Source organism: Camellia sinensis, chromosome 1 (genome assembly GCF_055761805.1).
Source record: "Camellia sinensis isolate YWXY chromosome 1, ASM5576180v1, whole genome shotgun sequence".
Taxonomy (NCBI): Eukaryota; Viridiplantae; Streptophyta; class Magnoliopsida; order Ericales; family Theaceae; genus Camellia; species Camellia sinensis.
Window position 1 is genome coordinate 67031337 of NC_138961.1, and position 72089 is coordinate 67103425.

Below are 72089 nucleotides of genomic sequence, written 5' to 3' on the forward strand. Positions count from 1 at the left end.
TCAACGACTTACAAGTCCCAATTACTTTTCATTTTCCCTTTTTCAACAGATAAGCATGCTAGCTCTATCATCATTTCCACAGATATGTATAAAAACTATATCTCACATTCAGAAAAGCATAAAAGCTATATCCACATTCTCAACAGATATGTATATCAACAATATCCACAGATAAGCATACAAGCTGTATCCACACTCTACAACAGATATGTATATCAACAATATCCACAGATAAGCATACAAGCTGTATCCACACTTCACAAAGATAAGCATATGAGCTCTATCTTCACTTCTCTAGACAAGCATATGAGCTCTGTCTACGGAGTTCATCCCCTATCTCCTCCCAATACCTATCCGGTTTAGAGGTACATCCCCTATCTTCCCCTAAACCGCGGAGTACATCCCCTATCTCCTCCTCTACACATAACGTATATAAACACAATGGTTCTATATACAATCACACAATACACACAATTAATGTATTCTATCAACCGTCAAGTTCCATGACACATTCCATTGATTAGTTTCCGTTTACCTAATCATCATGCATTGTCTACAACAATCTCGACTATCCTCCACCGATAGCCCAAAGCAGTTATTTCTAAAACAGAAAATAAATGCACAAATGGATATTCAATCAACATTTCATTTCCTCATTTCTTACCAATTAATTATCCCAATTAATTAAACAATGTAATTAGGCCATTTTCCATAATTACCATTTCAACCCTTAGGTCCCATTTTCATCAATGATTCAACAATCATTCTATTTTTCTATGCCAAACATGCATCTAGGTTTATTATGAATAAAACCCCAACTTTTGTAAAATTACACAAAAGCCCCAAACTTTCACAAATTTACCAAACCAAGCCTAACATCTCAAAATACCAAAATTTAAAGACAAAACCCATAGAGAGGAGTAGGTTATCCCTACCTCAAATTCGGAGTCCCAAAGGAGAAGACGACAAAACCCAACGTGCTCCAAAACCCGAGATTTTCAGATTAAAATGAAGCCCTCGACGATCAACAACTTTTTTGTAAAGGCCAAAGGTGAGCAAATCACTTCTACTAGATCAAAACCTAGAGAGAAGGTAGTATCTAGAGAGAAAGACTCAACAATGGTGTTTTTGGAAAAGTAAGAGAGAGAAGAGAAAGTGAAAAAGTGATTTGAAAAGTCACAATTTCGGGATTTAAACCCAGTCTTCCGCTCGAGCGTAAAACACCCCGCTCGAGCGGCCACTCACAGACTTCCGCTCGAGCGGCCAACCTCCCGCTCGAGCGCAGAATGCACTCACCCAGCACTTTTGCAGAACCAGGCCTCTGCTCGAGCTCCCAACCCTACGCTCGAGCTCACAACACTGCACAACAAGATACTGGATGGATGTAATCTACGCTCGAGCGTCAACACCTCCGCTCGAGCGTACAGGCCAAAAATCTGGGCAACTAGTTTTGGTTTCTAAACTCAACCAACCTGTAACAAACCCGCTCAACACATCCTATAACTCAAATACAATGTAAGAAAGGATGTAAACAAGATAATAAACAACTACCAACATCCGGACACATGTCCGGATCACTATACAACAAGGGTAAACCTGGGATCGCTATAATTATTTTCCTATTGTTGTCTTGTTGTAATTTTGTAAATACTTTAGCTTCTGTAAACAATCCATATTGGTCATAATATCGATGCTGCATGTGATGCTTTTACTTAATATATCATGTTTGCAGCTATTTTGCAAGTACTAGCATGGTTCTTGGGATGAAAACAGGGCGGCGTAAGAAAACAACAACTGACCCCATAGCATCACCCTCAGGAACATCTGCACATGTCATTGTCACACCACATACTTTATCCGATGAGACACAACTGCCAGATGACACACAAACATTTGTGGAAGAGACATAGGCGCACGACGTAGGTAAGACCATTGAACTTAAGTAAATGATTTTTCTTCATCTAGAAATACAATTTCTTGCATGTATAAAAAAATTATAGTCCCCTAGAAAATTTGCTGATAAAATTTAAAATTTAATATTAATTATTGTTGATTATATGTTTGGGGCACTATTTACAATTTGAAGGCCTTACACTTGTTGCCCCTTCTTGAGCAGGAAAAAGTACATCAACTCATGTACGTGGTCCTACCCTCAGAAAAGGAGTGCAAAAAAGGATTACGAGCAAAAAAGGGGAGAAACTACATGTTTATGTCAATCGCATGCTAAATGCACTCACATGAGGGAACGCCACCCCTGCAACAAATGAGTTGGGCTTGCAGATAAGGCGGTTGTGCCCTCTCAAGGATGTGAAGTCATGGAAGAAAATTGATAAGAGCATCAAAGGTGCAGTAGTACAAGTTGTGCTAGTAATTACTAACCTTAAACTAAATGTCTTCATTATGTAAAGTTGCAATTGCTGCATTCAATTTCGATAATACGTCACACACTTATGCTTGCAGGACAAGTTTGAAATTGGGGAGGATTTTCATACTGATCAACAAGCTCAAGAGATCGTTGATACGAAGGCGTATCTCTTATACAAGGATTGGAGGTACACCCTGAAGCAACACTTCGAAAAACTTGTAGAAGAGGGTGTTGATGACCCATATAGTCATCTGCCTACAGGAGTTTGCTTAGATGATTGGAAACACATGATTGATGTGGCTTGGAAGGATGCATCTCATTTGGTAACAAACAAATATAAACGAGTTTATTGCTTTATTTGTGTATTATGCATTGATATCTACTAATTCTTTCATAATTCCTTTTTTTTAGAAACGCTCTAAAGCTGGTAAAGCAAACCGGAGTTTGCTACCATACAATCACACCAGTAGATCTCGCTCCTTTCCAATCGCAATGTCGCTCATGGTGAGTTAGATGCATTTGGAACATATTTCTCATCACTTATATATGTAAGATGAAAGTCATGGTTGCTATTGTGACGAATTAATTTTGTTATTTAAAACTAACAGGTAGATGAAAATGGGGAGTTGGATTTTTCGGAATTTTATTGCAAATCACACAAATTGAAGAAAACAAACAAATGGATTGACCCAAATGTGGTGAGCTACATGTAAGGAGTAAACTTTTTTGTGCCAATTGTATTTAATATTAATTCCTATCTTAGCACAAATTTGAATGTGATTCTTTGTGCCTTTGTTGAATAGTCTAATTTTTTGTGGTAATGACAGGATGCGATGGTGCATCTACAAGCGACAGCCACGGATGCAGAGATCCCATTCACACAGGAGGAACTATCACGGCAAGTGCTTGGCCAGAGAAAGAATTACTTGCGTGGATTTGGGATTGGCCCACGACCCTATTCGCCATTTGATACTGTGGCACGATCTCGTGACAAACAAATGGAGGCAATGCGATCTGAGATTGAGGGTCTTCAAGAAAATTTGATGAAAGAGAAAGAAGAGCGCCACAGAGATTGTGAAGAGATGATGAGGGAGAGAGAGGAGTTGATGAAAGAAGTAGAAGAAGGAAAAAAGCAAGGGAGGCGCAACAAGAACAGCTTAATCATTTGAACTCTGTGGTTTTACGACTCTCAACACTATTGGAGGGTTCAGACAGTCATCGTCGTATTTGGTAAGAAAAGTTTTATTCATAACATACTAACACTTATACAAACTTAGATTTACATATTCACTAAACAATGCTATCTCATCATTGTTAAGCATGAGAACAAGCTAAGATCATGCAATTGGTAAGAATTAAAATATGAGTACTCTTAATCTTCACATAGGACTTGTGACAACTGATGGAACATAATTTGGACCCGTAGGTAGAGAGTTAGAGCCGAATATGTCCAAAACTTAGTCGAAAAAGGGCGTTTCGAGGGCGAAAAACCAAAACAGCGCCCAAACTATCATGTGGCTCACACGGACAGTTCCCCATGACAAATAGGACTTGTGAGAATTGACGGAATGTAATTCGGACCCGTAGGTTGGGAGTTTGAGCCGAATACCCCCTAAACTTAGTTGAAAAAAGGCGTTTTAGGGGCAAAAAATCAAAACAGCCACCGAACGACCGTATGGCTCACACGGATAGCTTTGCCACGAAAAATAAGACTTGTGAGAAATGACGGAACGTAATTCGAACCCATAGGTTGGGAGTTAGAGCCAAATACGCCCAAAACTTAGTCGAAAAAGGGCATTTCGGGGGCAAAAATTCAAAACAGTCACTGAACGACCGTGTGGCTCACATAGATAGCTTCACCATGACAAATAGGACTTGTGAAAATTGACAAAACGTAATTCGGACCTGTAGGTTGGGAGATAGAGCCGAATACGCCCTAAACTTAGTCGAAAAAGGGCTTTCCGAGGGCGAAAAATCAAAACAGCCACCGAACCACAATAAGGCTCACACGAACAGTTCCCCCATGACAAATAGGACTTGTAAGAATTGACGGAACGTAATTCGGACCCGTAGGTTGGGAGTTAGAGCCAAATACGCCCTAAACTTAGCCGAAAAAGGGTGTTTCAGGGGCGAAAAATCATAACAGACCCCGAACCCCCATGTGGCTCATACAGACAGTTCCCCCATGACAAGTAGGACTTGTGAGAATTGGCGGAATGGAATTCGGACCCGTAGGTTGGGAGCAAGAGCCGAATACGCCCTAAACTACGTTTCGGGGGTGAAAAATCAAAACAGCCCCCGAACCACTATGTGGCTCACACGGACAGTTCCCCCATAACAAATAGGACTTGTGAGAATTGACAGAACGTAATTCGAACCAGTAGGTTGGGAGTTTCGGCCGAATACACCCTAAACTTAGTCGAAAGAGGGCATTTCAGAGGCGAAAAATCAAAACAGCCCCCGAATGACCGTGTGTCTCACACAAACAGTTCCGCCATGACAAATAGGACTTGTGAGAACTGACGGAACGTAAGTCGGACTTATAGGTTGGGAGTTAGAGCCGAATTTGCCCTAAACTTAGTCGAAAAAGGGCGTCTCGGGGGCGAAAAAACAAAACAGCCGTGAACCGACCGTGTGGCTCACACGGACAGTTCCCCCACGACAAATACGACTTATGAGAATTGACGAAACGTAATTCAGACCCGTAGGTTGGGAGTTAGAACAGAATACGCCCTAAACTTAGTCGAAAAAGGGCGTTTTGGGGGCAAAAAATCAAAAAAGCCCCCAAACCACCGTGTCACTCACACAGACAGTTCTTCCATGACAAATAGGACTTGTGAGAATTGATGGAACGTAATTCGGACCCGTAGGTTGGGAGTTTGAGCCGAATACCCCCCTAAACTTAGTAGAAAAAGGGTATTTCACGGGCAAAAAATCAAAACAACCCCCGAACCACCGTGTTGCTCACACGGATAGACGGAACATAATTCGCAGCTGTAGGTTGGGAGTCAGAGCATAATACGCCCTAAACTTAGTCGAAAAAGGACGTCTTCGGGGTGAAAAATCAAAACAGCCCCCGAATCACTGTGTGGTGCACAAGGACAGTTCCCCCATGGCAAATAGGACTTGTGAGAAATGACAGAACGTAATTCGGGCCCGTAGGTTGGAAGTTAAAGCCGAATACATCCAATACTTAGTCGGAAAAGGACGTTTCGGGGGTAAAAATTCAAAAGAGTCCCTGAACGATCGTATGGCTCACACGGATAGCTTCACCATGACAAATAGGTCTTATGGGAATTGACAAAATGTAATTCGGAACTGTAGGTTGAGAGTTAAAGCCGAATACGCCCTAAACTTAGTCGAAAAAGGGTGTTTCGAGGGAAAAAAACCAAAACATCCTCCGAACCACTGTGTGGCTGACAACGACAGTTCCCCCATGACAAATAGGACTTGCGAGAATTGACGGAACGTAATTCAGACCCGTAGGTTGGGAGTTAGAGCCGAATACGCCCTAAACTTAGCCGAAAAAGGGCGTTTCAAGGGCAAAAAATCAAAACAGCCCCTGAACCACCATGTGGCCCACACGAACAGTTCCCCTATGACAAATAGCACTTATGAGAATTGGCAAAACGTAATTCGGACCCGTAGGTTGCGAGTTTGAGCCGAATACCACATAAACTTAGTCGAAAAAGGCCGTTTTGGGGGCGAAAAATAAAAACAGTCCCCGAACGACCATGTGGCTCACAAGGATAGCTTCGCCATGACAAATAGGACTTGTGAGAATTGACGGAACGTAATTCGGACCCGTAGGTTAGGAGTTTGAGCCGAATACCCCCTAAACTTAGTCGAAAAAGAGCATTTCGCGGGCGAAAAATCAAAACAGCCCCCAAACCACCATGTGGCTCACACAGATAGCTTCGCCATGACAAATAGGACTTGTAAGAATTGATGGAACCTAATTCGCGGCTGTAGGTTGGGAGTCAAAGCCGAATATGCCCTAAACTTAGTTGAAAAAGGACGTTTTGGGGGCGAAAAATCAAAACAGCCCCCGAATCACTGTGTGGCTCCCACAGACAGTTCCCCCATGACAAACAGGACTTGTGAGAATTGACGGAACGTAATTCAGACCCATAGGTTGGGAGTTTGAGCCGAATACGCCCTAAACTTAGTTTAAAAATGGCGTTTCAGGGTGAAAAATCAAAACAGCCCCGGAACGACCTTGTGGCTCACACGGACAGTTCCCCTATGAAAAATAGGACTTGTGAGATATGACGGAACGTAATTCGGACCCATAGATTGGGAGTTAGAGCCGAATAGGCCCTAAACTTAGTCGAAAAAGGGCATTTTGGGGGGCGAAAAATCAAACGGCCCCCGACCGACCATGTGGCTCACACAAATAGCTTCGCCATGACAAATAGGACATGTGAGAATTGATAGAATGTAATTCGAACCTGTAGGTTGGGAGTTAGAGCCGAATACGCCCTAAACTTAGTCGAAAAAGGGGGTTTCGGGGGAGAAAAATCAAAACAGCCCCCGAACCATCGTGTGGCTCACATGGACAGTTCCTCCATGACGGAACGTAATTCAAACCCGTAGGTTGGGAGTTTTAGCCGAATACCCCCTAAACTTAGTCGAGAAAGGGCATTTTGGGGGCGAAAAATCAAAACAACCCTGAACGACCGTGTGGCTCACACAGATAGCTTCGCCATGACAAATAGGACTTGTGAGAATTGACGGAACGTAATTCAGACCGGTAGGTTGGGTGTTAAAGCCGAATATGTTCTAAACTTGGTCGAAAAAAGGCGTTTCGGGGGTGAAAAATCAAAACAGCCCCCGAATGACCATGTGTCTCACACAAATAGTTTCGCCATGACAAATATGGCTTATGAGAATTGACGGAACGTTATTCGAACCCTTAGGTCTGGATTTATAGCTGAATACGTCCAAAACTTAGTCAAAAAGGGGCATTTTGGGGGCAAAAATTCAAAATAGTCCCTGAAGGACCATGTCGCTCACGTAGAAAGCTTCACCATGACAAATAAGACTTGTCAGAATTGATGGAACGTAATTCGGACCCGTAGGTTGGGAGTTAAAGCTGAATACGCCATAAATTTAGTTAAAAAAGGGCGTTTTGGTGGCGAAAAATCAAAACAGCCCCCGAACCACCGTGTGGCTCACACGGCTAATTCCCCCATGACAAATAGCACTTGTGAGAATTGACGGAACGTAATTCGGACCTGTAGGTTGGGAGTAAGACCCGAATACGCCCTAAACTTAGTCAAAAAAGGGCGTTTCAGGGGCAAAAAATCTAAACAGCCCTCGAGCCACTGTGTGGCTCACACGGACAGTTCCCCCATGGTAAATAGCACTTATGAGAATTGACGGAACGTAATTCGGACCTGTAGGCTGGGAGTTTGAGCCGAATAGCCCCTAAACATAGTCGAAAAAGGGCGTTTCGGGGGCGAAAAACCAAACAGCCCCCGAACGACCATGTGGATCCCAAGGATAGCTTCTCCATAACAAAAAACACTTATGAGAATTGACAGAATGTAATTCGGACCTGTAGGTTCGAATTTAGAGCCGAATATGCCATAAATTTGGTCGAAAAATGGTGTTTCGGGGCGAAATATCAACACAGCCCCCGAATGACCATGTGGCTCACACGGACAATTCCTCCATGACAAATAAGACTTGCAAGAATTGACGAAACGCAATTCGGACCCGTAGGTTCGGAGTTAGAGCTGAATACGCCCTAAACTTAGTTGAAAAAGGACATTTCGGGGGCAAATAATCAAAACAACCACTCATCAACTGTGTGGCTCACACAGATAGCTTCTCCATGACAAATAGGACTTTTGAGAATTGACGGAACATAAGTCGGACCCGTAGGTTGGGAGTTTGAGCCGAATACGCCATAAACTTAATCGAAAAAGGGAGTTTCGAGGGTAAAAAATCAAAATTGCCCCCGAACCACCACGCGGTTCACAGAGATAATTCCCACATCACAAATAGCACTTGTGAGAATTGACAGAACGTAATTCGGACCTGTAGGTTGGGAGTTAGAGCTGAATGCGCCCTAAACTTAGTCAAAAACGGGCGTTTCGAGGGCGAAAAATCTAAACAGCCCTCGAGCCACTGTGTGGCTCTCACGGATAGTTCCCCCATGATAAATAGCACTTGTGAGAATTGACGGAACGTAATTCAGACCCGTAGGTTGGGAGTTTGAGCCGAATACCCCCTAAACTTAGTCGAAAAACGGCGTTTCGGGGGCGAAAAACCAAACAGCCCCCGAACGACCATGTGGCTCCCAAGGATAGTTTCGCCATAACAAATAAGACTTATGAGAATTGACAGAACATAATTCAGACTTGTAGGTTCAGATTTAGAGCCGAATATGCCCTAAATTTAGTCGAAAAATGGCATTTTGGGGGCAAAATATCAACACAGCCCCCGAGCGACCATGTGGCTCACACGGACAGTTCCTCCATGAAAAATAGGACTTGTGAGAATTGACGAAACGCAATTCAGACCCGTAGGTTGGGAATTAGAGCCGAATACGCCCTAAACTTAGTCGAAAAAGGACATTTCGGGGGCAAATAATCAAAACAACCACCGATCAACCGTGTGGCTCACACAGATAGCTTCACCATGACAAATAGGACTTTTGAGAATTGACGGAACGTAAGTCGGACCCGTAGGTTGGGAGTTTGAGCCGAATACGCCATAAACTTAATCGAAAAAGGGCATTTCGGGGGTGAAAAATCAAAATTGCCCCCGAACCACCGCGTGGTTCACACAGATAATTCCCCCATCACAAATAGCACTTGTGAGAATTGACAGAAAGTAATTCGGACCTGTAGGTTGGGAGTTAGAGCCGAATACGCCCTAAACTTAGTCAAAAATGGGCATTTCGGGGGCGAAAAATCTAAACAGCCCTCGAGCCACTGTGTGGCTCACACGGATAGTTCCCCCATGATAAATAGCACTTGTGAGAATTGACGAAACGTAATTCAGACCCATAGGTTGGGAGTTTGAGCCGAATACCCCCTAAACTTGGTCGAAAAATGGCGTTTCGGGGGCGAAAAACCAAACAGCCCCCGAACGACCATGTGGCTCCCAAGGATAGTTTCGCCATAACAAATAAGACTTATGAGAATTGACAGAACATAATTCGGACTTGTAGGTTCAGATTTAGAGCCGAATATGCCCTAAATTTAGTCGAAAAATGGCATTTTGAGGGCAAAATATCAACACAGCCCCCGAGCGACCATGTGGATCACACGGACAGTTCCTCCATGAAAAATAGGACTTGTGAGAATTGACGGAACGTAATTCGGACCCGTAGGTTGGGAATTAGAGCTGAATATGCCCTAAACTTAGTCAAAAAAGGACATTTCAGGGGCAAATAATCAAAACAACCACCGATCGACCGTGTGGCTTAATTAGATAGCTTCGCCATGACAAATAGAACTTTTGAGAATTGACAGAACGTAATTCGAACCCGTAAGTTGGGAGTTTGAGCCGAATACCCCCTAAACTTAGTCGAAAAAGGGCATTTCGCGGGTGAAAAATCAAAACAGCCCCCGAACCACCGTGTGGTTCACACGGATAGCATCGCCATGACAAATAGGACTTGTGAGAATTGACGGAACGTAATTCGCACCTGTAGGTTGGGAGTCAGAGCCGAATACGCCCTAAACTTAGTCGAAAAATGGCGTTTCGGGGGTGAAAAATCCAAACAGCCCCCGAACCACTGTGTGGCTCACACGGACTATTCCCCTATGACAAATAGCACTTACAAGAATTGACAGAACGTAATTCAAACCCGTAGGTTGGGGGTTTGAGCCGAATACCCCTAAACTTAGTCGAAAAAGGGCGTTTCGGGGATGAAAAATGTAAACAGCCCCAAATGACCATGTGGCTCCCAAAGGTAGCTTCTCCATGACAAATAGGACTTGTGAGAATTGACGGAACGTAATTCGGACCCGTAGGTTGAGTTAGAGCCAACTACGTCCTAAACTTAGTCGAAAAAGGGCATTTTGAGGGCAAAAAATAAAAACAGACCCCAAACGACCGTGTGTCTCACACGGATAGCTTCGCCATGACAAATAAGACTTGTGAGAATTGACGGAACGTAATTCAAAGCCGTAGGTTGGGATTTAGAGCCGAATACATCCAAAACTTAGTCGGAAAAGGGCATTTTGGGGGCAAAAATTCAAAACAGTCCCTGAACCATTGTGTGGCTCACACGGATAGCTTCACCATGAAAAATAGGACTTGTGAGAATTGACGGAACATAATTCAGATCCGTAGGTTGGGAGTTAGAGCGGAATACGCCCTAAACTTAGTCAAAAATGGGCATTTCAGGGGCGAAAAATCAAAACAGCCCCTGAACCACCATGTGGCTCACACGGACAGTTTCCCCATGACAAATAGGACGTGTGAGAATTGACAGAACATAATTTGGACCCGTAGGTTGGGAGTTTGAGCCGAATACCCCCTAAACTTAGTCGAAAAAGGGCGTTTCGGGGGTGAAAAAGGAAAATAGCTTCCGAACGACCGTGTGGCTCACACAGATAGCTTCTCCATGACAAATAGGGCTTGCAAGAACTGACAGAACGTAATTCGGACATGTAGGTTGGTAGTTAGAGCCGAATACGCCCTAAACTTGGTCGAAAAAGGGCGTTTCGGGGTGAAAAATCAAACATCCCCCGAACCCCCGTGTGGCTCACACAGACAGTTCTCCCATCACAAATAAGACTTGTGAGAATTGACGGAACATAATTCGGAACCATAGGTTTGGGAGTTAGAGCTGAATACGTCCAAAACTTAGTCGAAAAAGGCCGTTTTGGGGGCGAAAATCTAAAATACTCCCTGAACGACCATGTGGCTCACATAGACAGCTTCACCATGACAAATTGGACTTGTGAGAATTGACGGAACATAATTCGGACCTGTAGATTGGGAGTTAGAGCCGAATACCCCTTAAACTTAGTTGAAAAAGGGCGTTTCGGGGGCAAAAAATCAAAACAGCCTCCGAACCACCATGTGGTTCACGCAGACAGTTCCCTGATGACAAATAGGACTTGTGAGAATTGACGGAACGTAATTTGGACCCGTAGGTTGGGAGTTTGAGCCGAATACCCCTAAACTTAGTCGAAAAAGGGCATTGCGGGGGCGAATAATCAAAACAACCCCCGAATGACCGTGTCTCTCACACGGATAGCTTTACCATGACAAATAAGACTTGTGAGAATCGACAAAACATAATTTCTACCCGTAGGTTGGGAGTTAGAGCCGAATACGCCCTAAACTTAATCGAAAAAGGCTGTTTCATGGGCGAAAAATCAAAACAGCCCCCGAACCACCATGTGACTCACACGGACAGTTCCCCCATGACAAATAGGACTTGTGAGAATTGACGAAACGTAATTCGGATCCGTAGGTTGGGAGTTTGAGCCGAATACCCCCTAAACTTAGTCGAAAAGAGGGTGTTTCGAGGGCAAAAAATCAAAACAGCCCCCGAACGACCGTATGGCTCACATGGATAGCTTCACCATCACAAATCAGACTTGTGAGAATTGATGGAACATAATTCGGACCCGTCGGTTGGGAGTTAGAGCCGAATATGCCCTAAACTTAATTGAAAAAGGGCGTTTCGGGGGCGAAAAATCAAAACAGCCCCCGAACCACCGTGTGGCTCTCATGGACAGTTCCCCCATGACAAATAGGACTTGTGAGAATTGATGGAACGTAATTCGGACCCGTAGGTTGGGAGTTAGAGCCGAATACGCCCTAAACTTACTCGAAAAAGGGCTTTCCGAGGGCGAAAATTCATAGCAGCCCCTGAATACGCCTTACACTTAGTCGAAAAACTTGCAACACTTAATTAAAAAAGCAACAACTTTATTAAAATAACATCTACATATTCTAATAATTGTCTTTATATATTTGTAGGGCGAAGAAATTACATATTACATTATTTGTGCAGTTGGTTGGAATAAATATTGCATGATACATATATATATATATATATATATCTACTTTCTTTTATTTTCGAGAAGACATTTCTCGATTGTTCTCGATTGTTCTACCTTAAATGCATGTTAGAACATGTTCCATATGGCTGACTGAATTGATATTTTGTAACCAATTCTAATGTTTCATTTTTTTTTTCTTTGTAGATGGTTCTGTTGCGTGGACTTGTGGATAATCCATATTGGTGTATGGAGAAGAATTTTCACTTTTGTGTAGAACTAATATAATACTTTTGTCGTCCTCAGCTTTTGTGTAGTTCATTATTATTGATACAGAAAACTTTTGGCAATCAAGAGATAATGACCGTTGTGGTACGTATGTACCATTTGTTGGCGTATATATAGGACGTTTTGTCACAGTCCATAGAAAACTTTTGTTGTGGTACATATATCACCTTTTGTTGTGGTACAGATTACGATGGTAATTTGTACCATGCCAAATGGTAATTTTGCTTGGTAGTAAATGTATTTTTTTGTATACGGAGGGCTTTGATTTTTGTATGACATATTTTGTATAGAATTATTATTTTAGTTTGGACAATAGTTGATTTCTATGGACTTTGATATTTAATGTTATTTATTTTTGGTATATGGATGTAGATTGTGGAATGATTGATAGTATGTATCAGTTTGTTTTTATACGTATTACAGGTTGCATTGTATATACACAGGTTGTGGAGAAATTAATTTCGCGATAAAACATAATAGCATGTTTTTGGTGACTAAGCAATTAGTAGCTAAAGAGAAATTGGGAAAAGACTTTTGACGACTAAAAGTTTTGTAGCCAAAAAAAAAAAAAAAGACATTTGGCGACTAAAACTTTAGTAGGCAAAAGAAAATTAAACATTTGGCGACTAAAATATTTCATAGCTAAAAACAAAAAACTAAATTATAAACACACTTTTGCCGACTAAAATTTTAGTAGCAAAAAATGTAGAACTTTAGGCGACCAAATATTTAGTAGTCAAAAGAGGAACTCTTTGCCGACTAAACTTTTAGTAGCCAAAGATGGGGACTTTCGGCGACTAAATTTGTAGTAGCTAAAAAGGAACTCTTTGCCTACTAAAATTTTAGTAGCTAAAAAGGTGGGACTTTAGGCGACTAAAAGTTTGGTCGCCAAAAATGTCTAATTTAATTTAATGTCCAACCTTTTGGCGACTAAATATTTAGTCAACAAATGAATACATTTGGCAATTAGCTTTCCCGACTACTCTTCGGCTACTAATTTTGCGACCAAAAAATTTAGTTGCTAAAGCCCTTCGGCGACTAAAAATTGACTTTTAGCGACTAAAATTTTAGTTGCCAAAAGTGAAAATTCTTGTAGTGTGAGCGATAATGACTCTAAATCCAAACTTGAGAATAAACTATAATGGCACTTTCCTTGGTGATTTCCAAGGCTTTAACTAGAAAGTTAGTCCCTTAGAAGTAATGCACTGTTGATAAAGAGAAGTATCAAACAAGAGATTGTGTTTAATATAAGAGAGATGTAATGCCTTGGTAATGAACCTCCGAAGAGAAACCATTAAGCATGGGAGGTTTCTTTCTTATGTCTTGAACAACAATCTTTTGTTTGCTACGACTTTTAATTAAAATAAACAAAGAAGGGAGGGAGATTGCATAGGTGATTATAATGGTATGAACATGTATAAAAGCTATAAAAAAAGGTTGAAAAAAATATTATCAACTCAAATGGATTGAAAGCTATATCCATGAGGAATTACAACACATCCATAGTATTTAAAGCATAATTCAACACACAAAACAACACTGAAACATCACAAAAACTGTGCTGAAAATTGAGTTTTTGAGGTGGAAAAAGTTAGCAAAAGTGGGCTAAAGCCAAGGGATTTCAACTAACCAACAAGTTTAATGAAGGGTGGTTAACGTCTCCTCTTTTTTTTTTTTTTTAACTAAAATCACATTTTTAAGCTTAAAAACACTTTGAAAAACAGTGTGAAAAAGCAAAGAAAAGAGATAGAAAAAGATGGTACAAAGCTCAAATATTACCCTTTAAAGAGAGGATGCTCTTATTGTTCACAAACCACAAGTTGAACACTCTCAAGAGCTGAAATTTGTGTTCAAGAATCTTAGTATGAGGCCTCAAGAATATGACTATGGCAAAACGAGGGTTGTTATATCTGTACTCTCTTTAGCTCTATCGTCGCTGGAGAAATTAATCTACCCTCCCATATTGACTTCACAAATCAACGAATCTACAGCCTTCCATTATCACCTTTCTTTAACTTTGCTTTATAGCTGACCACACACTTCTCTCTCTCTCTCTCTCTCTCTCTCTCTCTCTCTCTCTCTCTCTCTCTCCCTCCCTCCAATTTCTAGGATCTCTTCTATACTTCTTCTCTCTCACAACTGAAATCAATTGTCGATCTTGGCGGCGACTTCGGCTAGTTGACTTAGCCTCCGTTGTTACGAGCTTCAACGAGTTTTAGAGATAAACCTCTCTGATAACGAGCTATACTTTGCTATTAAAAAAACTCTCCAATCACTTTTCATCACTCGAACAAAACATCCAGAGAAAGTCTAATGCTTTGAAGCATAATATCAAAACCTTAAACTCTCAGACCAAGGAGTCCCTCGAATTTCTTGAGAACGTGAGGTCTCTATCAACGATTTCATTTATCCCTCAAGGTTCTATATTTAGGCATATATGTATGTGTATGTATGTATGCATGAGTGTGTGGTGAAATCAACAGAACTAGTTAGATATACACATATGTATGTATGTATGTATGTATGTGTAGCGCCCTGAAATTTTCCCACAAGAATATGCCAAAACGAATACAATAATATACCCAAAAAGTCAACCTTCTCATTGAACTAAGAGATAAGAGGTTACAATTCACCATACACATTCCCATAATGTTCAGAATTTGTATTCCAGTTCAATGAACTAGGTGGCCTTACAAAATATAAGCCTCTAGAGCATACAATTACAACAAAATAAATTAATAGTCTTGTTACAAAAATTTCAATTCAAAATAACAAAATACACATGGATCAACTTTTCCAAAAAAAACTATTGCTTGACCAATCTTTCAGGGAGGTGGAACTCCATCAATTCCTGAAAAATAAGATAGGGTTGAGCTATATGCCCAGTAGGAACACATGTCACCAAGTATTTAATCCTTTGAATAAGATTATGCGACCAAACGTTACATGGAAATTTATCTTTACATGTAATCCTTAACAAACATACAGACCCATAACAACCAAATAATAATAGTGACTATTCATGTCATCAAGCACAACAATCAAACATTCACAACCATAGAATGCAAGCCATGAGTCCACCTGTAAGAGTCCAATTTAAAACACCATTTTCTTTTGTTTTAAAACCACCCCCCACATTTGCCGGCTATTATACGGTTGGGAGTAGGCACCCCAAAGAAAACCATCCGTTTTTCCACTTTTGCCGGCTATCCTACGGCAGGACTGTGCAGACACCCAAAAATATTTTTCCCACATTCGTCCAGCGATAAGCCTAGACACGGCATTTGAGAACCTTTTTAAACTCCCCGCGCAGGTACTAACACAACACCACATTTGGAAAACTGACTCTTACCCGGACTCATGCACAATTAACAATTCATTCACATTTTATTCAATCAACAACCATCCAACATTACCCAAGAATTGAATACAACACAAGATTTAATGAAAAAAATAACATCCAAACCACAATTCTTTTACTATATCAACATCCACATCATTCCTCTATTTATTATTCACAATATTTCATGAATCAAGGAAATTCCCCATTTAATGTGGTGTTTTTAACTCAAATGGAGAATCTAGGGTTTTTACCAAATTTGGGGGTTTTTCTCCTCTATTATAGATATGGCTTGTATTAACATTTATATACATGTTTTGAAAAGAGAGAGTAAAGAAATCTCAAGCAAGAGTCAAGTAAAATGATTTATTTATGTAAAACATGAGATTGATCCAACAATACTCTCCAATTAACTTATAAATCACAACCATACCATAAAATCCCTTCAAAACAAAGAAATACTAAAGTAAAAGTGTCCCTGCTTTCAAGTCGTGAGGAAGAAAACCTGAATAACTCAAGGTTGACGAAGCCGCGAACTTCTCTGACCAATAAAAAGCCCTTGACAAGATCTTCAAGTTATCTCAAAGGATCAAGGTGAGAAGACACCTCTAAGAGTATAGATCTAAGCAATGAAGTGGAAAAAGTGAGCTTTTGAGAGAAAGAGAGAGAGACTCTCGGTTTTGAGAGGAAAAAAAAGAAGAAAATTATGAGAGAGGTGTTGTTTGGGTCTATTTATAGTAGTAGATAATAGCCCTAAGGTCAATAAAAAAAAAAAAGAGAAGTCCAAAAACCCCCAAAAGTTAGGCCCATTCGAACCCCAAAATTCTGAAAACAAACACGTAGGGGTTGACTCTTCGGGCAGAGGGGTTGACCCGTCAGGTAGAAAAAACAATCTGACAGCAAGCATGGGGTCGGCCCTTAGACAGTGTGGGTCGACCCTATTTTCCAACAACTAACACACATATTCTACAATATACAATGGTCGATCCTTCCCAAACTGATGTCGATCCTTAAGACCAACAACAAAAGAAAGATGTTGACACCACTAAGGCTGGTGTCAACCCTATATTCCAGCAACACCTCCAACAACATTACAACATGCAAGGGTCGACCCTTAGGAAGGCTAGTGTTGACTCCAAAGCAGAATTTCTAAGGCGTGGTTTGGCATCTCCTAAATAATTCATCTTTTTATCTTTTTTCCATCACATCACTTCTCTACTTTTCTGTACATCTTTTTGTAAAAAGACAAAAAATGCATTTATTTAGATCATCCTAAACAACCCCTAAATTTCCCAAGTACTTTTTGAGAAGACTCAACATACAAGTTTAAATCGGATTGTACTCCTTCAAAACCAATATACAACAACTCCAAAGACTCTCAAAACAAAAATAAAATATTAAACACACCTTCCAATAGATTAAAACACCCAAGTGTTACAGTATGTATGAGTGTGTGGTGAAATCTATAGAACTAGTCAGACATATGAATGTCTGTATCCATGTGTATTTTTTTATTTGTTTTAGCAGAGAGCATTTTTGTTCTTTATCTTTTTATCTTTTTTTTTTTCTTTTGAGGGGAGGTAGTTGATCGTTGTTGTTTGATGATGATGATAAATGTTGTTGATGAAGAAACAAATTTATAATAGACAAATATTTCAACAGATATGGAGAGAAAGAAAGATACTTCAATAGATAGGAAAAAAAAAAGGACATATATGTTGTTGTTGTTGCTGAAAATGATAATCATGAAACATATGGCAACAGATAGAGAGATAGAGAAAAAATAAAGATTTGAATAGATAGGGGCTTGATATTTCAACAGATAGAGAAAAATGAACAGATAATAAAATTTAGATAGATGTTTGAACAGGTAAAGAGAAAAAATTGAACAGATAAGGAAAAACATTGAATAGATAGATATAAATTTGAACAAATAGGCAAAATTTTGAACAGATAGGAAATGTTTTTGCACAAAGAAGAAAAAAAATTGAACAGATAACCAACGAAAGTCAACAGATATATTAAGAGATAAAATTAAAAATAAAATATCATGCAAAACAAGCAAAAAAAATTTTCACCAAACTATTCCATAAATGATGGAAATCTCTCACTAATAAAAAAATATCACCGAACATAATGGCTTACAACATTTTTATATTCGATTTATCACCAATTTACTCAATAAAAAAAAAAATTCCTATAATTAATCATATTTTTTTATTAAAAAAGAATGATTACTAACATAGGGGTAACTTTTTTCTCGAAATGATTAAAAATGAAAAAATATATATATTATTATAAACAATTTTTTTTTTTTTTTGGGGATCCGGTGGTGTTACATTTACCAATTAGTATATTAACTAATATACTAACACTAATTATAATATTATTATTGACCCCACTTATTATATAAATTATAATTATTAAAAATATCTTAAATTATATTACATCATCAATTGATACATTAATTAATACATATAATATTATTCTTTTAAGTCACATAAACTTTTTAGTTTTCTATATATCTTTTTTATAAAATTTTAAAAAATATATTTAATTAGATCATTCCAAACAATCTTAGACTCTAAACCTAATTTAAAATTTATTCCTAGCACACTACGACTATTTAGGCCTCGTTTGGGAAGGCTCTGTTTTAGTCAAAAAACTAAAAAGTTACTAAATTAGCCAATTAACCAATTAGTCATACCAAAAAGTCAACAATTACGGCTTCTCTCTACTTTTTGCACAACTTTTCGTAATTAGTCAAAAAATCATATCAAACATATAAATTTTTTTAACCTATTTTTTTAATCAATTAACTTAAAAAAATTACTAAATTAATCTGTTCTCAAACGATTCCTTAGTTTTGAATAACAATAAAAGTAATTTGGTCAAATAGCTCAGAAAATTTTCTTCAATCCCAAATACAAACATGCTGCTCAATTTTCTGTAGAAATGGCCGACGCCTCTACGGCCAAGCGCAACCCCAACCCCTCATCGTCGGAAACAGTGGCAAACAACGACGATCTGTTGAATCAAATCCTACTATATCTGCCGATACGATCACTCCTCCGATTCAAATCTGTATCCAAACACTGGCTCTCTCTCATCACCAACCCCCACTTCCTTCACCTCCGAACCACCCACCCAAACCCCCGACCTTCCGGCCTCTTCTTGTACCGCTATTCCCACCAAATCCATCCTGATTTCGATTTCCTCTCTCTCCTCAATTACGAATCCCCATCAAAACCCCCTTTCAAAGCCCTCACTTTCGTCCACGATCCCTCCGATTTGCGAATTTTACAGTCCTGCAATGGTCTCTTACTCTGTCGAGGTCTCCATTTATACATCTATAACCCTACTACTAGTCAATTCGCTACTCTTCCTCAACCTCCTCGCCGTGTTCTCACACCTGTACGCTGTTTCACTACCTTTTATGTTTATAATTTAGCTTTTGATCCCTCCAAATCGCCTCACTACAAAGTTGTTTCTGTTTATTTCTCTTGTGGATTGCCTGATCATTATGAACTCGAGATCTATTCTTCCGAAACTGGGCTCTGGTCGCCCTCCGGTGACCCTTTCACTGGTGATGTTAGTTTCAATCTTGGTGTGTTTTGGAATGGTGCTCTTCATTGGATTTCCACCTCAGGTGGCGATTCTTTGTATTTCAATGTCGACGAAGAGCGTCTTGAAACAATGCCAATGCCTCCTATCCCGGATGGTTGGGAGGAGAGAAGGCTCAGGTATTTTAGGGAGTCTCGTGATCATTTGCATCTCATTGAGATTTACGGTCCTCACACTACGCAATTCAATGTGTATGAGATGGAGAGGGACTACTGTGGGTGGTTTGTCAAGTACCGGGTTGATATTGATGCGATTCTGAATGCATTTCCGGAGATGATTCGCAGCTCACTTGATCCGTCGGACTTGCATTACTATCAATTTGTCATACTGGATCTTATTCGGGAAGAGAACGATGAGGAGTCTTTTTTAGTGCTGCACATACCTGGTAAGGTCATACGGTATAATTTTCAGGACAAGAGTTTTAGAGAGCTGTTTGATGTTCCTCGTTGCCCTGATAATGAGTGTTTTTCTTTTGAAGGTTCGTTAAATTTTAGTGGATGGTTTGACGCTTTTGAATTCATTGAGTCTCTGGCATATGTTTGACATTGTTTCCTACTCAAAATCCTTTGTGGTTCACCTGTTTTATGATGTCTATGTTGTGTTTTCAATTGTATAACTTGATTACAAGAATAATGCACCAATTGACTAAGAGTTATTTGAGGTCGGTTCATTTTGCTTCGGGTTATGTGAATGTTTCATGGAATGTCCTTTGATAACCAGAGGCAAAATGGGGGTTGAGTTTTTTTGATTAATCTGGATTAGGATTAACAACCAAGTATTCAGTATGACTCCTTGTTACAATTAGCAGGTCTGATGTTTTCTATTTTTGTTTTAAAGTAGTCTGGTTTGCAGTAGGAGAACCACTCCAAACTATTCTTTGATAATTGTCAGGGGAGAGAGAATTTTAGATGGAAGTAAGCCAAGGTCTAGCAACTAAGAACAGGCTAAGTGAATAATTACACAGCCTTTAGTCTCTTACAAGAATGTGGATTGCTAAGATGGCCTAATCTGTATCTCTACTACTGCTGTGATCATCGTATTTTAGTATCTTAGGATGACTTTGCTAAGTTGTTGACTTCTTAAATTGTAATCTCGTAGAATGCAATGAAAGAGAATAACAAGCGGCTAGTAGCTTATGTTTGTCATCAAATCTTTAAGTTGAGAAAATGCAGTCAAGAAAAATTGAGTACAACCTCCGGTGGAGCAGCTATGTTTAACAAAAATTTAAGCAGTTAGGTAGCATGAATTCTCGGTTGAGAGGTGCTATTGCCAGCTATAAGAATGGGAGAAGCTGAAGCAATTTAGGAAATACCTATGTGCATAAACCAGGGACCTTGACATGGGGAAAAAATGAGGAAAGAATGGATGTGGTGACAACAAAATTTTAGCTTTGATGCCAAGTTGTAGGTTGCATCAACAGCAAAATGGATTTGTTTTCAGGAGGTTTGCCTTCAATATTCTTTAAACATATTAGGGTCCCTAAAGTTGTTGAGATTTTGTTGGCTAGGAGTTGATTAGTTTTGCTAAGATGTAGGACTACATGTTTGCTCTTTGGTTGATTCATTCAAGAGAGAAGAAAAATATTAATGGGGGAAAGAGAATGAGCCAGAAACCATTTATTAAAATGAAGGAAATGTGAAAGTAATAGCCAAACACATAGGATAGCACAATGGTGAAGATTCAGCCTCATTACGCACGAAGTCTATTTCAAGTTCTCTCCTTGCCCAACAATGGTGGTTTGGGTGATTGCAGGTACTTGGATTTTATACTGTCAAGTACAACCAGGAATGTTATCACACTAGTATCCGCCTTATGATTTGATTAGCTTTGCTAATGCTGTGTTTGGATCATAGATTTGAAAAAGGAAAGGGAAAGGGAAAGGTGAGGGAAATGGAGAATAAGTTTGACTTACATTGCATTCTCATTTCTATATGGGGAAAATTTCTTCGAAGTTATTACTCTATTGTTTAGTGCCTTGGATGAATTCAGAGTATATGGAAAAGAACCAGCAAATGTGGCTCTGTATGAATGAAAAAGAACCAACCTCTTTGAAAGCTATTATTGAATTTGTGGAAAACCAAGTTGCCAGTTGATATTAATTGCATATAAAAACCATGAAGCTATTACTTCTCTCCCTGGAAGTGTGAATGACTTGAAATTTGCAGTGAATAGAGTTGAAAAAGATTTATATGTATGTGTCTTTTGACCTCCTTGCAGACGATTTCGTTTCAACATTATCATCGGAGCAATCATCAGGATCCAATTTAAATATATAACCAACTTTTTGCCACCCCACCTCCCTCCGTTGTCCTGCTTTCCTCGTTTTCTTTAGCTCCGCCATCCTCTCCCTTCCCTCATTTCCCTTAGCCTCACCATGAACCTCTTCGTCACCTCCAACCTTTTGAAATTCTAGATACGTCACCCTTTTCTTGCCAACCTCGTCACCTTTCTCTCCTTTGTGTGTGGTGGTGGTGGTGGAAGAGAGAGAGAGGAACTATGAGGGAGTGTGTAGAAGAAACAAGATGGAAGGTTAGGAGTGGTATTGTAGGGAACAATCGCACCGAGGCAATAAGGTTTCCTATAACCTAAGCGCGAGGTGCAAGGCGAGGCGCAAGTAGTAGAAGAAAAGCAAAATTATAAAATAGGCAAACATTTCAACATAACAAATATATATATAGAATTCTAAAAAGCATAAAGCAAGCTTCATAAGCATAACAGAGAAGAAAAAATAAACAGATAACCCATGGAAGAAGTAGGACAAGAAAAGAAGAAGAGAAGAATAAAATAAGAAAAGAAGAGAAGAACAAAAATAAGAAAAGAAAAGACAGAGGCAGACCCATGAAGAGAACCCCATCGAAGAAGAGAAGAAGAAAATAAGGAAAGAAGAGAAGAAAAATAAATAAACAAAAAACAGAGGCTGAGAGATAACTCAACCAAAAGAACTCATCGAAGAATAGAGGAAGAGAAAGAGAACTAGCGAAGAAGACGAGAAGAAGCTGAAGTCGTGTCATCGTCTCACTTTCTGATTGCTTTTTTTAATCTTCTTCACCTAGAATTTTTTTTTAATCACTTTCTGCTCTCTTTTGATCACATTTGGCCATTTTATATTGAAGAATTTTTATTCCTTGTGGGTATGCCCACAAAAAAAGTACTTAATCAACGGTTAGAGTAGAAAAAAAGGTAAAGCCCATGAAGCTCGCGGCTCGCGCCTCAAAGAAAAGCCCTCGCCTCAACCCCTAAGTTGCGCCTTGCGTATTGCGCCTCGCGTCGACCTATTTGAAGTGCAAGGTTACGCCTCATTGCACCTCATGCTTAGGTGCGTGCGTCTAAGCGCGCCTTTTAAAACACTAATAGGGAATATTATGGGGGTGTATAAAGAAAAATACAAAATTTAATTTCTTTCAAGTAGATGTAAAAACACCACAATGGAGTTTAGGAACAGGATAATGTGGTGGAGTTTTTAACTAAATCATATATATATATATATATGTTAAAAGTATTTTTTTAAAGTTTAGTATTTTTTGAATTTATATTTTAAATTTCTATTGTTTTGTGAAATCGGGTTTTCAAAATGAGTGCTGATAGCTAGAGGTAGGTATTGTCTCGTTGGTCCACCCAATCCTATTTTTTTGGAGGGCTTGGGAATGCTATTCTAGCCAGGAGGGCCAGGCTAAGTTATAACCAAGCCACAAACATTTGTAACATGAATCACAAAATTTTGGATATTTTGTTACGTTAATTTGTGAAGAGATTATGTATTTTGTGGTTAATGGTACAAAATTTTATCGCAAAGTTACGTCAATTTGTGATAGGGTGCACACCATAGGCATTTCTTACTGAAAAATATATAAACACCCCTTCTATGCTCCAATATTATGCAACTAAACTGTTTATTTATTTCTTTTAATCAACTACAGCTCAACCACTGTAACTCTGCCTTTTCCATTCCCCTTTATTTGATCTCAGCTTCTCTCTTGCTGTAGACTGTAGCCCCGTCATTTCCGTTACTAATTATTCTTTTGTCTTTTTTAATTTATATTATTTGCTTCATCATATCAATCATTATTATTGACTATTTGTTAAACTCTGTTAGTGAGTAGAGACTTTGTTTAACTTAACATGACTGTTTAATTGTTTCTTTGTTAATAATCGTTGTTGTATATTGGAATGTTAGATTGAATGGTTTTAATGCATTTTTTTTTTTTCTTATAGAAACAAGTTTTATTGGATTTCATTTTTTAAAAATTAGTCTATATATATAAGTGGTTGAATTTGGGAATTATATTTCCTTTGGGGTTAGGCTTGAGATGACTATATTAGCTTGATGTTCAGGTTGGACTTGGTATGGACAGATACAAAATTTCTTATCAGGTGGTGCAAGCTTTTGCCCAAACCCAACTTGGCTCGACTGGTGGCCACCCTACTAATAGCACCACACTTCTTTCTTTGGAATCCCTTCATATTTTTTAATTTCAATTTTATCCCATCATAAAATACATTAATGTATATTAATTGGGTGTGTTTCTTTTTAAATAAAATTCCAATTTTATCCCACCCTTGACCTTACAAACCCCTAAAAACCTAACCCTATCTCCCCCCTAACGGCCACCCACCAGCAACAACTTTGACCACCCTCCCCCGCCTATCCCTAACTCTGGCCACCCTCATTTGCCACTTCCAAGCCTCTACTCACCTTTGGTAGCCCATTCCTCACCTCCTCGCCATTTCTCAACTCCTCACTAATTTACACCACCTTCCACCCTATCCCCATCTCCACCGCTAACCCATTTCCACCTACATATCGCCACCCATCCTTATCTCCTTTCTTGATGGACCCTACCTTATTTCCTCTCCATTCTGCCACCCTCGTCTAGCAACTGCAACCCTCTCCTCGATATTGCCGCTTTAGCCCCTCCAACCCTTTTGGCAGAGAGAGGTCAAGAAGAGAGTCATGATGGTGCATATGGGAAGGTTGCGGAGGTGTGCAAGAGAGGTGGAAGGTTGGGGAGGAACACGATGGGGGTGGCACTAGGGTTGAGAGGAAAATTTATTTCATGGTCCAGGAACATTATGTGGCCATGTCCTTGACCAATTACAAACTGACATACTCTTCTGTTTTTCAACCACCCAACACGAAATCATGAGTCTCACTCTCTCCACCATTCACAACACACTTAAGGGTATCATGTGGTTGTGTCGCATGACTACCAAATAATTTCTCGCTGGGAGTGGGTTTTAGATGTGGTTGTTTCAATTGCTACAGTGGAAGTCGAGGTGGAGACTAAAGTTAGGTTTCAAAAGTTAGGAATGAAAGTAGAATTGTGAATTTATAGCCTTGTTTGAGAACATGTTTTTTTAGTAATTTTTTTACTTTTTGGCTAAAATATGGTGTAAAAAAATTAGTATGTTTGGGGTGATTTTTTGATTTTTTATGAAAATATGTGGAAAAAGTAGAGAGAAAAGAGAATCTTTGACTCTTTGCTATAAGTTGTTAGCTTTTAAATTTTTTTAGTGACTTTAGTTTTTTAGCTAAAATAATCACTTGCCAAACGAGGATAAGGGTCTAAAAAAAGAGTTAAAAAATTTAATAATTTGGTAATGTTACAAATTTAGACTTAACTATTCAGAATTATTTTGTGATTCAGATTTATTCTAGACATAAATTCCACATTACACAAATTCAATCACAATCACATATCATCATTTGGGATAGATAAGGGTGAGTTCATAAACTTATTCTTAATAATTTAAAAAAAATAAATTAAAAAAAATAGATTTGAAATGGTGTTCGGAATAGTGTTCCAGAGAAGTTTGATGGGTGCTGTTAATAGCACTATTTCAAAACATGACTTCAAGAATCGTGTTGTAAAAACATAAGTTTAATCACTTTTACAATAAATTAATTAAAATGTTTTATTTGAAACTGGATTGTAGTGTTGAAGTGGTCTGCCTTAAAAATAATGTTTAAAAAAGTCTTGAGAAATGAATTATCAAAGAACGTGCCCTTTAGTTAGAAACATTCTCGTAACACGTACAGAACAAGCTTTGAATACAGAAAGAGGAAAGACTTTAAAAAAAAAAAAAAAAAAAAAAGAACTGAAGGAGAGAAGACCATATTTATACATCACACACAATTCAGATTTGATACCATCACTACGATACAATGCTATCCATCAAAAGAAGCCGCCTAGCCTCTGTCTCCGAGGCCTCCCACCACCACCACTACCACCTTGCATTGTCTGCCGATACTATCGCCTCCAATGCCGACCTCTTGACAAAAACCTTACTGCATCTACCCATAAGATTGCTCTTCCGGTTCAAATCGGTTTCCAAACATTGGCTCTCTCTCATCACTCACACCTACTTCTCTCACTGCCACCAAATCCTCAACCGGCATCGCTTCTGGCCTATTCCTACAGTTGCACCGCTGGTCCCGACTCAACAACCCAGAATATGAATTCGTCTCTTTCAATGACCCACTCACCTTCACTCCCCCTTTCAGAACTCTCACTTTCATTCCCGATCCATCTGGTTTAAAAATTCTACAATCTTGGAATGGATTGTTGTTCTGTTGCAGCTCTCAAACTCGCAACCTTAAACGCAAATAGTATGTATACAAATCACACCACCAAACAATTCACTACGCTTCCTACCCTGGGTTTTGGTTCTCCAAGACCCGTTGTTCACGGTGTGAATTTCACTTTCAATCCTACAAAATCGCCTCACTACAAAGTCATGTGTGTTCAGAGCTCAGACTTCAGTTCTGAGCATTACCAGATCAAGATCTACTCCAATACTGGTCCTTGGAGGGTTTCTGGTCAACCTTTCACTGCTCATGTTAACATTCAATTCAATGGCGGGGTTTATTGGAACGACGCAATTCATTGGCTCAGCATCCGGGGAGATCCGTTGTGTTTTGATGTTGATAAAAAATGTCTTCAAATAATGCCGATGCCTCCACTTCCATCAGGCTACGATCGGAGGTGGTTTAACTATTTTGGGGAGTCGGGTGACCATTTGCATCTGATCGAGAGGTAACGTCCTCCAAGCATGCAGTTCAACATCTATGAATTAGAGAGAGCGTTTCAGAGTGGTTTGTGAAGTATCGAATCGACCTTGGTTCAGTTGCTGCTGAATTTCCAGAGATGATTCCAACCAGAACAATTGCAGAGCACTTGAATTTCTACAAATTTGTTATGCTTTCGGTTGTTCGGTGAGAAACAACAGGTGGGGGGGGGGGGGGGGGGGAGTCGTCGTTCATGGTGTTGCACATAAATGGTAAGGTGATGCGGTACAGTTTTGAGGATAAGAGTTTGAAGAAGCTCTGTGATTTTGCTGCTTCAGCTCCAGGTCGACCTGTGAGTTTCGGTGGAAGGCGCCTTTGTTTTCCATTTATTGAGTCTCTTTCTTGCGTTTGATATTGTTGAGACCAAAGGATGGATTGTAAATTACAATTTTTATTTGTTCAAATAATAATAATACTGTAATGATAAATTAAGTTTGTAATTAAATAAATTTTAATTATTTCTATTGGGGGTATTCAAATAGGCCATGTGACATAGCTTGATATTTTTACCACTCTATATTAATGGTTAGTCTATAGAATTATAATCTTTGCTCTTTCGATATGGACATATATATCATATATTGGTGAGATTAAAAATTATTTGTATAGACCAATTCTTGACATGTATCGGTTCATATTCAATTATTCTCCATGGATACAATTAGTTTACAATCGATAGGATTCGTTTAATTGAAATTATACTCTTTTTTTTTTTTTTGGTTTACTAATTTAAAAATCGAGATTATTTCATTTTTACACTTATACTTTGTCACGATTTTCAATGACCCCCCATACTACTATTTTCACGCGTAACCTCATACTATGTGAATTCTTTTTAATTTTATCTCTGTCGTTTATTTCCGTCAAAAAAGTGGACGGAATGGGTGATGTGGCCTCCTATACTTTCACATGGAGGGAAAATTAAGGCTTTCCCCCCAAAACCTAACATTCCCTCGTATTCCCTTTAACCTATAAAAATAGAGACCATTGCAAAAAAATAAATAAATAAATAAATAAATTAAAAAAAAAAAAGCATCAATGAAATTAGTGGGAGAGAAGAAATGAGGAACAATCGAAGCTCAAGAAATCAAGGGAGATGAAACGTAAGTGGTGTAGACGAGATGTTTTGCAATTTTTGTGGAAGAAGAAGGCTGATACACACAGCATGGACCGACACAAATCCTGGGAAGAGATTTCTTAGTTGCCCTAACAATGGTTTCAATCACTTTACCAGGGTAGACCCACCCATATGCGATCGGGCAGTGCAGATCATTCTTGGGCTATTAAAGAAGTTGAATGAGATGGAAGCACAATTGAAGAGAAGGACTGGAAGAGAGGAAACTATGGATTTGCTTGGTTTTGTCATGGTTGGTTGTAGGAATATGGTTTGTAATATAAAGTTTGAAGTTGTATGGTAGTGTAAGAATGAATGGAGTCTGTATCCTGTTTATGAATCATATGCAATGGGTGAACTGTTGTTAATGGAAAATATGTTTTTGAGATGAAAATTGTATGCTTGGTGACTTATTAATATTGTCTCTATTATTTTGTGTTTGGTGACTTTGACATAGACAAAGGAAACACACAGAAGTTGGGACACAATCTGTGACCATAATTGTCACTCCAAATTCAATGAACAATGAACATCACCAATGAACATCAAGACTTGGAAATAGCAGCAGAAATACAATAATTTGACATTCAAACTTTGATCAGTTGACACATTTGTCGTTTATGCTGTTCAAAACATATACTAAGAAAGGGACAGTCAATACAAAAACCAGGCTTCAAATGTACAAAAATATTACATTGTATTCCATGAACAAAAGTAGCAAAAACCTTCTCGAACATTTAAAAAAAAAAAAAAAAAAAACAATAGTGGTCCTTCACATCTATTACTTTGTGTCAGTTGCATTCTTGGTTTGACCCACAAGAGATTTGACAGCGCTAGTATTGTACACCACTCTTCCTCTACATCTCATTTGACCTTGCAGAGAAATGTTAGTATTGGAAGTTACTGTAGACCCCTACACATCCTGACTTGCATGTAGTGGAGTTGTGTCACTTGTTCTCATAACCTTTCTCATTTTTGCATGTAATAGCCATCACCATTGTTAGGACATATGCAAGGAAGATATTATTTAAAGTAACAAATAGGGCCTTTGTAAAACTTACAGCCAGCTTCGTCTTCCTAACTTGAGTTGCTTCTGTAACCTGACTCCCAACCAGGCTTCTTTCTACTTGACTTTGAGTTTGGCTCCCATTAATCTGGGTTTGCCCTTGGCTTCCTTCATGTTGGGACTGCAAAAACTAAAAAACAAAAGTTAGCAATGTGTAAGTTAACAAAATGCATAAAAAAAATATGAATTACTTGAGTGGAACTCACAGAATCTTTCAGGAAGGTGAATTGGCCTTTGACTTTGTATGTCCTCTTGTTGTGTCCCAACTTGCCACAATTCTTGCATGTCATATGAATTCCACTCCTTTCCAGCTTACTTGATTCAGTTGCATCAATTGGGACATCTATGTCCTTCCTCTTATTCAGTCTTGGCCTCCCAGCTCTCTTCTGCACATCAGGTGGTAGCACTTTACCATATTGAGTTGTTGGCCACATTTGTCTACCATTGATTGGACTCAACATGTTCTCATAAATCCTCAAGTAGGTTTCCACTTTATAGTAATGATGCACATACTTTTCTGGTTCTTCACCCATATAGTTTGCAGCAGCCACAACATGGACACAAGGAAGGCTTAATAGATCCCATAATCCCATTTCCTACATCCACAAGTCCATTCTTTCAAGTCTACCTTATATTGCTCACCATATGGGCCAATAACTTCATATTAGGAAACCCCATTCTGTCTTGGAATCCATCTAGTGGCACTCACCTTTACCTGTTCCTAAATCTTCTGAATCTTAGGACATATATCACTTTTGTTGTACATTTTCATTGCTTCATTTCTTTTTTGAACTGTTTCCATCAACAAAACTCTTATCTTCTCTAATATGGACAACACAGGTTGATCCTTAGCCTGCAATATGCTTGAATTGAAACACTCACAAAGATTATTCAACAAAATGTCATACTTGGGGAAATTGTCGAAGTGACTCCTACTCCAATGGATTGGTGCTCTTTCAGCCAACAAATTGTATGCTTGTTCATCAACTCCTTTCATTTCTTTGATGACTTCGGTGAATACACCAACAGTGCTTGCCCTGGCTGCCTTCTATAGCAAATCCTTCAATACCCTACCCTTATATTGACCCTTGAAATTGTTGTACAAATGCCTTATACAGAACCTATGTAAGGCATTTGAAAACAGCTTAGCCACTGCATCAAGTAGGCCCTTCTGTTTGTCACTCATGAAAGTGTAACAATGGGAATTCACAATATTCAAATCTTGCCGCAACAAATTCAGAAACCACAACCATGTTTTCTTCTTCTCCTTCTCAACAATGGCATATGCAAATGGGAATATATAACTGTTTGCATCTATCCCCACTGCAGTCAACAACACTCCACCATGTGGCCCCTTCAAATGACAACCATCCACTCCAATGACTGGCCTACAAGCATTTTGGAAACTCTTCTTCAATGGACCCTAACACAAATACAATCTCTTAAACTTGGACATTTGCTCATCCTCTTCGTGAACTTTTGGAAGTTCTTTCACCTTCATGCATATTGTTGTTCTTGGATTACTACTTCTAATCACTTCTACATAACCCCAAAGCCTTGCAAATTGTTCAGTTGAAGTGCCCTCAATCATTGTGATAGCCTTATTTTTTACCCTTCTCACTTTTTGCATGTCAACTTTGACATTGTGCTCTGTTGTAATGGTGAATGCCGATGACTTAATTGGCCAGGTAGGGTTAACATAATCCTTTCCCAATACCTATTGACAATCCATCTACTATTCACATGCGGCACATCAAATGTTTTGTTGAATGTGTGTTCATCTACAAAAGTTTTGATCCTAATGTGATAATCCTGTTCCGTATTATGCTAATTGATCTTAATTATGATTGTGATAATTACATGATTATATGTGTTTCTGTATTCTATCTGTTCACCATAGGAAAATCTGTTTGATTTTCTGCTTTAGAATTTAAATTGAAGGCCTTATCGGCCACAGAAACTAAAATTGACTACGCCATAGTGATTAGCGTAATTTTTAGAGTCTATGGTGAAATTTAATTGAAAATTGATTCGAATCAAAGTAATTAGATTCAGAACGATTAAATTAAGCTCCATTATTTGGCCTAATTAAACTTGATTAGGAAAACCTATATAAAAAGCCTTATTACACTCAATTTCTCATCTTTAATTCATTTTGGCTGAGATTACTCTAGAGAAAGAGAGAGAGAGAGGGTCGGTTAGAGTGAGGGAGTGAAGGCAATTGGAGATTTGAGCAAGAAACTTGAAGAATTTGAAGATCAACTCAAGATTTAACTACAAGTGTGAGGATTGAAGCTCCTAGGTGAGTAATTGAGCAAAGATTTATGAGTATAAGTTGTAATTTTGTGGATTCAAAGTAAGAGGGTGATCTAGAACATAAATTGAGTTGATCTTGATAAATTTGAAGTCAATGAATGCATGCATGTAAGAAATTGCCATGAATTTGTATCTTTGAGCATGAAATACATGGTCCATGTTGAATTTTGATTAAAGTTCATGCTTTCGAACATCTCTACATCATTTAAATTGAGAATGAAAGTTCTATCCCACATGCAAGTACAATTCATGGAGGTATGAGTTTTGAATGCATGAATTTGATGTGTTGGAGATAGATTTGGTATAATTTGAGTATGCATGTGATTGATTCATAGGATTTGAGCTTTATAATGTTGTAATTTCGCATTTGTATCATGTTAGAGGATGTGTATGTGAAGTATGAGTCATAATATGCAAGTTACATTAGTTTGCATGCAAGTTTGAGCTCAAACAGCTTGCTGGAAAATCCAGAATTCGGCATGTCTGTTCGAGTGGGGAAACGGCCGCTCGAGCGTGAAATGCTAGTTCCTAGAAGTTTTGCAGACATTGATGTCCGCTCGAGCGGGGAGATTCACGCTCGAGCTCCAAGCCACGTAGTTTGACTTTCAGCTCGAGCGTCGAAAGTCACGCTCGAGCGTAAAAGTGAGGCAACCAGCACTTTTGCAGACCAAAGGGGTCTGCTCAAGCGGCAGAAGCCAAGCTCGAGCGGGGAGCCCTCTTTCAGAAATTTTGTAAAGATGTTTTGTGTTTCATTTTCCGTTCTCTTTCATTTCTAAGTACTCCTAGGCATACATTAAGCATTGTGAATGAGTTAAAAGAATAAGAAAGAAGCCTAGGAGGGATGTATGAATTAAGAACGGATTGTATCGTTTGTGACCCATTATGTTCATGAAATGTTTAGGGCCAAGCACGAGAGCAAACCCACCGGCAGATCACTGTGAGTAATATCTTAGTAAAGATATCTTGAAGTATGTTATTTGTCCTATTGCTTATTCCTTTATAAGTCTTATAAGCTTGTTAATTTGAATTGTGGGCAAATATTTGTTTTACTATATGATTGGGCCAAAAACCGTTGGATACGAATGATTGGGCCAAAGGCCGTTGGACATGAATGATTGGGCCAAAGGCCGTTTGACATGAATGATTGGGCCAAAGGCCGTCGGACATGAATGATTGGGCCAAAGACCGTTTGACATGAATGATTGGGCCAAAGGCCGTCGAATATAAACGATTGGGCCAAAGGCCGTTGGACATGAATGAATGGGCCAAAGGCCGTCGGACATGAGTGAATTAGGCCCGAGGCCAATTGATACATCTAGAACTTTTGTCATTTGATACATTACATAGAAACATGAATTGGGCCCAAGGCAGTCTGATGCAACTATTTCAAAGTTCGTTCATGTATCTTCTCTACTTCATATTATTTACTGGGCTTTTGCTCACTCTCATTCATGTGTCTATAAGTGAGCCAAGAGATGTACAAACCCAGCCTCGGTGAAGTTATATGAGAAGAGTCAAGTTTTGTGGAGTCAGCCCAAACGTCTCATGTACGAGACTTGGTTTCGCCCCTTTTGTTCGTTGTTGTACTTTTGCTAATGTTGGCGAAAACTATGGATCACCTTTGCACATAAGCTTTTTGGTTTGGCTGATTATGACTTGAATGATCCTGTTGTGTAAAGTTCATATGTTAACTTTCCTTTTGGTGTGGGTTATTAATGAACACATATGTGAAATGTTATGATGTGCATGTAAGCACAGCTCTACGGATAAAGTTTTAAATTTGCTTCCATTTTGGCCCCTTAACTCCAATGATATACGTTTATTTGGTTTGAGGCCGTAGGTGATCTCGTGATTACTGGCGGGTTATGACTTTAATCTATAAGGGCGGGTTCGGGTCATGACACCTAAACACTCCTTCATCCTTCACAAAAGAAACATTGCAAACCCAAGGACAACTAGGTTTGTACTTTGCCCTATGTAGACACCCCAGTTTTAACCGCCTGCAAGGCTCGAGCGCTTTGCCCGGTACACTCGATGATGAAAGTGGTGTTGTGCATAGTTCGAGGTCTCAACGAAGGGGCTATGTTTAAGCTCTGAAACTAATCCTAACCCTTCTATATTCCCATTATTTATACCCCAGAAATCCATTTTTACACATTGTACTACCCTGTGCTGAGTCCGAAGTAGGGAAATAGGGGATTCTTTTGAAGCCCAGTCGTGCCTCATTGAGGACCGGCCGTGGCTATTGATGGCCAGCTGTGCCTTAGTTGCGAGAAACACTATTCTGGGCGGGAGCTCACCAGCTGTCCATTTTTGAAGATATTTATGACCCCTCTTGCTCAAATTCTATAAAAACGAAGTTGTATCTCTGTTTTGAGGGTTGAAGAATTTCTAAAAACCTTATACACCTTAAGAGCTCCTTCTTCTTGTGCAAGCAACTTTTGAGCAAGCTTACCAACTTGAACCTATATCCATACACCATATATACCTTCACACCTTAGCCTAGGAACCTGGGTTGAGCCTTGAGCATCACAATTCAAGCTTGAGAGTGTGTTTGGACTTAGTTTGATTCACAAACAAAAGCTCACTTCCTTGAGAGTGTGTTTTGTAGAAAACAGAGGGCAGTGGCTAAAAGTGAAACAGAGCAGGCCTAGGCAGACAGAGTGGTTCTTGGACACTGTGCATGCAACCCTTGTGCATCCTTGCTTACATCAATGTTGTAAATTAATGCTCCGAGTATTGTTATAATTAATTTATTATTATTGTTACAATTAGGCTTGTTGTAATTATTGTCGTAATTATTATTATTGTTTATTTGTAATTTTTATAGCTAATTAACTTAGATAGCTAGTATATCTCTCATATCCTTGTTGTTATAGAGTAGCTAGCTAGTTAATTCTTTGCTTATTTATTCATTTGATTTTGTAATAATCAGTTTAATTCAGATTTTCGGACTTTGATTCGGACTCTCTTATGTGAGGGCCAATATGTAATAAGTTGTATGTCTTCTAACCCTACGTCTTTCACCCTTTTACTTACTTGCTTACGATGATTAGTATAGAACATCATTTTTCAAAATTAGCAATCTTATGCTTTGCATCCATTGCCTTGCATGCATCCAAGGTTCGGCTCATCATACTAACCCAATATCAACGTTCAAATTCATTGCTTGAATACGTGTTTTATCGCATGTCTTGAATGGAATCATATGCCATGCTCATAGTCGAGCCTATAAATTACATAATGTATGTGTTGCATTTAGTTATATTACATTAGTTAGGAGCTTGCATATTGTGATGCCCTGATTCTACACTATTGGTTGTAGTCAAGGAAGAATCACGAATGAGTCCTATGGTTAATAATCAAGTAAGATCCCAGTTTGCCGGAAGAGTCAAATTAGCCTCCCTTCTAAGTCCGGCTTTCTTAGGCAGCATACTACCCTTTTGACAGATCTTAAAAGGCATTGACATAAGGTCTCATAAGCAACGATAAGGTTCATACATATACGTAGAATATAAATACATAACAACCACGAATATCCTTAATTTAAAAGCTTGTTCCGTTGCATTACATCCCAAGAAAATTTAAATTTTCACATGCGTCTTACAAAACATCAAAATGAATTTCTAACTTTACTAAGATAGCCAAAAGTCTTCGAAGGTTTCAGGCTCTTCGTCTCCAGCTATAAGTTCCTCTTCATCACCTGGCATGATACGCCGTGAGCTTTGAATGCCTAGTAAACACACACACACCCCGTCTTTTATTTTTTCCAGTCCAATACACAATCTCAAATATAACAACAAGTAGTAAAGCATTATACTCAAAATAGATAAACAAAGGGTTACAAGTTAGATGTTAGTAAACTAGAAATCCCCCAAAGAGATTTCGTCCTCCCAACCACAAGAATCGGAATCGGATTATTCGGTATGCCCCCTCTTTTGCTGTTTTGTTGCAGAACTAACGTCGGATGCCTACCATTGGTTATATACCGCATAGCGCCAACAGTAAGGCCTCAGAAGAGACGGTAGTAATGGGCCTTGCCCAAATCCCTCCTCACACCAAACCACCTAGGGTCCGAATACAACCGCTCCGTTCAAGAGTTCTGAAAACCACTTGCGCAAGACTTTAACTTCCAAGTAGGGAACGCATCCCAACAATCCACACATCACACATTATCATCATTACTCATGTGATCAAAAACCCAATACCATCCCAATTAAGTTTCCCGTTGAGTTAAATGTTTTAAAACATGGTTAAACCAATCTTAACAAGATAATAATATCCACATAAGCATGCATCATTAAGATGAAGGAGAATAAGAACATAACCATAATATGTACAACATCATGCCAAGATATGATCATACGCTAATAAACATTTTCATGAACACAAGAGCATAAAACACCTATGCATAACAAGATTTTCAGATTCGGTATCACATAAGGATTAGAATAGAAGGACTATTTTAGAATTTTTACTGGACTCAGCTTTGCTATGGTTCATAGAGAATCTAATTTAGTTTCCAGAACATATTTCAGAAATGGGATAGCTTTTCTAAATTTTAAGTTATTTAGAAAACACTCCAGCACTGTTTAGATTCGTCGATCGTTACGAAAATTTGATTTTCTTGCAAACCGCTCACTGTTTTTTCATGAAACTAATTTTAGTTGAAAGCTAACTCCTTAAGAAAGATTTTGACATAAAATAGAGGTCCAAAATAATTTTATACATTTTTCTAGAATTTTTGAAAGTGGCTGCAAAAACAGATTCTATGGTACAATACCCAAAACAAGAAGATTTATGGGAAAAGGGATCCACTAAGGGAAAATTTTCTTCTCTTTTATGATGAAAACATGCTAACTAACATATATCAATGACACCTCTGAAAACAATAATTAGAACCCTTAAGAACATGTATTTGAAAAAGGAAAATGAAAGAGAAGGTTATGTTGTGACTTACATGCTAAGTTTGAACAAGATGGCTCTCTTCTCCCTTCCTCTTCCTCTCAAGACTTCTCTCTTGTTCTCCTTCCCCTTCTCTAGCCGAAAGTGTGTGTGTGAGTGTGATGCTTGTGTTTGCCATGCTAGGGAGTGGTGATATTTATAGGCAAATTTGGTGTAAAATGACATAGAAGCCCACTAGTTGGAATTGAATGGACAAACTAGGATTTACTTGGAGTTCAATGAATTAGGAGTGATTAGGGAGCTTAACCTTGGGAAGTTCAATGAATTAGGAGTGATTAGGAAGCTTAACCTTGGGATTAGGCAACACCTAGTTAATTCCTAATTGAATAAGTTTTTTTTTTTTTTTTTTTTTTTTTGTTTCTAGAATACCATGATTATAAATATTGAAAATAGGCTTCTCACTTCTCTCTAGGGTGGCCGGCCATTGGAAAGGGTGATAGGGCCATTTTTTTTTAATCAATCTAGGTACTAGGAGCACATTCCTCGATGTATATATTTATATAGATCTCAATTAATTGATGGTACTTATAGTATAACGTACATGTACTAGTTTTGGAGAAATTTTGAATTTAAATAATGAAGTGAGGGCTTGAAGTTAAATTCATGTATTGGAACCTTATGAAGAATTTAATTAAATTAGGCTAAGGAACCTAATCCAGCTAGGATATTCTGGTTTTGAAAAAAAAAAATGCTAACCGACAAGATTCGAAATAATTCAAGTAACTAAGGGCTTTAAAAAAATAATTTAAACATTAGGGTTTTTAAAGAGAAAATATTTTTCAGGGGCTTCACAACCTATCCCCCTTAAAATTATTTCGTCCCCGAAATTCAGCTACATATTGCCTTCGAAAAGTTTGGGGTAGTTTTCCTTCACCCAATCCTGGCGTTCCCAAGTAGATTCCTCAATTCCCCGATGACGCCATAGCACTTTTACCAAGTGAACCGTTTTGCCTCTAAGGTTTTTCTCTCGGCCATCCTGTATTGCTACCGGTCCTTCTTTAAATGTAACATCTTTGTCAAGATTGATTTCTTCCCATTTAAGGACATGTGATGAGTCAGCGATGTATTTTCTCAACATAGATACATGGAAGACGTCGTGTATCCCTGCTAACTGCGGAGGTAGAGCTAGTCTATATGCTACTTCGCCCACTCTTTCCAATACCTCAAAAGGCCCAATATATCGTGGTGACAACTTTCCTTTTTTCCCAAAACGTACGACTCCACACCTAGGTTGCACCTTTAGGAACACGTGGTTGCCTACTTCAAACATCAATGGCCTTCTTCAAACACGTGGTTGACCCTCTCAGTAGTTTCTAGAACAAGTTCGGGTCCTATCAGATTTGTATCACCAACTTTTATTCGGCTATTGATAGAGGTTGCAACATTCCCCTTGGTTTCTGATGTTCCGCCTTCACTTGTTGGCATGTCAGACATTTCGCTACAAATTTAGCCACTTCCTTCTTCATTCCATTCCACCAATACTGCCTCTTCAAATCTTGGTACTTTTTAGTCCCTCCTGGATGTACCGCAAATGCAGAATGATGACATTCCTTAAGTACCTTTTCTCTAAGCAGCTCGTCACTTGGTACAAACAATCTACCTTGGTATCTTAAACTCCCATCAGGGTGAATTACCCAATTGAGCATGGGTTCTCCTGATTCCAGACGTCCCTTGATATAGGCTACCTCTTGATCGTGCTTCTGGGCCTCCATGATCCCATTCATCAACTTAGGCATCACCATCTGTGCACTAAGATATGCTTTTGTATCTTGAGATTCTATTTGGATCCTGAATTCACTGAGTGTCTTAACCATATCCCATTCTTTGATGAAAATTCTAGCCATCATCCCCTTGCTCTTGCGACTGAGAGCATCTGCTACTACATTGGCTTTATCGGGATGATATGAGAGAGTGAACTGGAAATCCTCAAGATACTCCATCCATCATCTCTGTCTCAAGTTGAGGTCCTTCTGTGTAAATAGATACTTCAAACTCTTGTGATCTGTGAAAATCTCAAATTGTTCCCCATACAGGTAACGTCGCCATTGCTTTAGGGCAAAAACTACGGCCGCTAACTCCAAGTCATGTGTTGGATAGTTACGCTCATGAGGTTTCAACTACCTAGATCCATACGCGACTACCTTTCCATTTTGCATGAGCACGCACCCTAACCCTTCTTTAGACGCATCGCAATACACATTATACCCCACTTCTCATTCTGGGATGGTCAAAATTGGCGCACTAGTTAACCTCTTCTTTAGCTCTTGGAAGGATTTTTCGCAAGCTTCATCCCACTCATACTTTACTCCTTTTTGCGTCAAACGAGTCATTGGTTTAGCTAGTTTGGAGAAATCTTGGATGAACCTCCGGTAATAACCGACCAATCCTAAGAAACTGCGGATTTCTGACACAGTCTTCGATTGTCTCCAATCTAATACTGCCTCCATCTTGGTTGGATCCACCACAATCCCATTCTCTGACACTACATGCCCTAAGAATTTTACTTCATTCAACTAGAACTCACATTTACTTGCCTTGGCATATAACCGATTATCCCTTAGAACTTGAAGGACAGTCCTTAAATATTGCTCATGCTCTTCTTCAGACCTTGAATATACCAAGATGTCATCAATGAACACTACTACAAGCTGGTCGAGGTATGGTCTAAAGATCTTATTCATTAGGCTCATGAATACTGTTGGTGCATTGGTTAGTTCGAACGGCATTACTACAAACTCATAGTGGCCATATCTAGTACGAAAGGCAGTTTTTGGTATATCCTCCTCCTTGACTCGTAGTTGATGGTAACCTGACCTGAGATCGATCTTTGAATAGCACCTTGAGCCTCTAAGTTGATCAAAAAGGTCATCAATCCTTAGGAGTGGGTATCGGTTTTTAATCGTGACTCGATTGAGTTGACGATAATCAATGCATAGCTTCAACGACCCATCCTTTTTTTTAGCAAACAACACGGGTGCTCCCCATGGCAAAGTACTTGGCCTAATGAATCCTCTCTTGAGCAATTCTTGTAGTTGTGTCTTCAATTCTCGTAGTTCTGCTGGTGCCATACGATAAGGGGCCATGAATATTGGGGTAGTTCTAGGTTGTAGCTCGATGCTCAAGTCTACTTCCCGGGTTGGTGGCAATCTCGATAACTCCGTAGGAAATACATCTGCATATTCACATACTATGCACAGAAGTTCTAATTCTGCTTGGCCCTCATTTAAAATCAGACTTGCTATCCTACCCGCAATTTGATCACACCATTGCGTCCTATGTTTTGTTGAAGCCATGGGGTCTTGTCTATCCCCCTTAAATTGGAAACGAGTTCCATCTTGCGTGTGAGCTACCACTTTCCTCTGATGACAGTTGATCACTGCTCGATGGGCAGACAACCAGTCCATGCCCAAAATGATATCGAAGTCCGACATTTCCATGACATGAAGGTCATACATTAAGTGTAGCTTCGACATTCCTATCTTACAGTCCGTACAGATCAATCTTATCCGAATGCATCCTCCCATAGGTGACATTACATTTAAGGCAATTTCTAAAGGGTCACATGTAAGTTCTAATGACTTAGCATAAACAGAGGATATAAAAGAATGTGATGCACCAGTATCAAATAAAACATGCACCCAAGAATTGTATAGCACTAAATTACCCTCAAATACAGACGGGTCTGCTTCTTCCTCTTGCAAGGCAAAGATTCTACCGGTTGCCTTCTGGTTGCCACTGGTCTTGGCGTTCTGAGTTCCCCCTCCTCTTGTTCCAAGCCTTTCTAGCGTCGGTTACTTCCCTTTCAGACTCTAACGCCGTTTCTAACACCTCGGCATATGAGGGGAGTCGTTGCGGAAGAACTCTTCCCCTGATTATAAGGTCCAACCCCCACTCGAACATCCTTGCTTTCTCTTCATCATTTCCTACATATCTAGTTGCGTAACGGGCTAACTCTTCAAATTTTGCAGCATACTAGGTCACGGTCATATTTTCTTGTTCCAAGTTTTGGAATTCCTTGACTCGTTCTCGGCGGACTGTACTTGGGAAATATTTATTTAGGAACAGTTCCCTGAATTGGTTCCATGATAGGCTCGCCACGTCACGAGTATTCTTGATTAACTCCCACCAGTGGTCAGCCTCCTCATCAAGCTCGAATACTGCCAAAACTATTCTATCAGCGGCCTCGGTTATGCCCATGGTGTCTAGCATTTTCTCTATCTGCCGAAGCCAATTTGCAGCTACCTTTGGGTCTGGTACACCTGTGAACTTTGGAGACCTCTACTTTCGAAACTCAGAAAAGAGTCGAGTCCTCTCATTCTGCCGATTGTTCCTTACTTGCCCTAATTCCTCCAAAATTTGATGTCCTAGATTATTGGGAATATCAACCCTTGTGGGGACGGGTCTGTGTTGGTTTTTGGGCGGTTTCGTGCGTTGTTGCTGGTTTCGGTATAGCCATTAGCTCACTGATTTGTTGGATGGAAGTGGGTAATGCAAATCTGATCAGACCTGAACTTGTTCTAGAAACTACTGAAAAGGTCAAATTGATCCGACAACAGTTAAAGACTGCTCAAGACCGTCAAAAGAATTATGCAGATAGGAGAAGAAGGCCATTGATGTTTGAAGTAGGCAGCCACGTGTTCCTAAAGGTGCAACCTAGGCGTGGAGTCATACGTTTCGAGAAAAAGGGAAAGCTGTCACCACGATATATTGGGCCGTTTGAGGTATTGGAAAGAGTGGGCGAAGTAGCATATAGACTAGCTCTACCTCCGCAGTTAGCAGGGACACACGACGTCTTCCATGTATCTATGTTGAGAAAATACGCCGCCGACCCGTCACACGTCCGCAAATGGGAAGAAATCAGTCTTGACAAAGATGTTACGTTTAAAGAAGGACCGGTAGCCATACAAGATAGTCGAGAGAAGAACCTTAGAGGCAAAACGGTTCACTTGGTAAAAGTGCTGTGGCGTCATCGGGGAAATTGAGGAATCTACATGGGAACGCCAGGATTGGGTGAAGGCAAACTACGACGAACTTTTCGAAGGCAATATGTAGTTGAATTTCAAGGACAAAATTGTTTTAAGGGAGATAGGTTGTGAAGCCCCTGAAAAATGTTTTCTCTTTAAAAACCCTAGTGTTTAAATTATTTTTTTAAAGCCCTTAGTTACTTGAATTATTTCGAATCATGTCGGTTAGCATTTTTTTTTATCAAAACCAGAATATCCTAGCTGGATATGGTTCCTTAGCCTAATTTAATTAAATTCTACATAAGCAAGGTTCCAATACATGAATTTAACTTCAAGCCCTCACTTCTTTATTTAAATTCAAAATTTCCCCAAAACTAGTACATGTACCTTATACTGTAAGTACCATCAATTAATTGAGATCTATATAAATATATACATTGAGGAATGTGCTCCTAGTACCTAGATTGATTATAAAAAAAAATGGCCCCATCACCCTTCCCAATGGCCGGCCACCCTAGAGAGAAGTGAGAAGCCTAATTTCAATATTTATAATCATGGTATTCTAGAAACCAAAAAAAAAAAACTATTCAACTAGGAATTAACTAGGTGTTGCCTAATGCTAAGCTTCCTAATCATTCCTAATTCATTGAACTTCCCAAGGTTAAGCTCCCTAATCACTCCTAATTCATTGAACTCCAAGTAAATCCTAGCTTGTCCATTCAATTCCAACTAGTGGGCTTCTATGTCATTTTACACCAAATTTGCCTATAAATATCACCACTCCCTAGCATGGCAAACACAAGCATCACACTCACACACACACTTTCGGCTAGAGGAGGGGAAGGAGAACAAGAGACAAGTTTTGAGAGGAAGAGGAAGGGAGAAGAGAGCCATCTTGTTCAAAGCTTAGCAAGTAAGCCACAACACAACCTTCTCTTTCATTTTCCTTTTTCAAATACATGTTCTTAAGGGTTCTAAATATTGTTTTCAGATGTGTCATTGATATATGTTAGTTCGCATGTTTTCATCATAAAAGAGACGGAAATTTTCCCTTAGTGGATCCCTTTTCCCATAAATCTTCTTGTTTTGGGTTTTGTACCTTAGAATCTGTTTTTGCAGCCCACTTTCAAAACTTTTAGCAAAATGTATAAAATTATTCTGGACCTCTATTTTATGTCAAAATCTTCCCTAAGGAGTTTGCTTTCAACTAAAATTAGTTTCATGGAAAACCAGTGAGCGGTTTGCAAGAAAATCAAATTTTCGTAACGATCGACGAATCTGGACAACGCTGGAGTGTTTTCTAAATAACTTAAAATCTAGAAAAGCTATCCCATTTCTGAAAAATGTTCTGGAAACTAGATTAAATTCTCTACGAACCATAGGAAGGCCGAGTCCGGTGAAAAATCTAAAATAGTCCTTTTCATTCTAATCCTCATGTGATATCAAATCTGGAAATTCTGTTATGCATGGGTATTTTATGCTCTTGTGTTCATGAAAATGCTTATTAGCTTATGATCATATCTTGGCATGACAGTGTACGTGACTATTAGTTGCAGTCAAGGGAGAGTCACTAATGAGTCCTATGGTCAATAACCAAGTAAGATCCCAGATCATCTGAGGAGTCAGATTAGCCTCCCTTCTAAGTCCAGCCTTCTTAGGCAGCGCACTACCCTTTTGACAGATCTTACAAGGTATTGACACAAGGTCTCATAAGCAACGATAAGGTTCATACATATAAATATTAGAATATAAGTACATAACAACCACGAATATTCTTAATTTCAAAAGCTTGTTTCATTGCATTACATCCTAAAAAGAAAATTTAAATCTTCATATGAATCTTACAATATATCAAAAGGAATTTCTAACTTTCCTAAGATAGCCAAAAGTCTTCGAAGGTTTCAGGTTCGTTGTTTCTAGCTATAAGCTCCTCTTTGGCACCTGGCATGATACGCCATGAGCTTTGAATGCCCAGTAAACACAGACACACCCCATCCCTTTTTTCCAGTCCAATACACAATCAAAAATATAACATCAAGTAGTAAAGCATGATACTCAACTAAATAAACAAAGGGTTACAAGTTAGATGTTAGTAAACTAGAAATCCCCCAAAGAGATTTCGTCCTCCCAACCACAAGAGTCGGACGCGGATTATTCGATATGCCCCCTCTTTTGCTGCTTTGTTACAGAACTAACCTCGGATGCCTACCAACGGTTATATACCGCATAGCGCCAACCGCAGGGCCTCAAAAGAGACAGTAATAATGGGCATTGCCCAAATCCCTCCTCACACCCAACCACCTAGGGTCCGAATATAACCGCTCCGTTCAAGGGTTCCGAAAACCACTTGTGCAAGACTTTAACTTTCAAATAGGGAATGCATCCCAACAATCCATACATCACACATTATCATCTTTTCATTTCTCAAGTGATCGAAAAACCCAATACCATCCCAATTAAGTTTTCCGTTGAGTTAAATGTTTTAATTCAAGGTTAGACCAACATAACAAGATAATAATATCCACATGAGCATGCATCATTAAGATGAAGGAGATAAAGAACATAGGCCATGTTTGATTCCACAAGATTAATACTGAGGTATTAATAATCCAATCAAATTAGTGTGGTATTCACAATCTCACCCCTACCCCATTACTAATAATCCTACAAATTTGTTGGATTAATTATCCATTGGATTGATAATCCTAAAACAAAATGTCAAAACAAACATATGATAATTGGACCCGCGGATTAATAATCACAATCCCATGCTCTAATCCTTCCAATCAAACATGCCAATAATGTATTACATGAGGATCTTGTGCGACACAATGTATTACATGTTCGCTATACTTTTGCTTGTACGAGAGAAAAAAGATGACGAGGACTCGTTTATGGTCCGGCACATACCGGGTAAGAATTTACGGTACAATCTTGGTGATAAGAGTTTCGAGAAGATATGTGATGTTGGTGTAGAGCATTGTGATGGTAATGGCATGGTTGAGGATTCTTTTATGTATTTTTGGTTTCATTCCTTCCAATACATTGTGTCTGTCTCTTGTATATGAATGTGGTTTTTTGGTTTAAGGCGATGCGGTACAGTTTTGAGGATAAGTGTTTGAAGAAGCTGTGTGATTTTGCTGCTGCAGGTCCATGTTGACCTGTGAGTTTTGGTGGATGGTCCATTTGTTTTCCATTTATTGTGTCTATTTTGTTGTCTTTGATATTGTTGAGACAAAACATGTATTGTAAATTACAATTTGTATTTGTTCAAATAATAATAATAATAAATGTAGTTTATAATTTAATTATTTCTATTGATGGTTTTCAAATTGGCCATGCTTCTTGTGGTCTGCACAATTTGATATTTTTAGAACTTTCGATAAATATTTATTCTTTGGAATCGAATTGGATTGAGATTTTTTAAAATGGATTTGAGATAAGAAATTTTAGCTCAAATCCCTGGCGAGGGAAGATGATAATAGGAGACGTAGGTTGTGGTCAAGATGATAAGAGTCAAAAAAAAAATAATAAAAATAAAAATTAATTTAGTGTGTTTGGTTTTAGTTTTTTGAATTCGATTTTTTAAAAATCGAGTTTTTTTTTTCGTTTTTTTTTTGTTTTTAGTAAATATTTTTTAAATTTTAAGCAATTTTTATTTTTATTTTTTTAGAAGCATTGTACCTAGGTGCTGTTTGGTGTAACTATTAAAACAGATTATAGATTATGACTTTAATCAGAAGCTATTAATCTGTTTGGTATAGCTGTTGGATTATAAATTTAAGTTGCTGAGTAGTGTTTGTTAAATAAGCTGTGAAGTAACTTTTTCAATTAATTTTTATTTTTTATTATTCACTATTTGTGTACATTTTTCATGAAAAATAATAATAATATTTTATAGTCTATTTGGGTCTTTTTCTATTTTTAAAAAATATAAAAAATAAAAAAATCTAAGAATATAACTGTGAATTAATATGTCCACAGCAGAAGTTGATAATCAGAAGCAAGGGGTGACCAGCTTCTCAGAATCAGCTTTTTTGACTTAAAATAAGTTGTTAGAATCAGAAGCTGTTTGAAATAAGTTTAACCAAACAGTCCAAAATAACTTTTTAAAAGCCATAAGCCATAAGCTGGCTCAAAAAAGCCCCACCAAACACCCCCTAGATGTATCTAAATAGTAAAATATTTTTAAAAATTAATAAATACACAAAAATATAAAAAAATATACTGAATTTTTGTATATATATATATTTTTTTGTATTTAGTGTTTTTTTAAAGATCTAAAAATTGAAAAATATTGTTTAAGATTTTTTTAAAAAAAAATTGAAAACGTTAAAATACAGAAAATAAAAAAAGTAGAATTTTTTGAAATTTGTTTTTTGAAAACCAGAACCAATTTTCTGATGTACCCAAAAAAAAAAAAAAAATCATTTTAAAATATTGCAAAGGATCATAGTCCGTGATCAATCACACCTAAAAGCATGCTGTTTGGAATCTGCTATAAAAGTTATTTTTTTAAAAAAATGTAAAACTTGGAAAGAACTAAAAAAAGCAATAATAATTTGACTTATCCATTAACATTTTTTTTTTTAAAATGCTTCTTTAAGATTAATTAATTTTTTTTTTTTAAAAAGCCAAAACTTTTAGAACTTTTGAAAAGTACATCTCGTGTTTGAACAATGATTTGGTGCTCTAGAGCACCACATGACGGTACTCCTCACCAATCGCAATACACTATGTCCCATGGTTTGGCATGGGGAGATACAAAGATAATGCACTAAATTCTTATCCTCCCAATTTAGGTTGTTTGTACCACTCTAGTTGGTTTTACTTCATTATTTTAGTTTCACTAGTGATTGGGTACGTACGTTACACATGGTACGTGATTTTTCATCAACTATTAGTATTATAATTATACGTCTCTTAAATTTATATGTGATATATAACTAAGAAATGAATACATACTCGACTGAAAAATTTAAATGATAAATGAAATTTTTTATAAACATAAATATTAATTTATAGTTAGATTGTTGAGATCATAATCTTATCTTAAACAATAAATAATAAAAAGTCTTTTAAATATATAGTATTATACAAAAAAATTTCTATTAACTTGTTACTTCAATTTTTCATATTCCGTACCTTTAATACAATTGAATGTATGAAATTAATTTCACAATTACACAATTTTGTTTAATAATTCATTTTATAGTACAAATTCATTGAACTCACTATTGCACACTATTGGTGTGCCACAAAAAATTTTGCATGATAAAAAATATAATATTAATCATTAGTATATTTGCATTTATGTACAAAATGTGAAATAGTTTTTTTAGAAAATAAAATGATATTGTACCTTAATATTTCGATCAATATAGAAATTTCATAATTATTTTCATGATATTTATAGATGCATACTTATAAGTATTTGTAAGTTTACTTTCATGAAACTATCAAGTTACATAATTTATTATATCATCTGTTAGTAATTAACATATGACAAAAATTAATCAAAACTTTTTGCCATCTTCATATTTTTCTTCTTGCTCACCACTATAACTCATTGTAATAAAAATATTTTGATGAGTAAGAGTTTGAGGCGATGGCATATTGTTATGAATTTTAAAATCCATTTGACCTCCATAATGTGATTTTTTCTGTGAAGGAAAAAGAAAAGTACAATTATTATTGTGATGGAGGTATTTTACAAAGTCTTGGTTTGGTATTGAAAGTATTCGTTGTGGATACTTATTTATATGACATGTATGTATATATGCATTCAATATAAAGTTGATAGGAGAAAAATACATATAATTATATTACTAAAGCAATACATATTAAAAAGTCAAATTACCCGATGATAATATAGCATTACGGATTGTCAATCTATGAATACAGTAACATATATATATATATATATATATAAATTTATATTTATATGTTTTTTTATATATATTTGTACATGTAGTCACTTACATATATAAGATATTACAAGTGAAACCTTTTGCAACAATATAATACAAGTAACAATGAAAATTAATTATTCATAATAGTTGGTCATAATGTAGATATTTAGTGTTATATTTTTATGTTTTTTTTGTCTGTATGCACTATTTTTTTTTAATTAGATTATTAAATTCACATAAAAATTGAAAGGAATTTGTGAATAATTTGTATAGAATTAGAGATTAGTGAAAAAAATATTTAAAAAAAAAGAGAAGTTTACAATATTTGGTTTGGTTTGTTTTTTCAAAATTTTATTTTGAATTTTTTAGTTTTAATATTTTTTTTTGTCTTTGACACAGCTTTTTTTTTTATTATTATTTTAATATCCCTTTTTAGAATTACTTAATTTAATAGTACTTTTTTTATTTTGGGTGAAGCACTAATAAATCCCAAATAATTATTGTATGAATTGTTTGGTCCTCTCTTTTTTCTTATAGATCCAAAGGTCCCATTGAAGTATGAATTACATAAAGGGCCAACCATAAACGCGCATGTGTTATATGCTGAGAGACAAATGTGAGTTTTCTTGTAATATTGAAATTACTAAACGTAACACTTCAAAAAAAAATTCTTTAGTGCATTTTTTCCAAATGTAATACTTTAATGTAACACACTAAAAAACTCCTTAGTATACTTTTCTCAAACATAACAATGTAACATTTCAAAAAAAAAATTTAGTGTACTTTTTTCAAAGGTAACATTCTAATCAATGTAACACACAAAAACTTCTTAGTGTGTTTTTCTCAAACGTAACACTCTAATATAACACATTAAAAAATTCATTTGTATACTTTTATCAAACGTAACAACGCAGTATTCTAAAAAAAACTCATTAGTGTAGTTTTCCCAAACGTAATACTCTAATTAATGTAATACATAAAAACTCTTTAGTGTAATTTTTTCAAACATAAAAACGTAACGTTTCAAAAAAACTAATTTGTGTATTTTTTTTTCCCCAAACATAACACTTCAATCAATGTAACATACAAAACCTCCTTAGTGCATTTCTTCAAATGAAGAATTCAAACGTAACACTCTAATGTAACAATAGAATTGCAGATTTTCATGTTCCGCAACCAACACTTTAGCCACAAACCCAACAAAAAGAATCTTCCACACCACACCTCACATTTCCATTCCCATCCCAAAAAAGAATCAGAAAATTAAAAAAATAAATCATAAAAAGGAATTTACTTAAACTCAAATGACATCAAATCAAATAAATATAACTTTTTAAAATAAAAAAGACTAATTGGTTTATAAGAAAACTCTTAGGACTAAATGGGTCAATATACCCACATATGAGATCTATGGATAAATTTTCCTTTTATTTTTTAATTTTACTTTTAGATTTATATTCACTTAATCTAAATATACCTAAAAAATAATTTGTTGTTTATTCTTTTTGAAAAATGATTATTAATATTAAATAATAATAGTAATTATAATAATAACAACAACAACAAAAAAATATAATAATAAGAAAGAGTAATTATTTTTTGCTCTTTAATCATCGTCAATGTAAAAAATAGGGAAATGATTTATTTATTTATTTTTTGATAAGAAGATGGTTTGTTTATATTCTATATGGGACTCTTAGAAGCAAATATATAGTTTTTGAATTAAATATCTATTTTTTCTCAATAATTTGATTTTTTCTGTGTGGGAAAAAAAGTACAATTATTGTCATAATTGAGGTATTTATTATTGAAAGTGTTTGTTGTGGACACTTGTTTATATGACATGTATGTATATATGTATTGAACATAAGTTCGTAGGAGAAAAATACACAATTTTGCAATTTTTTCATAGCAAATATTACTATATTACTAAAGCGATATATGTTAACAAATTAAAGTATCTGATAGTAATATAGCATTACAAATTGACAATGTATGAATGCAGTAATATATAAATTTACATTTATATATATATATATATTTATATATGTAGATATTGATATATATAAGATATCACAAAAGTAATATGTGAAATCTTTTGTAACAATATAATACAGGTGACAATGAGAAGCTAATTATTCATTATTAAATGGTTGGTCATAATGTAGATGTTTAGTATTGCATTTTTTTGTGTATGCACTATTTTTTAATTAGATTATTAAATTCACAAAGAATTTGTGAATAATTTGTGTAAAATTAGATAATAGTGAAGAAAGATTTAAAAAAAGAGAAATTTATAGCATTTGGTTTTTCAAACTTTTGTTTTGAATTTTTTGATTTTCAAATTTTTTGTCTTTGACATAAATTTTTTTTGCCAATATTTTACTTTTAAATTTTATTTAGATTATTAGATATTAGCTTTTCATGTACAAGTATAATTTAAGTAAAAGTATAATTTAAATATAAAATATGAGAAAATTTTAGTATCTTTTATCATCAAAACTGAGAAAATATAAAATTCTAAAAATAAAGAGATAGTTTATATAGGACTCTTCATGTCTTTTAGAAAATATGGTAACTTTGAGAGGGTAAAATGGAGATTTAAAAAAAGTAGAAAACATATAGTATTTTAGTATCTTTTATCATCAAGATTGAGAAAATATAAAATTCTAAAAATAAAGATACTTTATATAGGACTCTTCATGTTTTTTAAAAAATATGGTAACTTTGAGAGCGTAAATGGAGATTTAAAGAAAGTAGAAAGAATATAAGTTCTTCACATTTTTAAAATAGTAGTTCGTTCTCAAAAAAAAAATAAAAATAAAAAATAGTAGTAAATTATTTGAGTGTTTTCTGGGATGGTTTTTCTGGTCTGCTATCTTGGTTGGGATTAAACCCATTACGGAGACTCAAATAAAAGCTTGTTCGGTAAATTTTTGATTTATAAATCAGTGATCTCAGTTTATAAATTTGGCCAAAAAATATAAACTCAAAAAATGTGTTTCCATTTTGAGTTTTGAGTTTTTTTTTTTTTACCACTCAACACTAGCCACCACCCGCCACCATTTTCCACCACCGTCATCCGCCACTACCTGCCACCATTTTCCGCCATCATCTTCCGCCACCATCACCCACCACCACTTGCCACCCACCTGCCACCACCACTCGCCACCACCACCCACCACTTATCTGCCACCCACTCGTCACCACCACCCACCTGCCATCCACTCACCACCACCACCCACCCATCCCCTCGGCCACCACCACCACCACCTACCACCCACCCGCCATCGCCACCCGCCACCACCTACCACCACCATCACCACTCGCCACCCACTAGCCACCCGCTACCACCACCCACCACCACCACCACCACCCACCACCCACCTGCTACCCACCCGCCACCACCACCCACCACCCGCCGCCACCACCACCACCACCACCCACCACCCGCCGCCACCACCACCACCACCACCCGCCACCACCCACTCGCCACCGTCACCGACCCACCCACCACCACCACCACCCGCCACTTACCCACCACCACCACCCACCTGCCACCACCATCCACCCATCCGTCACCGCTTTCCACCACCGTCTTCCGCCGCCACCGCCACCACCCGCCAGTTGCCACCACTTTCCACCACCATCTTCCGCCGCCACCACCACCACCACCCACCTACCCACCCGCCACTTGCCACCACTCTCCACCACCGTCTTCTGCCACCATCACCTACCATATGCCACCATTTTCCACCACCGTCTTCCGCCACCACCACCCGCCATCATTTTCCATCACCGTCTTCTGCCACCACCACTTGTCACCACCCACCACCCGCCACCACTTGCCATTTCTCACTCTTTTTTATATTTTTAAATTTTTTTAAACATTTTGTCTAAACCAAACGCATTTGTAGTTTATGTTTTTCTAAAAATAAACAAAAACCAGTTTATAAATTTTTTGTAAATATAAACTGAAAACGTAAACATTACCAAACAGGCCCTTTACTTTTAAATTTTATTTAGATTATTAGATATTAGATTTTCATGTACAAGTATAATTTAAGTAAAAGTATAATTTAAATACAAAATATGAGAAAATTTTAGTATCTTTTAACATCAAAACTGAGAAAATATAAAATTCTAAAAATAAAGAGATGGTTTATATAGGACTCTTCATGTCCTTTAGAAAATATGGTAACTTTGAGAGGGTAAAATGGAGATTCAAAAAAAGTAGAAAACATATAGTATTTTAGTATCTTTTATCATCAAGACTAAGAAAATATAAAATTCTAAAAATAAAGAGATGATTTATATAGGACTCTTCATGTTTTTTAGAAAATATGGTAACTTTGAGAGCGTAAATGGAGATTTAAAGAAAGTAGAAAGGATATAGGTTCTTCACACTTTTATAATAGTAGTAAATTATTTGAGTGTTTTCTGGGATGATTTTTCTGGTCCGCTATCTCGGTTGGGATTAAACCCATTACGGAGGGATCCATATTTTGAATAATCTCAGTCTACCATTACACTTTTTATGTTTTAATTTTTGTGTTTTAGCATAAGTCTTGAACATTATATTAGGAGAATTTGGTATTGATGATTTTGTTGTCTACATAATATTTGCTCTTTTGATATGGACATATACCATATATTACTGGGAATGAAAATCATTTGCATTAGGCTAATTTTCGACACATATCGATTCGTATTCGATTATTCTCAACGGATGCAATCAGTTCACAATCGAAAGAATTGGTTCGATTAAAAAAATTACAACTGTAGCATTCAATATTCCTGATATCACTTGACGCGACCAATACCAATTCATTTCCTAAAACTTAGCCATTAAGAATTGTGCTTTAATGTTTTCTATATAGTCTCTTTCTGTTATACCTTGCTTTTTCGTGCTTGCCGAATAGAGAATGCAGAAATTTCCTGAGGAAACTTGGGAAAAGTATACCCTGATGTAGAATTGAATTAGTGTGGAGCAAACACCACTGACCTTGTCAAAGGCCAATTTCAACAAGCAACCTATCATTGTCAATGACTAAAAATATTCAACACAGAGCACTCATAGATACACAACACTCACAAAACCAAGTTCTACATACAATAGCTTAATCTGATTGATCAAAAATAATTCATACCACATACTGAGAGTTGAAGCAAGATTGAAACATACTCCCCCAAGTCCCTCATGTCTGAGCACTCATCCCCCATACATAAACTTGCCGCCAATGATGACATCTTAACCCAAATCCTGATAAAGTTACCAGTAAAATCTCTCATGCGATTCAAGTCTGTATCCAAACAGTGGTTCTCTCTCATCACCAAGTCTGCTTCCGGCCTATTCTTGTACTCCTCCATGAGACGCTGCAACCTAGAACTCAATTTCATCCCTCTTGAAAACAATGAAATCCTGAGCGACGACAATGATTATGTCTACTTGACACCTTTGACAACAATTCCAAGCCTATCAGGTAAAGGGATTTTGAGCTCGTGCCATGGATTATCATGTTGTTCTAGCTACTCCAACCTTGAAGAAGGCGGCTATCAATTTCGGTATCATATCCTAAATCCTACCACCAAGCAAATCAAGTCTTCCTCAACCCTGTTGTAGACACTTAAATTTTTGTGTTTTGATCACTGTCTGATTAATGAAGACAAATAAATTTTCTTGATTAATCAAAATTAAGATGGTCAAATTTTTCAAATAGATGTAGGTCCTACTAAAATTATAGATGTTAACCCATTTCAAATTATGGGTCATACTAAAAGAAAAGTGAATCTAGTTTGACAATTGGGTCAACCTAAATATGTGGGGCCCATGAAAATATTTTATCAAAATTTAGTAGAATAATTCAAAATTTAAATTTGAATGCAAATTATGCCCATAAAATAAGAAAGAAATTGCTATTTTCTTGGAAATTAAAATTAATTTTGGATTTTTCCAAAATTGATCATTCTCTCCCAAGCCTATAAATAAAGGCTCTCACCATGAGGATAGGGACATTTTTTTGGCACAAGGTCTTGCAAGCTCCTAAGTGATCTGAAGACTGTGAAATTCTCTTCTTAAAATTTTCTCTAAAGTGCCTCAAACTTGAAAGAAAGGATTATCAAGCACTCCAAACTTGTGCCAATGCTTTCAAGTTACAAATAAAAATTTGGTCTCTCTTTCAAAAATATCATTTCAAGACTCGTTCAAGATCAAGTCGTTCAACCCCTCAATCAAGCATTTCTTCTCCAAGTTTCTCCATTCGAAGACTTGAAGAAATTCATCAACTTGTCTAGTTCAACAACAAACTTTTACAGCCGTTGAATTACGCCCATTTTGGAGATCGAATAAGAGGATCCACTCTTTTGTAATAGAGAAAACTACAGAGGATTGTACCCATTTATTTTAATCAAATAAAATTAATTTTTTGTGCATGTATTTCGTGTCTTAATTGCAGGATACGAAATTTGTGTTTACAAATTTTGGCACACCCAGTGGGACCTTTCTGCCTCTCATCTCTTTCTCCTAAAACATCTTCTCGGAGCCTTGTTTGATCAAGCATAATGGCTTCAAATAAAGTTCAAATTGCTCCGATTAATAAGAACGCCTGGAAAAATGCCGCTGCCATGACCAACAACAACAACAGTTCTACGAGTCCGATCACCCGTAGCAAGACCAAGGCTACCATTGCTCTCGCCACTCACGGGGTTATGCCGACCACCAATGCAACAAAACAAGTGCAAGGAAAGTCTCACAAATCTATCACGGTATCCATGTCTGGGGCTAAGCAAAAGGAATAGAGGGAATGAAAGAATTCCACTTCTGTCTCAAAGGATTCTCTGCCAGATGGTTTCTTCCTACACCCAACACCTGTAGTTTCTGATGCAAACTCAAGTACAAGCTCACACTCAAGATCATCTCCTAATAGTCCTTAAAGTTCAATCACATCGAATCACTCAGATTTGTCTCGTTTGGTGGCTATGCAAGTCATGACCTTTGGTACCACTTCAGTGGAAGAACAATTGGCGACCATGGCTCGTGCCATTGACAAGCTCACCAAAACCGTGGAAGAGAAAGATCTTTAGATTGCCACCTTGATGAACAAGTTGGAAGCACGAAATGCTGACGAGGCAAGTCAAGACAATTCTCATCTACCTAGCTTTACACCATAAGCCACGTTTGTCGAGAAGGTGAACCTTATATCTAATTCCAAGCAAGTTGTTGGTAAGGAAACTTTCCATACATCTGTTGTGAGGCAAGTTATTGGCACAAGTAGTCAACCAACATCTATTGCTTTTTTTTCTATTCAACAACTCCAAGACATGATTGCAAATACCATTTGAGCACAATACAATGGGCCCTCGCAAAGTGCTTTCATGTACTCCAAGCCTTACACAAAGAGGATAAACATTCTTAGAATGCCTAGTGGATACCAACCTCCCAAGTTTCAGTAGTTCGACGGAAAAGGTAATCCTAAACAACATGTCGCTCACTTTGTTGAGACTTACAACAATGCTGGGACAGACAAAGATCTACTTGTCAAACAATTTGTTCAGTCACTCAAAGGAAATGCCTTTGACTAGTACACTGATTTGGAGGCTGAGTCAATCGACAGTTGGGAGCAAATGGAACATGAAATCCTTAATTGTTTCTATAGCACCCGTTGTATGGTAAGTATGATCCAATTAACCTCCACCAAGAAATGGATGGACGAGCCAATGGTAGATTACATCAACTGTTGGCGTGCTCTAAGTCTAGATTGCAAAGACCGACTCTCTGAGATCTCAGCCGTGGAGATGTACATGCAAGGCATGCACTAGGGACTTATTTACATCCTTTAAGCGGTAAACCACGAACATTTGAAGAGTTAGATACGCATTTGTAGACACCCCATTTTTGACCGCTGACAAGACTTGGGCGCTTTATTCTGGGCGCTCGATGATGAAAGTACATTGTGTCATTGGTTTGAATTCTCACCGAAGGATTTTAAATTTGAGCTCTAAACAATCCCAACCTTCTATACCCACATTGTTTTTACCTCAGAAATTCATTTTTGAGCACTGTGCCAACCAAAATTGAGCCTGAAACAGAGGAAGAGTGGAGCCACATTAGGGTCCGGCCGTGCTTTATTTAGGGCCAGCCGTGGCCATTAGAGCTCAGCCGTGCCTTTTGGGCGATAAACACTATTCTGGGCAGGAATCCACTAGCTGTCTATTTTTGAAGATATTTGTGACCTATTTAGCTCAAATTCTATAAATACGAGTTGATGCCTCTGTGTTGAGGGTTAGAGAAATTTTCAAGAGCTAAAAACACCTTTGAGAGCTCCTTCTTCCTTTGCAAGCTAGCTTTGTGTCCTTATATCATCCTTAAACCATATACATACACCATATACACCCTTAGAGCTTAATCTTGGAGCCTTGGTTAAGACTTTAAAACCATAATTCAAACTTAAGAGTGCCTTAGGAGTGAGTTTGGTTTACAACAAAAACTTTCACTCTTCAAGAGGGGCTGTTTAGGGGCTGTTTTAATTCATTTAATTAGTTTACGCTTTAAATACTTTGCTTGTTGTGTTGTAAGTCCTCATGGCTTCAGTTGTTTAGGCCTTAGACATCGAGTCATTCGAGTTGATAGCGTTCTTTATCTAGTTTTCATGTAAAGAGTCCCACTTTTGTAATAATCAACTTTGCATAATCATCTCTGCAACCTCCCCCATTCTTTGTTTTTTTTTTATTTATTATTAAAGAGTTGTGTTTAACAAAAGGGTGTTGTTCAAGCATAAGAAAGATCCCTTCTATGATTAATAGTTTAATCTCTTCGAAGGTTCATTACCAAGGCATCACATCTTTCCTATGCTAAACACAACCTTTTGTTTGTCACTCCCCTTTATCATCGGTGTATTTATTTCTAAGGGACTAATTTTCTAGTTAGGCCCTTGGAAATCACAAAAGTGTTTTAAACTTGACCAAAATGGAATAAAGACGGTGCTAGCAAATGATAAACCATTTACAGAAACTGAGACTCACTTCACTGATGCAAAATTTTATCTGGATTCCAATGGGATACCTGAAGTTATCACAGCTGAAATCCTTTTTGCAAGAAAAGAGAAAATAAATGGAGAAAAGCAAGTTTTGTTGGACTTTTCAATGGAAGACACATCAAGCGGCAAAAAAGCATCCGAGGTCGCGTCACCACAAAAATAGTCTTCATCCTCAAAAGGCCATGTAATGAAAAAAGTCTTCAGGTATGTGCCGAAGTCTCAACGAAAAAAGGACAATCACCATTTGAAGCAGTCACGACATCTGCAAAAGTTAGAGGAGACCTTGCTCACCTAGCAATAAAAGAAGATCTACAGATACTAAAAGCAAATGCAACAATACCAATTCCACAGGTGGGATTGTCAAGCCTAACTAAACCTCCACTAAAGGGATATGTTAGGCCTGTGCAAAATTCTATCAAACACGAATTTTTACTCGAAAGACGAATGGAAGGGTTTGATCCACAAGCTTACAAGCTTCTAGCCAAGTCAGGTTATGACTTTGCTGATCCTTCATCACTGAGAGAGTTAAGTCCTGAACTTACAGGTGAGAAAGTTCATGGTCTCAATGAAACTCAAAAAAAGGTAAGGCAACAAGGATACTGGGTGAGCCCTCCAAAGACTATAATTAGATTCATACCAACTGAACCCATTCGTATCTCTGCCAAGAGAAAATGAAAGAAGGAAGACGTACAACATATCACTGTGGAAGAAGTGAAGGAAGATAAAGTCCAAGCCCAACTCCTCGAGTCTTAGTGTTTGACCGCATTGAAGCTCCTACACCTCGAACCTTGGTTTTTAATAGGTTGAGCACTATTGATAAGACAGATGAAGGTACGACTTGTTAACCTTTAGTTTTTAACAAATTAGGCACTACTAAGGAAGGAGATGAAAAACACACTTTCTAGTCAAAAAAGTCCATTTTTGCTCAACTTGGCGATATGAATACTTCACCTAGAAAAGGCAAGAACAAGAGAAGCACAACAACAATTGAGTTGAATTCTACAAAGGAGCATGATGAGACTCGAAGTTTGATTCCTTCTCGCATGAAACACATGACGTCATTTGAAGTTAGTGTTGAAAGTCTACTTAAGGTCAAAAGGCACACTATCATACTAACTGGAGAAATTAAGACTCAGGTGGAAAATAAAAGAGAATAAGAAATTGAAAATGTTGTTTCTCACCATGTAACAATTGAAGAAGATTCTAGCTCAAATTTAGAGGATGATGATCTCCAAGAAACTCCTCCAGAACTTGAAGATGGAGGGGCAATCAACTATTGACAATTTGAAAGAACTCAACTTGGGAACTCCTGATGACCCTCGACCAATCTTTGTGGGAACACTCTTAACGCCTAAAGAGGAAAAGACATTTTTTTAATGATGTCTTCTCATGGACGTACAAGGAGATGCCAAAGAAGATGCCAGGTTTAAGTTCAAAAGTTGTTGTCTATCACATTGGGATCAAACATGGTATGCAACCAATAAAGCTGGCTCATCGATACATCAAACCTGAGTGCATCCTCAAAGTGAAAGAAAAAGTCAAGAAGTTGATTGAAGCTCGGTTCATATGTGAAGTAAAATATCCGACATGGATATCAAGTATGGTCCTGGTAGTCAAGAGGAATGGACAAATTAGAATATGTGTCGACTTTCAAAATTTAAACGAAGCCTGTCCCAAGGATGACTTTCCGCTTGCTATTATGGAATTAAGGATAGAAGCCACTACAGGACACGATTTCATGGATGGGTGTTCAGGATACAACCAAATACGGATGGCACCTGAGGATGAAGAGTTAACTGCATTTCGTACCATAAAAGGCATCTATTGTTATAAAGTGATGCCTTTTGGACTCAAGAATGTCGATGCCACTTATCAACGTGCTATGCAAAAGATCTTTGATGACATGCTCCATAAATTTGTTGAGTGCTATGTTGATGATTTGGTGGTCAAAACTAAGAAAAGGGAAGATCACCTGGAGGACCATCATGTAGTGGTCAATCGGTTGAGAAAGTATGACTTGAAGATGAATCCACTCAAATGCATATTTGGAGTCATGTCTGGAAAGTTCCTTCACTTTATTGTTCAACATAGAGGCATTGAGGTTAATCAGTCCAAAATCGATGCGATATAAAAGATGCCACCGCCAAAAAACCTGAAGGAATGTAGAAGCCTCCAAGGTCACTTGGCATATGTCTGCAGATTCATTTCAAACTTGGCATGTCATGACCCAAACCCGCCACTAAGGGTTAAGGTCATAACCAACCAGTAATCAAGGGATTACCTACGACCTCAAACCTAATCAAACATACTTTCAATAGAATAAGGGGCCAAAACAGAAGCAGACATAAAAATTTTGTCCAACGAGCTCTGCTTACATGGTAAAACAAACATTCCATAATAACTCACACGTATAGACAAAATTAACATTTCATGTATCTAGAACCTTTCAAACATATAGTCAGTGTAACAAAAAGCTTAGGTACATGATGATCCAACATATTCACCAAAATAATAAAAGGGAAATCAAAAGTAAAAGAAACAAATCAAGGTCTCATGCATGAGAAGATCGGGCTAACTCCACAAAAACTTGACTCCCCACAAAAACTTGACTCGCCTCATGCCTTCCACTAGGGCTAGGTTTGGACATCTCTTTTCTCACCTATACATACATAAATGAGAGTGAGCGATAGCCCTGTGAATAATATGGGAAATAAAGGAGTACATGAATGAAATTATGGAAATCATATCGTACGGCCTTAGGCCCATTCATGATTCGATCTAATACATCAAACGACCTTAGGTCCAATTTGTTTCTGTCAAACGGCCTTTGGCCCAATCAGTCATGTCAAACTGCCTTTGGCGTATTCATTCATATCAAATGGCCTTTGGCCCAATCATTCATATCCAACGGCCTTTGGCCAAATCATTCATGTCAAACGGCCTTTGGCCCAATTCGTTTACGTCAGACGGCCTTTGGCCCAATTATTCTTTTCCAAATTTGTATCCATGTGTGTGTGTCATACCCATGATTATAATCACATTCGTATTCAATTGGTCTTGTATAAAAGACTGTCATTCAACCCGTTCATTCATAATTCAAAGTACAAACCCATAAGGCTCACATAGAAGTAACGTTGTGGAAAATAACGTACTTGAAAATATCTTTATTAAGATATTACTTATAGTGTTCTACCGGTGGATTTGCCCTTGCGTTTGACCCTACGCATTTCATAAACGTAATGGGTCACAAGCGATTCAATCCATTCTTAATTCATATATCTTTCTTAGGCTAATTCCTTATATTTTTAACTCATTTATAATGTTCAATGCATGCCTAAGAGTGCTTAGAAATGAAAGAGAACGGAAAACAAATCGTAAAACACATTTTTAAAATTTCTGAAATAGGGCTATTCGCTCGAGCGCAGCTTTCGTCGCTCCAACGGACTCCTTTGGTCTGCAAAAGTACTGGTTACCTCTTTTTTTGTGCTCGAGCTTGACTTCGGACGCTCGAGCTGAGAATCAAAACATATGACTGGGCGCTCGAGCATGACTCATCCAGTTCGAGCGGACATCAATGTTTGCAACTTCTGGGAGCTAACATTTTACGCACGAGCGGCACATTCCCCGCTCGAGCGGACCCGACGAAATATGGAATTTCCAGCAAGCTGTTTGAGCTTCAAACTTGCATTCAAATTAATGTAACTTGCATGTTATGACCCATATTTCATATGTACATCTTCTAACATAATACAAATACTAAATTTACAACATTATAAAGCTCAATTCCCATGAATCAATTTCATGCATATACAATTCATACCAAATTCATCTTCAATACTTCAAATTCATGCAACCAAAACTCATACCTCTATGAATTGTGCTTGCATGTGGAATATAACTCCCATTATCAACTTAAATGATGTAAATGATGATCAAAGGCATGAATCTTCACCAAAATTCAACATGGATCACATGTTTCATGCTCAAATACACAAATTCATTGCAATCTTTTACATGCATGCTTATAATGACTTCAAATTCACCAAATTCAACTCAATTCATGTTCTTGATTGAAATTTTTCTTTGAGTTCACATAATTACAACTCAAGCTCAGGAATTCATGTATAATTACTCACCTAGAGGCTCAAATCCTCCAATTCCTAGATAGATCTTGAGTTTAGCTTCAAAACCTTGAATTCTTGCAAAAATCCACAAAGATGCCTTCTCTCTCTCTCAAAACCGGTTCTCTCTCTCTCTCTCTCTCTCTAGAGTGCTATTTTAGATTTTTGAGCTTATAAGTAATGAGCATGAGTGCAATTAGGCCTTTATATACACACTTGGCTAATCAACTTAATTAAGGCCAATTAACCAAACTTAAATTAATCAATTTAATCTAATTATTTTGATCTGAATAAATTTTCAATTAAATTTTACCGTAGGCTCTAAAAATTACGCTAATCACAACGGAACAGTCAATTTCGGTTTCTATGGCCAATAAGGCCTTCAATTTTCAGTTTACAACAGTAAGTTGAACAGATTTCCCTACGGTAAATAGATATAAGATCAAAATCACATTTAATCATGCAATTAACACTCAAATTCAAATTAATCACATAATCACAACATAACCATGATTAATTAACTTAACATAAGGCAGGGTTATCACAATCTTCTCCCCTTTAGGAAGTTTGGTCCTCCAAACATATTTTACCTCCATTCGTAAACAAGTGCGGGTAGCGTAGTCGCATTTTATCCTCTTTTTCCCATGTAGCGTCCCTCTCATATCGTTCTTTCCACTCTACCTTTACCATTGGGATGGACTTATTTCTCAACTGTTTCATTTGCTGGTCAATGATTCGTTCTGGCCATTCTTCATATTCCATATTTTCATCGAGAGCTGTCCGATGGTAATCAATCACATGAAATGGATCTTGAAGATAACCTCTCAACATCGATACATGAAACACATTTTACATTTGTTCGAATCCCGGTGGTAAAGCAATCCTATAAGCAACTGGACCAAGTCTTTCCAAAATTTGAAATGGCCCAATGTAGCGAGGTGACAATTTGCCCTTCTTACTGAACCTCAATTGGCCCTTCATCGGAATCACACAAATAAACACATGATCGCCAACCTCATACTCAAGAGGTCTTCTCCGAACATCCGTGTAATTCTTTTGTCGACTCTGAGGCATCTTGAGCCTTTGTTGAATAACTTTGATCTTCTTAGAAGTGTCTTGCACAATTTCAGGCCTAAAAATGGTGGTTTAAGGCCTTTGTGAGTTAGGGGGTTGTCTCTCCCTTTTGTTTCTTAGCTTGTATAGCTTTTTGTGCCATCTTTCATCACCTTTCAAACCACCTTTTCTTGGCCTTTTAACCATTGAATTCCAAGGAAATTTCAGTGGTAGAAAGTTAGTTTGGAGGTCCCACATAGGAGGGAGTGATCCCCTCTCCTTGTATCTTGTTTGCTTGTGTTGATGGCCTCATACTTGAGCATGTTTTTCTACCATCTCATGGCTTGATCTCAGCTTGTTTTTGTGACTTTCTTAACCTTCTTTAACTCTGATTTTGGCTGGTTGGGTCACCTCTTGCTTGCTCTTGGTACTTATAGTGCAATCATGCTTGTTAGCCTAACATGCTTCATGTTCTAGCCTATCATCCTCGCTTTTGTTAGCTCTGTCTCAGCATGTTTTTGCTCATGTTTTAACATGCTTTAACTATGTTTTGAGTGGTCTTGGTCCCTTGAGACTTTCTTTGTATAGCTATAGTACAAATGGCCTTGACTAGCTTTGAGTTTCAAGGTCTTTAACATGCTATGTTTGTGATGTTTGCATGTAATAGCATCATTTCACACATGGTTTCAGTGCATGTAGCCTTGTCACACTCTCACATATTCCACTCTTTCATCACTCTTGAGAGGTGTGCTTTATGCCTTGTGTATGAGCCAATACATGAACATGATTTCCTTACTTTTCATGCCACCATCTCCGCACATTTTGGCCACTATTTTCGCATGTTTTAGGTCTGTTCATAGCTGGTTTGGTAGTTTGAACTTGTCAATGCATGCTTCTAGTGTAATACACTTCACTAGCTTTGATGCTCTTGGCCCTTGACATGTTGTGCATATGTTGGTTGCATGTTTTAGCATTACTTGTTATGCCATTTCAGCACTGAATATCTTCCACTTCCCTCATTTCTTCATTTTTCCTTTTGCTTTGCGGGTTGTTTGGCTTTAAGTTTGTGTTTAAGCATGAGGTAGGGTTTGTGCACAAATGGCTTTAACCTTCTTTTGAGGGTTCCTCCTAGTCAAAGGCATAATCCCTTTCATGCCTTAAACCATTCTTTTGGTTGACCTCCTCTCCTTAGAGGACTTGCACATTGGACTTAATCAAGTAAAGAATGGTTTGGTAATGTAAAATGAGTAAACAAGAATTGAGTAAAGTAAAACATGTCAAGATAACATATATGTGTTGCATTGCATGTGTTTGGATCGGACGTTAATCCAAACACAAGAAATGTGAGACGTTTCATACTCATAGTGATGAAACGTGTCACATTTCTTGGTCACCAACACCCTTGATCATGCAGGATAAGGTGGAGGCTCTTTGTGTATTGTTTGTGCATTCACTAAACTTGTATAAGCTCCGTTCTTCGGCCATCATGCATTGCGATGCTTGATTGGTGGCTAGAAAGCCAAGTACCACACTCCTTTGAGCTTGAGACATGATGAGGAGGGTGGTAGTACACACATTTCCTGCCAATTACATTGTCTTGGCTCTGTTGCTCTTTGTTGCAGTAAAGGCAGAATTTTGGAAAGAGAAGTGGCCGGCCAGCCACTTGCACATGTTGTCCAACCCCACTTCTTTCTCCCTTTTACTTAACCGCTTACGATGGTTAGTTTTAGGGCACGTTTTGATTAGCATACCTTATGCTTTGCATGTTTGCATTCATTCATTTGTATTGCATGCACCGGGCTCGGCGCATCATTCAAACTGCATCGTATTTCAATACCTATTTAAATACGTGTATCAAATTGTTGCATGCATATGCCATCTTAGATAGCCAAGCCTCTTTAGTTGTATTATTGCATGTGTTGCATTAGACATTTTGTATAATTAGGATCATGCATTGTTTTCTAACTAGCTTTTGTTTTGGCTCGGAGTACACTGTAAGTGTTACGCTTTAGCATACTTGCATGAGTGTGAGTGTTATTATGATAGCATGCTTTCCATGAGGCTATTTGCTTAAGTGATTAACTGCTTGAATGCCTGTTGGTGAAGGCTAGATTGCCTGAATTGGAACAACTCGATGATTGTGAGTTTTAAGCCCACTTGAGGATGGCAAATCCGTGCTTTAGCCTACTTGCGAGTGGCACTTTCAAACCATTTTAAAAAATAAACATGAGTTGTTTTGTTCCAATTCTAGTGATTGAGTCTATACTTGTATGTGTGCGTCACATAGTAAAGTTAGATTAATAACCGGATAAGAACACATGAGGTTTATAAAACAACATATCATGGTAGTAGAGGCCGATTCTTTGATTGGGCGAGCGGGGGTGCTCATTTCAGGACCTTTCCCTCTCGTACCCAAGTTCCCGAGCCGATGCAACTTTGGTGATGACAGACACATGGCCTTTGGCACGATTCAGGGTTTCCTAAATTTTTCAAAAATAAAATATTTAGGTGGCGACTTTGTAATCTGGCAAAGCAGTTCATGTTTGGCGCTTTTTATTCAAAATAGATTTTCCAAAACGATTTGCCGAATTTGGACTCTTTGGTGTTTATCAGTCTTACAATGCACTTTATGAGATTAGATTCAGAACCGTGACAGGAGTCTAAACTGTAATAAGGCAAATTCGCGCCTTTTCCAAAAGGAGGGCGCACGGAGAAAGTCGGGTCTACACAAGGCTTTTTGTCAAAGAAAAGATTGTTTAAAAAACAGAATACGGGATCATCGCGTGCTTCAAACTCTACAAGGAATACAGCACCAACATGTAATGAATGTGGTTAGAAACACTAAAGAGTTTGTTATCGAATTTCAGGGGCTTGTTATAGATGTGGTGAAATGGACCATATGGTAAGGAACTGTCCCCGGACTGAACATAATGTGAATCGACCCACTACCTCAGTTGGATTCGTACTAATGATAGGAACTGCTAATAAGGATAGAGTAATTGCACTCGTCCTAGAAAACACTCAGAATATTGCGACTGTTATCCTAGGTATCTATACTGTTTATAAGTGAATGACTATGTGTTGATTGATTCTGAACTAGTGCATGTGTACATCTTTGCTTGGGATATTATTTGGTTCGGTTTGGCGTATTCTTTCATATCTGCTACATGTGTATCTAGATTGGTTAGACCCACAGGATCAATACCTTATTTATTATATGTATCTGCTCCATTTGGGAAATTTATGAGATACATATTGGGGATATTGATTGACTCTGTACATGCATATATATATCTAAACATATGCTCAGGATGCTTTGTTATATCACTGTCTTATTTGACTAAACCACTGGGACTATGACTCTGTGATTGTGCGACTAAGTTAGGCACCCCAAATAATGAACTCTATAAATTGACTGGATTATGTAACTAGACTAGACTTGACTTGTAAACCTATGCTTTTGTGACTTTATGATTGATTTGGAACTTCTGCGTAACGAATCCTATATTATGTGCAACCGAGGAACTTTGTTTGATGCGTTACTGTGTACCATATATTTATATGTAAGGCTTATTTGGGAACTGTTATATTGACTATGATACATACACTTTGATATGAACCATTGTGATGTGTGACTCTGATATGACTTTGAGAACTAATAAACTTAGGACTGTTGCGAAACTAATGACTATGTACCTAAGCAAACGAAGTATGACCTACAGAACCAAATGTACCATATTTGAGAATGATTTGATAGAACTTTTATCTGATTCGATATAATAGGACTTTGTTTTATTTGACCTAATGGAACTTCATCTGATATAATTTGATGGGACCTTTGTTCGACTTAATTTGACAAGACCTTTGTCTGAATTGATTTGATGAGAAAATTGATAGATCCATACTTGAATCCGTTTGGAATACTTGACTTATTTGGAAGACTATATGTGGGCGGTTAACAGACCAATCTAACCATGAACACCATTGAGAACCAACCTTCAACTATTGGGGACATATGTGTTATAAATGAACTGAACTGTGCTAATCCAATAATTGGGTGTTTTAAAGGAAAGACTGCTTCTGTATTACTATATTCTTATTTATTTGATTCTATGGAAACCGATAACGGCGGATTGATTTGATTATAAGCAATACTGAACATTTACCTTTGACTGATCAAAATATGTTTTGTATGGGAAAATAGTTGTTTCAGTGTTATCAGATTTTGGGAAGTCATGTTATGGTAATTACTAACTGCGAACTGTTTTGGTTGTCAACACTATTGGGATTAGAAAACCTCGATTATTTGAAAGTGTGTAAATTTAGTGCGCCCTGTAAATAATTGCTTAGTGCCATTGTATTCTGCAATTGAGGCTTTGGAGATGTGTAAATTGTGTTTGACATGTGATTGACTACTTTGATATTACCTTTGATGACATGGATTAATATATAAAATGCCTTATACTTTTGACGACTATCAGATAATCTATAAAGACTCGATGGAACAGGGAATTAAATATTGAGCTGAATTTTAAACTATTGAATGATTGAGAACATATGTATTATGTTAGAAATTGACTACTTCAGTATTATTGTACATTACAACCGATGCTATGGGGATATGTGAATTATGTACATCATGCGGTTGATTGCTTCGTTGTTACCTTTGTTGACTCGAGAATCAATATCTGGATCCACTTTATATTCCTGATGACTTTCGACTAACCTTAGGTAACTGTGATGAGTCACTGAACTAAATACTGAATTGAAACATGAACTGTAGAATGGTTGAGAAATGAATTGAATTTCTATGATAAAAGGGAATGCAAATCGAACTAAGATTCAACACTGCTTTCCATCCGCGAACCAATGGATAATCAGAGAGAACCATTCAGATTTCGAAAGAAATACCCCAAGTGTGTGCATTAGCCTTCAGGGAAGTTGGAAAAACCTACTCACCATTGGCAGACTTCGCTTACGACAACAGCTTGCACTCCAATTTCGGTATGGCACCATACAAAGCCTTACATGGCAAAAAAGGTAAGTCTCTGATTGGTTAAGGACAGAGTGTTACTTGATTGCGAGACTGAGCAAATGACTATCAAAAGAGTTGAAACCGTCCAATGAAAGTATTTTGAATTGTTTCCGACTGAAGATAACATAAGTTTGGAGGACCAAACTTCCTAAAGGGATGGAGGGAGATTGTGATAATCTTGTTCTATATTATGTTAATTAATCATGATTGTGTTTGTGATTATGTGCTTAATTTAATTTGGGTGCCAATTATGTGATAGTTTGTATTATTGTTGAAGTTGTATCTGTTCATCGTAGGAAAACCTACTCAACTTACCTTTATAAATTGAAATTGAAGGCCGTAGAGGCGTCAAAAAGTGAAATCGACTGTATTTTTGTGCTTAGCATGATTTTTAGAACCTGCGGTGAAATTCAATTGAAAACTGATTCGGAATGAATTAATTAGTTTAAATTGAATTAATTAAGCACCATTGATTAGTCCTAATTAAATGTGATTAGGGAAAGCCTATATAAATGAGCTAAGTGTGCTTAAGCTCATATTTTTTAGCTTAAGTCAGATTCTACACTCTAGAGAGAGAGGGGGAACCGAGTTTAGAGAGAGAGAGGAGCTATTCTTCAAGATTTTTGTAAGGGAACTCAAGTTTTGGAAGGCTAGACTCTAGAACTAGCTACAATTGTGAAGATTGAAGCTCCTAAGTGAGTAATTGAGCATTAATTCATGAGTTTGAGTTTGTAATTTTGTGAATTCAAAGTTATATGGTAATCAAGAACAAGGTTTAAGTTATATATGATGAAATTGAAGTCTACATGCAAGCATGTAGAGAATTGTCATGATTTTGCATATTTGAGCATGAATTGAAAGTCATTTAACACATACATGGAAGGATCAAGCTAAATATGATGAATTTGAAGTCAAGATAACCATGCATGTAAAGAGTTGCCATGGAATTGCAGAATCAAGCATGTAACATGTTAAATATGAGAAATTGAATACAAAATCATACGTGCAAGCATAGTTTTGTTAAGCTACATGATTTTGTCCATCAATTCTACCATTTGAAATCACAATAGGGTCTATACCACACATGCATGCTTAATCATTGTAGTTATGAAGTTGGTTGCATGTGTTTTGAAGTTGTCAAGAAGAATGTGAGATGATTTGAGAATTGGATCATGGTTTTGAACAATTGGTCTCAAATTACCTATGTTCTCATGTTATGCAATGACCTTCCATGTTTTTGTACCAAAAACACGAGCTTTGGACCTTTGAATCAAGTTTGAGCTTCAAATGCAGTTCTGGAAATTCCAGAATTTGTCATGTCCGCTCGAGCGGGGAAAGTGCCACTCGAGCGTAAAATACTAGCTCCTAGAAGTTTTGCAGACATTGATGTCCGCTCGAGCGGGAAGAGTTATGCTCGAGCACCTAGTCACATATTTTGACTCCTAGCTAGAGTGTCCGAAATCACGCTCGAGCGTGAAAATGAGGCAACCAGTACTTTTGTAGACCAAAAGGGTCTACTCGAGCAGGAAGATATATGCTCGAGCGAAGAGCCCTGTTTCAGAAAATTTGAAAAGTTGCTTTGTGTTTTGTTTTCCATTCTCTTTCATTTCTAAACGCTCTCAGGCGTACATTCAGCATTGTAAATGACCGAAAACGATAAGAAAGAGGCCTAAGAGAAGCAAAAATATTAAGAACGGATTGAATCGTTTATGACCCAATATGTTATGTTTATGATATATGTAGGGTCAAGTGCGAGGCAAATCATCCACCAGATCACTGTGAGTAATATCTTAATAAAGATGTGTTCAAGTACGTTATTTTCCACAACGTTACTTCTATGTGAGCCCTATGGTTTTGTACTTTGAATTATTAATGAACAGTCTGAATGACAATCTTTTATACAAGACTAATTGAATACGAATGTGATTGTAATCATGGGTATGACACAAACACATGGATACGGATTTGGAAAAGAATAATTGGCCAAAAGGTCGTCTAACGTAAACGAATTGGGCCAAAGGCCATTTGACACGAATGATTGGGCCAAAGGCCGTTTGACATGAATGAATGGGCTAGAGGCCGTTTGACATGAATGATTAGGCCAAAGGTCATTTGATATGAATGAATGGGCCAGAGGCAGTTTGACATGAATGATTGGGCCAAAGGCCGTTTGATATGAATGAATGAGCCAAAGGGCATTTGACATGAATGATTGGGCCAAAGGCCGTTTGATATGAATGAATGGGCCAGAGGCCGTTTGACACGAATGATTGGGCCAGAGGCTGTTTGACACAAACAAATTGGGCCTGAGGCCATTTGATGTATTAGATCGAATCATGAATGGGTCTAAGGCCGTATGATATGATTTCTATAATTTCATTCATGTACTCCTTTATTTTGATATTATTCACTAGGATATTGCTCACTCTCATTTATGTGTGTGTAGGTAAGCAAAGAGATATCCAAACCCAGCCCTAGTGGAAGGCATGAGGGGAGTCAAGTTTTTGTGGGGCGTCAAATTTTTGTGGAGTCAGCCTGACCGTCTCACGCATGAGACCTTGTTTTGTTTCTTTTACTTTTGAATTCCCTTTTGTTATTTTGGTGAATATGTTGGATCATCATATACATAAGCTTTTTGTTAGGCTGACTATATGTTTGAAAGGTTTTGGGCATATGAAATATTAATTTTTCCTGTACGTGTGAGTTATTATGGAATGTTTGTTTTACCATGTAAGCACAGCTCGTTGGACAAAATTTTTAACTCTGCTTCCATTTTGGCTCCTTATTTTATTGAAGGTATGTTTGATCAGGTTTGAGGCTGTTGGTAGTCCCTTGATTACTGGCCGATTATGACCTTAACCCTTAGGGACGAGTTCGGGTCATGATAGCTGTCGTCTCTTCCGTCGTTGCTGCCAGCAACAGCACTACTACCTATCCCTTCAACAATGTACTCCATTTAGTTCAGTCGTCGCCAGAGAAATTAATCTACCCTTTCATATTGACTTCGTAGATCAATGAATCTACCGCCATCCATCTCCGCTTTCCTTCAACTTTGCTTTATCGCCGACCACACTCTTCGATCTCTCTCTCTCTCTCTCTCTCCAATTTCTAGGGTTTCTGTGATGCTTCTTCTTTTCTCGCACAACTAAAATCAATCGCTGATCCCGATGACTACTTCGACAAGTTGATTCAAATTCCGCCGCCACGAGCTTCAACGAGTTTTAGAGACAAACCACTCTGATGACAAGTAGTATTTTGCTACGGAAAGAGCTCTCTGATCACTTCTAATTACTCGAACAAAACATCCAGAGAAAGTTTGATACTCTGAAGAGCGATATCGAAACCTTAAACTCTCAGACCAAAGAGTCCCTCTACTTTCTTGACAAGCGTGAGTTTTCCATCAACGACTTTATCGATCCCACGAGGTTCTATATTTAGGTATATATGTATGTATGTATGTATACATGCATGCATGAGTGTGTGGTGAAATCAATAGAACTAGCACTACAAGAAAAGAGGTTAAACAGCACGGAACCTTTTGCGACAGCAATTATGCCGTCACAAAAAATGATCTTTTGCGACGGCATTTTCAACCGTCGCCAATAAATACCTTTTGCGACGGCGATGACCTGTCGCGAATAAACATACAAGAAAAGGTGTGTTTAAATACGAAAGTATTTGTGATGCCTTGTGTCCTGTCACAAAACCAACCTTCTTGAGACGGGAAAAATTTACTATCGCAAATAGAGGACAAATTGTGATGGCAATTGTCCATTGCAAAAAAACTCTTATTAAAATGACGTTGTTTTATTTGTTAGATTTATCATTGTTTTATTTGTTAGATTTATCATTTGTGACGGTTGAAATATGTCATCGCAAAAAGTAATGAAAATTTTCTATATCCCGCTCATTTATCCTATTCGCCATCATCTTTCCCAAAATCCCTATTCGAGCTTGTTTTTTCCCAAAATCCCTAAAACCTTTGAAGCAAAAATCCCGGGTGAGCGACGACAATGGAATTTTGCTCTGAGCAGCGAGCAACGACGACAACGAGCAGTGAGCAACAAACGACGATGGCTAACAACAGTCAGTCTCAATCGCGTCTCTCTCACTCACTCAGCGAGTGACGACGCCTGTATGCTCTCTCTCTCTCTCTCTCTCTATATATATATATATATATGCAAGTGTAAAGTATATGATTACAAGTATATTGTATAGTCTGTGACACCTAGTTGTTTATTTTTTGATTAATCCATTTGTGAATTGACAGATTAAAATAGCAGAATGAAACCCAAAAAAGGATTTACTCCCCATGGTTACTGAGGACTCTAAAATTCTTTTCCATCGTTTCAATTGGCAGTGTGTATGAACTGTATCCCCAAGTGAACCCTCTCTCTCTCTCTCTCCCTCCTTCTCTCTCTCTCTATATATATATATATATATGTGGTTATGTTTGTGTTGTCATTGTGCTTTTTAGACCAAGTAGAAATGTTTAATATTGGAGGGAAATAAAATGTCAACAACTTTATGTTTTGTATGGAATGTAAGTGGTGTGCAATCAACGAGTGTTGAGTTGAGATCAATAGATTTACACTTTGGGATGCATGGTAGCTAGTTAGAATGTAGGGAACAGGGATAGGGTTCAAATGCCTGCTTTGGGAGTGGGATTGTCGTAGTGTTGTGTTCGAGGTGGTATTGTGTGCAAGACGTTTGATGAAATGACAATATGGGCATTTGGGATAACAAACAAATGTTGGGTGGCTTGCTTGTGAAAACAAGCAGGAGAGAGAATACTAGGGCAGAGCTGACACTCCAAAGATGGAAGGTATGAGGTGGGCTGGGGTGGGTTAGGTTGGGTTTAAACTATTTAAATAATTATTTAATGTAGGTTAGTTGGACCGATCAAAAATTATAAAGACCGATGATTGTCTCAACTTTGACATGCTATTCATTTCTCATAAACCACATAATTATTTAAATATTACTTCACGTGCCTTTGGCTCATGAAGCTTTATAAGTGGTCCAATTAAAAAAAAATTATAAGAATCTATGTAAAAGACCAATTTATTTTCATAGTCCGTATACGAAAGTGTGCTTTCTATAATTTTGGAGGGGCTAGGACCCCCTTGACCCCCCCTCCCTCCCTCCCTCCTTGATATGGTGGAGATTTGGAGGGGAAAAAGACTTGCAAATCGTAGAATATTTTCAAAGAACCATGGTTTTTGAGGCCTTCTTTACCAAGTTGAAGAGTAAATTTGGTAAAACTTGAAAAGTTCTTGCTTCTATATACTTGTGCTTTATGCAAAACTAACATATTGTTACTCAGCATAATCTCAAGGAGATGGCTGGGTATTGTGGTTTCAACAGTCGCATGTTCTTGACCAAATCATTCATACTTCGGCTTCTGTTGTACCAGAATTCATGTCTTTGATAATGGTTGGTAGTGTTAAAGTATTGAAGAACTTGATGTGTTTGACAATTAATATATTCTCCAACTGACTTAAGGGGATGATCCGCCACTCTGCCTGTTACTTACACATTTAGCACCCATTGGGAATAACCTTTCTATTAAATGAATTATAACATGGCAATCAAAATTTTTTTTCCCCAGTGTGCTAGGCTACAGCACTTATTGTCATATAGCATATGACAGAATTTCTATGCTGCTTTTTTCACTTCAAAAGTGTTTTTTTTTTTTTGGACTTCTTATGGACTTCAAAGAATTATTATATATTTTATGTAGGAAAATGCATAATATCCTTTTGTTGCCGTCCCGAATCTGATGAAGACCAAGAAGCATCAAGTTTCCACTTAAGGTCAAGATTTCTCATTTGAAACCCAATAGCAG

General features: G+C 37.6%; 3 protein-coding genes across 3 annotated transcripts; all 3 read left to right on the forward strand.

The window, feature by feature from the left end:
• Positions 1-18874: 18874 nt before the first annotated feature.
• Positions 18875-20279, forward strand: LOC114291733 (F-box protein At5g07610). The gene has a single exon (XM_028235596.2). It carries the CDS (start codon positions 18926-18928, stop codon positions 20135-20137), a length of 1212 nt encoding a protein of 403 aa, XP_028091397.2. The 5' UTR covers positions 18875-18925; the 3' UTR covers positions 20138-20279.
• A 5870-nt stretch (positions 20280-26149) lies between these two features.
• LOC114291743 (F-box protein At5g07610) lies at positions 26150-28303 on the forward strand. The gene is made up of 4 exons (XM_082890011.1): positions 26150-26628; positions 26670-26807; positions 27895-28045; positions 28232-28303. Exons 1-4 carry the CDS (start codon positions 26150-26152, stop codon positions 28301-28303), a joined length of 840 nt encoding a protein of 279 aa, XP_082746137.1.
• A 12013-nt stretch (positions 28304-40316) lies between these two features.
• Positions 40317-41103, forward strand: LOC145800466 (uncharacterized). Its single transcript, XM_082890163.1, has 2 exons — positions 40317-40374; positions 40490-41103. The coding sequence occupies exons 1-2, from the start codon at positions 40317-40319 to the stop codon at positions 41101-41103; spliced, it is 672 nt and encodes a 223-aa protein (XP_082746289.1).
• Positions 41104-72089: the final 30986 nt, after the last annotated feature.

What these genes read in the sequence shown, in the direction of transcription:
- LOC114291743 (XM_082890011.1), top strand. Translation starts at nt 26,150, where the DNA reads ATGGATTGTTGTTCTGTTGCAGCTCTCAAACTCGCAACCTTAAACGCA. An exon ending in GTTATGCTTTCGGTTGTTCG is followed by an intron (nt 26,808 to 27,894) that starts GTGAGAAACAAC and finishes TCACTTTACCAG; the next exon opens with GGTAGACCCACCCATATGCG. An exon ending in TGGTTGGTTGTAGGAATATG is followed by an intron (nt 28,046 to 28,231) that starts GTTTGTAATATA and finishes ACTTTGACATAG; the next exon opens with ACAAAGGAAACACACAGAAG.
- LOC114291733 (XM_028235596.2), top strand. Translation starts at nt 18,926, where the DNA reads ATGGCCGACGCCTCTACGGCCAAGCGCAACCCCAACCCCTCATCGTCG.
- LOC145800466 (XM_082890163.1), top strand. Translation starts at nt 40,317, where the DNA reads ATGGTGTCTAGCATTTTCTCTATCTGCCGAAGCCAATTTGCAGCTACC. An exon ending in TGCAGCTACCTTTGGGTCTG is followed by an intron (nt 40,375 to 40,489) that starts GTACACCTGTGA and finishes TTGATGTCCTAG; the next exon opens with ATTATTGGGAATATCAACCC.